The sequence below is a fragment of the Rutidosis leptorrhynchoides genome, chromosome 4 (genome assembly GCF_046630445.1).
Source record: "Rutidosis leptorrhynchoides isolate AG116_Rl617_1_P2 chromosome 4, CSIRO_AGI_Rlap_v1, whole genome shotgun sequence".
NCBI lineage: Eukaryota > Viridiplantae > Streptophyta > Magnoliopsida > Asterales > Asteraceae > Rutidosis > Rutidosis leptorrhynchoides.
Genome location: NC_092336.1, coordinates 200,561,085 through 200,633,173, shown reverse-complemented (window position 1 = coordinate 200,633,173; position 72,089 = coordinate 200,561,085). Strand labels below are relative to the sequence as shown.

At 34.9% G+C, this 72,089-nt stretch overlaps 1 protein-coding gene and 1 pseudogene across 1 annotated transcript; both read left to right on the top strand.

Annotated features, from left to right (window-relative positions):
- Positions 1–50,914: 50,914 nt before the first annotated feature.
- Positions 50,915–52,190, top strand: LOC139843233 (probable serine/threonine-protein kinase PBL26). The gene is made up of 3 exons (XM_071833301.1): positions 50,915–51,098; positions 51,184–51,575; positions 51,799–52,190. Exons 1-3 carry the CDS (start codon positions 50,978–50,980, stop codon positions 52,153–52,155), a joined length of 870 nt encoding a protein of 289 aa, XP_071689402.1. The 5' UTR covers positions 50,915–50,977; the 3' UTR covers positions 52,156–52,190.
- A 15,402-nt stretch (positions 52,191–67,592) lies between these two features.
- Positions 67,593–72,089, top strand: part of LOC139841340 (uncharacterized) — a 13,864-nt pseudogene continuing 9,367 nt past the window's right edge.

The window sequence follows — 72,089 nt, the reverse complement described above, 5'->3', positions numbered from 1 at the left end:
TTTAAATATATCCAAGAATTTGGATTGCTCGGCTTCAAGTTTCTCTTTCTTCATTTTACTCGGGTAAGGAAGTGGTGGTTGGTATGGTTTAACATAAGGTTTAGCCTTAACTGTGTTATCTTCATTAACCTTTTCAACTACCGGTTCTTTTTCCTTATCTTGATCAGGTTGTGGTTCTTGTGGAGTAGGAATAGCTTCATCAGAAGTTACAGGTATTTCCGGTGGTTTAAGTGTTGTACCACTTCTTGTGGTAATGGCTTTAGCTGTTTCATTCCGGGGGTTAGCATTTGTATCACTAGGTAGACTTCCCGGTTTTCTTTCACCTATTAACCTTGCTAGGTTACTTACTTCTTGTTCTAGATTTTGAATAGAAGCTTGTTGATTTCTAAATGCTTGAGCATTTTGTTCATTGGTTTGTTTCTGAGATGTGAAAAACTGCGTTTGAGTTTCAACTAGCTTCGTCATCATATCTTCTAAATTCGGCTTTTTATCATCGGTTTGTTGTGGTGGTTTGTTTTGAAAATTAGGTCTTTGCTGATTATAAGTATTATTGGATACTTGTTGATTGCTAAGACCTTGTTGGTTGTTGTATGGAATATTTCTGTTATAACTCTGGTTTTGATTGTAAATTGGTCTTGGCGGTTGATAATTATTCTGATAATTATTTCCAGGCCTTTGGTTTATGTATGAAATATTCTCTCTTTGTTCCATTGTTAATTCAATACTGAGATAATCTTTTGTCAAATGTGGTCCTCCACACTGCTCACAACTAATTCGTATTGAGTGAATATCTTTAGTCATCTTTTCCATTCGTCTCTCCACAACATCTATCTTTGCGGAAATGGAATCTAAGTCATGGCTAGAATCGGCTCTAGCTGCTTTAGATGATCTAATGATATCTTTTTCTTGGTGCCACTCATGTGAGTGGGAAGCAGTGTTATCAATAATTTTGTAAGCATCAGTTTCGGTTTTCTTCATAATAGAACCACCAGCTGCTATATCTATGTCTTTCCTTGTAGTGATGTCGCATCCTTGGTAGAATATTTGTACTATTTGACAGGTGTCTAAACCATGTTGCGGACATCCTCTTAATAACTTTCCATATCTTGTCCACGCCTCATATAGAGTTTCATTTGGTTTCAGTGTGAACGTAACAATTTCTGCTTGAAGTCTTACGGCTTTAGATGCCGGAAAGAATTGTTTAAGAAATTTGTCAACTAAAACATCCCATGTATCAATCGCCCCTTCAGGTAACGATTCCAACCAATCTTTGGCTTCTCCCTTTAAAGTCCAGGGAAATAACATGAGATATATCTGTTCATCCTCCACTTCTCGGATTTTAAATAGTGTGCAGATCCTATTAAAGGTACGTAAATGTTCATTTGGATCTTCCTTCGGCGCACCACTAAATTGGCATTGATTAGTCACCATGTGTAGAATTTTTCCTTTGATTTCATAATCTGGCGCATTAATGTCTGGATGAGTAATTGCGTGACCTTGGCCAGTGCGTTTAGCTCTCATTCGGTCTTCCATACTTAAAGGTTCCAGATTCTCCATAATTGAATTTGTTGAATCGGAATCACTAGAGGATTCTGATTTAATGGTTCGTTCCTCAACAATCTCTGTTTGAATGATTGGTGGTTCCGGAGGAAAGTTTAATGGTTCAGGATCTACGAACCGTTCCTGAATATTTTCCGGATTCTCAATTGTGAGGTCGGGTTCAAAAAATGGATTATCGGAAATTTGAACTGAAGTACTTGGTCGACTGGATGACGATTCTAAAGAAAAATCAACGTCAGTAATATTTGCTAAATGTCTTGATCTAGTTACAGGTGGTGAACGTACAAAAGGTGGTGAACGTCTTGCTCGGTGCATTCACTGAATATCCTATTAGTTTTTAAAAGAAAAGAAAAATTATAATAAGTTATCCAATCAATAGACTTTTCTGATTTTGCCCACGTTTCGAATAGCCAAAAGATGCAGCAGAGGGGCAGGATTCGTTTGGTCTCAATATAATTGAGGACTGTTTGGCTCCAATAACCCGGTCCACGTACAAATCCAACTATTACTACGAACCAGAAAATTTTGATGTCTATCAATTTAACCACTTAAAATAAATTTTCGTAATTTTAAGAAAATTTAGATAAGAAGTAGAATAAAAATCTATGTCCTAAAACTAGAATAGCGAGAAATAAGAAAGAAAAAGAGTTCGTCGAAAAAGGTCGAAAAAGAAAAATGGTTGAAAAATAAAAGGTGACGGAAAAATTAAAGAAACTTATAAAACTTAAAAATACTTGACTAACCTAACCTTATTACTACAACTAACTTAAAATTATAATCGCAAATTGAAATTACTAATTGGAATGATAATTGATACATAGTAAAAGGTGTCTAAAAATATTAAAGCTTACAAGAAAAACTATATCCCAAATGGAAATAACTTAAAAAGAAACTAAAACTTAAAAAGGCGTCGCAAAATTCTAAAGCACCTAAATCTTAGTCTAAATAAAAAGCACTTAAGGGATTTTACGGCAAAGCCTAAAAATCTAGAAGTAAAAATAACTATGGCAAAAACTAAGTTTAAAACTAAATATGAGCTAAAAATACAAATATTACGCTAAAACGATTGAAAAGGGACAAAATATAAAAATATACAAAAAGTTGTAAAAGGTACAATTTTTATAAAAATATTATTTTTTTATATTATTTATTTATTAAAACTACTAATTTTATAATTTAATTAAACTAATTAATACTAAATAATACAAATTAATTAAAACTTAAATTAAAACTAATTATAATAATAATAATAATAATAATTAGGGTTAAATAATAATAATAATAATTAATTACCCGTAATTAATGCAGAATTAGGGTTCTATCAGCGTGTCAGGTCCTCTCCGCGAGTTGCGGTATTTAATGCATCAAACCCCGCGAGTCGCGGGGTTCAAAAATTCAACTCTGGTACAGTTTGAATTTGACGCGTTTTTTCTTTATTTATTTCTTTTTTCTTTTCTGTTTTTAATTTTCTGTTTAAATATATAAAAAATATGTGTAGAATAAAAACTTATATTTAAAACTTAAATAAAAATAGAATTACTTTATAATTTTATAAATAAAAATGCTTAAAACTAGATTTATATATATTTTTTTTATATGTTTTTAAATAAAAACAAAATACTTAAATAAAACTTATATAAAAATAAAGAAACTTTATAAAACTTAAATATTTAACAAAATCTTAAAAATACATAATTTTTTTTTATATTAGCGTTGCGCTTTCGGCTTTTAAGAGACTCCCCGGCAGCGGCGCCAAAAATACTTGATGTCAAAGCTAAGGGGTATAAAATACTATTAAATTTTAGCAGAAAATACTATTAAATACGATACAATTTTACACAAGATATTTATTTATTTATAGAATGGATATACTTAAACCTTGCTACAACACTTATAGGTAGTGTACCTAATCGTACAGTAGTGTAGTTTTTAGTAAGTCCGGTTCGTTCCACAGGGAATCTTTTTAAACAAAGCTTAACGCTATATTAGTTTACTTTTATAAAAAAATACAAATATATATATATATATATATATATATATATATATATATATATATATATATAAGTAATATTATTATTATAAAGGGGGGTTTTTACCGTTTAAGGACCGGTTTGTCGATTTTAAAACTTTAGTCGCAGTTAAAACCAAATAAATACAAGACTTTAAATTAAAGCATAAAGTAAATAATGATAATGAAATTGCGAATAATAAAAGTGCGATAAAATAAACTTGCGATAATTAAAAAGTACGATAATTAAAAGTGCAATTAAATACAATAACAATAAAAATGCGATTATTAGAAGTGCAATTAAATATAAAATAAAGGAAATTAAATATGAAATAAAAGAATTATGCTTATTTAAACTTCCGTAATCATGATGTTTGACGTGTTGATTTTAGTTTTATGCCCATGGGTTAATTGTCCTTTGTCCTAGATTATTTAATATGTCCATACGGATTTGTCCATAATAGTCCATCAGTCATAAATATAAAGAGCGAAAGCCTTCGTCAAATTATTATTATTCCCGAAGTCAAATATTCCAACTAATTGGGGATTCGAATTGTAACAAGGTTTTAATACTTTGTTTAATGAATACACCAGGTTATCGACTGCGTGTAAACCAAGGTTTTACTACTTTGTTAACAATTACACCAATTACCCTTGAATGTAATTCACCCCTGTTTCAACAAGTTTATTAACTATTAATCCAGTTCCGTATCCGGTAAAATGAATAATTATTGGTATTTATAGATATCCCGCCCACCGTACCCAGTCAAGCGTATGTGGTTATATATAAATACGTCAAATTATAAGTTTGTATACTAAATTAACAAGGTATTGTTTAGTTAATATAAAACCCATTAATAGCCCATAGTCTAATTTCCACAAGTGTCGTTCTTTTGTCCAAACCCCAATTATGGTACAAAGCCCAATTACCCAATTTTAGTAATTATCCCAACATCATGATTACTTCGGATTAAATAAGCATAATAATAACTTAGCTACGAGACATTAATATAAAAAGGTTGAACATAACTTACAATGATTAAAAATAGCGTAGCGTTACACGGACAGAATTTCGACTTACACCCTTACAATATTCGCTAACATACCCTTATTATTAGAATTATAATTAAAATTAAAATATAAATTATAAATATATATATATATATATGTTACGTATGAATGAGGAGAAGAAAAAGATTATTTTTACGATCAGAATGCGCGAGCTTTATAGGGAGTTTCTGAAATTGGGGTTCCGCGACTCGCGGCCTTTTTGGCCTTCAAACTCCGCGAGTCGCGGAGTTTGGCTCTTTGTTTACCGACGGTTTTTAAATAAATATAATATATTAAATAATTATAAGAATTATTTAAATATTATATTATATTTATGTGCATAGTTGACTTGTAATTTTTAGTCCGTTGCATCGAGCGTTGAGAGTTGACTCTGGTCCCGGTTCCGGATTTTCGAACGTCCTTGCGTACAATTTAATATCTTGTACTTTGCGTTTTGAATCTTGTACTCTTGTAATTTCGAGACGTTTCTTATCAATAATTGGAACCTTTTTGATTGTCTTTTGTACTTTTGAGCTTTTTGGTCGTTTGCGTCTTCAATTCGTCGAATCTGTCTTTTGTCTTCACCTTTTATTATTTAAACGAATATCACTTGTAAATAGAACAATTGCAACTAAAAGCTTGTCTTTCTTGAGGAATAATGCTATGAAATATATGTTCGTTTTTAGCATTATCAGTGATGTAAGACTTTGATGATGAAACAATGATGATTTTAAAACCGAACCCAGGTCATACTCCTGTTGAAAACGAATTATTGGATGATGATGATGGTTGATAGATGATAATGATTATGATTATGAAGAGGATTAGATGAATATGGTGACATTAGTTTGAGATGATGATGATTAGGGTTTAATGTTAAAGAAGATGATAACAGAAAATCAGTTTAATTAGAATTATTGTAGTAATAATCTAAGAAAAACTGAATTGGTGGAGTGGTTTGGTGTTATTACGGGTGAGCGAAGGGTCGCGGGTTCGAGCTCGGATAGTGGCATTTCTTTTTAAAGCTTGTTCCTTTTAAGGTAGTTTTATATTATTATTATTATTATTATTATTATTATTATTATTATTATTATTATTATTATTATTATTATTATTATTATTTTAAACATTAATATTATTATTATCATTTTTAATATTATTAGTATCATTATTATTTTATAAAAACCATATTATTATTATTATCATTACTACAATAAAAATTAGTCATATAGAAATATACTTAACTAAACTATAGTAACATTTTTATTTAATTAAAGTATATAAAATAAATACATTTAATTAAGTTATTAATGAAAACACATAAATTATTAAGATAACAAGTATATCACTAATAAAATATAAATTTGTTCGATTACCATTATACTTGTTAATATATATATATATATATATATATATATATATATATATATATATATATATATATATATATATACATACATGATATAGGTTCGTGAATCCGAGACCAAACCCTGCATTGTTCAATATCGTCATATGTATTTTTACTACAAAATACAGTACGGTGAGTTCATTTGATTCCCTTTTACTCTTTACATTTTTGGGACTGAGAATACATGCTCTACTTTTACAACTGCTTTATTAAATGCTTTTGAAATACATTTTGAACTGCGAATATATGAAATGCTTTTATAAATGTTTGACGAGATAGACACAAGCAAAACATTCCTCGAATGAATTATGTGGATGTGATAATTGCCACCATTGAATTATGTGGACGTGATAATTGCCACAATTGATATGAATATTTTTCCCCTGATTATTATTGCTTGGTAACCTAAGAATTAGGGAACATCACTAATTTTGAGAATTAGTGCACGCCTAATTGACGCGAATCCTAAAGGTAGCTACCGGGTTTAACACCCCCACCCAGAATGTTCACTAGACGGAAGAACTAGTGGGCTTGGTGTTTAGTACTTCGAAGTTTATATGATTATTATACAGATGAGATGTTCTGTTTTAGGGATATTATTATGCGCATTATATGTTAAGGTCAGTTACCAAGCCAAGCTATGAAAACAATGAAAAGTGAATGTTATGGTGGTTGGTGGTGGGTGGTTGGTGGTGGGTGGTGGTGGGTGGTGGTGGTGGTGGTGTAACATCCCGCCTTTTTCCGTTTGCTTTCCGTTTAACTATTTTAAAGTCTGTTATATAATTATAACACCTTCTGTTAATACGCGATTCTAAATTATCTCGTTTAGGTAATTCACGCACCCGCAACCGAACTCGAGGGACTAGTTTTGCCAATTGATCAAAGGTGTGACTAGATGGACTAGTCAATACCCACCACCTCTTTTCATTTTCCATTTCATTTTCCTTTTTCTTTAATACTTTCACTAAATTCTCTCAAACACCAATCCAAAGATTCATCATCTAAATCAAATCGAGCAAGCACCAATCCAAACAAATTACATATTCGGAATCCTTGCAACTTCCTCTTCGATTCCATACCGATTACATCAAGTTTGGGTAACTTTCTAAAATCACTAGATTCTTTGTTCTTGATGTTTTTAACTTATAAAAGTGTTAATTAGTGTCTATGGCTCAAGTCTAACATGAATATATGATTTATATGCTTGTTCTTGTCATTTGGATGTAACTAGCATAAACTTGAAATGGGTGTGTTTGATCTTGAGTTTTGGTTGCTTAAATGTTGTTAGATGTTAAAAATGCATGTATTAAATGTATTACTAGCATCACTAGCTTCAATTTGGTAGGTAGGTTGGCATGGATTAGCTTCATAAACAAAATTATTAAATTTGTGATTGTTAGTTAGGGTTTGGTGGCCTTAAATGTGATCTTTGATGCATTAAATGCTTTGCAATGTTAATTGTAAGTGTTTAGTTGCATGGTATGCGTAATTATCTACGAAACGGCGTATCACATGTGTGCATTTAATTCCCGAATCATAATTGTGCATTTATGAAATTGAAGCATTAATGATGAGCATTAATTGATCATTTAATTTGGAAACTCGATATTTGCAAATGATGTTTTTGATTGTTGAAACGTATTTAGTTGTGTTCCTTGTCAAATTACCTTTCCAACGATATAAGATACGTGTTGTAAGAGTTTATGGTTTGCGTTTTGTGTTTAAATGAAAATTGGTTTGGGACTTGGAAAATTGAAACAGACCAGGCATCAGATCACGTTGATTGCCGCGGCGCGACACTCTTTGGTCGCGGCGCGGCATTTGTCGTGTTTGGGTTCTGACCAAGCCTACACTTTTACGAAAAATGTTTGCTATGCTACACACCTCCGATTCATATGTAACGTGTTCTAACATGCTTATATATGAATAAAAACCTCAGAAAAATAGTTCGGGACCCGACCCGAACGTGTTGACTTTTTCGTTGACTTTAACCCGACCAAAGTTGACTTTTAATCAAACTTAACCAAATACTTATGCAATCATTCTAACATGCTTATATACTTGTACCTTGCATGAAACATGACAATTTGATTCACATGCTATTATAATGGAGTTGTAGCGAGCCATAGGACTAATTGAACACTTTGACCAATCGTGTTTACCGTTATTGATACGACCTACTTGTTTAGGTCAAGACTAGAATTTGTCCATGCACACGTTTACTTATGAAGTACTTTTATACGCTTGCACTCAAGGTGAGATCATAGTCCCACCTTTTCAACAACTTTTATGCTTTAAACTATGGGATGAGAAACATATACGTATCATACTTTTATACTTTGAACACAAGTACGAAAACAAACATTCCACGTGCGAGTTTGAACAAAAAGCCTCAATTCAATTATCATTAGTTACACTTGCAGGGTGTAAACGAGAACTTATATTATGTGATCACATGGGCTTGACGAGCCTCATTCGGACGGGTCGCTACCGTTAGCGGATGAAATATATTTTCGAGTATAGTGTATGTTCTAACACTACGTAACAGGGTACAAAACAGTTAAGTCTTGATAATTGGGTGCTCGCGAACATACTTTTGGAATACAAACGATTTGGATAATCAACTATATTAAATCTTGTGGTTCAAAAATAACGTTACTAATACACATATGATTTCACCAACATTTTTCGTTGACAGTTTTCTATATGTTTTCTCAGGTCCTTAAACGCTATGTGATACATGCTTCCGCACTCTTTTTGATACTTGCTTGGATGTCGAGTATATATGCATACATGGATCATCTTTTGGATTACTTTCAAAATTGTGTCGCATAGGTTTCAGTTGTATGTTAAACATTGTATTGTAACTAGTCGTGGAACTACCTTTGTAAACCTGAAACACTTTTACATTTGAAATGAATGCGACATATTTTGATTAAACGTCATTTTAAAGACTTATGACCACATAACGGGACCTAAATAGACGGCGCCGTCAATGACGATTTTGTCGGGTCGCTACAAGTGGTGGGTGGTGGTGGGTGGTGGTGGGTGGTGGTGATGGTTGGTGGGAGTTGGTGATGGGGGTGGTGGTGGTAGTTGGTGGTGGTGGTGGTTGGTGGTGGGTGGTGATGGTGGGTGGTGGTGGTGATGGTTAGTGATGATGGTGGTTGATGGTGGTGGTGGTTGGTAGGTGGTGGTGGTGGTTGGTGGGTGGTGGTGGTGGTGGGTGGTGGTTAGTGGTGGTGGTGGTTGGTGGTTGGTGGTGGGTGATGGTGGGTCGGTGGTGGTTGGTGGTGGTGGTGGTGGTGGTTGGTGGTGGTGGGTGATGGTGCTGGGTGGTGGTGGTGGTTGGTGATGGTGGTGGTTGATTCTGGTAGTTGGTGGTGGTCGTGGTGGTGATTGGTGGTGGGTGGCGGTGGTTGGTGGTGGTGGTCGGTGGTGGTTGGTGGTGGTGATTGGTGGTAGGTAGTGGTGGTGGGTAGTGGTGGTGGTGGGTGGTTGGTGGTGGGTGGTTGGTGGTGGTTGTGGTGGTGGTGGGTGGTAATGGTTGGTGAGGGTTGGTGGTGGTGGTTGGTGGTGGTTGGTGGGGGTTGGTGGTGGTGGTTGGTGGTGGGTGGTGACGGTGGTGGTGGGTGGTGGTAGGTGGTGGTGGGTGGTGGTGGTGGTGGTGGGTGGTGGTGGTTGGTGGTGGTGATTGGTGTTGGTGGTGGTGGGTGGTGGATGGTGGTGGGTGGTGGTGGGTGTAGGTTATTGGTGGTGGTGGTGGGTGGGTGGTGGTGGTGGTTGGTGGTGGTGGTGGGTGGTGGTGATGGGTGGTGGGTGGTGGTTGGTGGTGATGGTTGGTGGTAGTGGTTGGTGGTGGGTGGTAGTGGTGCTGAGAGGTGGGTGGTGGTGCTGGTGGTTGGTGGTGGGTGGTGGTGGTGGGTGGTAGTGGTGGTGGGAGGTGGGTGGTGGTGCTGGTGGTTGGTGATGGTGGTGGTTGATAGTGGTAGGTGGTGGTTGGTGGTGGGTGGTGGTCGGTGGTGGTGGTGGTTGGTGATGATGGTGGTGGGTGGTGGTGGTGGTGGTTGGTGGGTGGTGGTGGTGGGTGGTGGTTAGTGGTGGTGGTTGGTAGTTGGTGATGGGTGGTGGTGGGTGGGTGGTGGTTGGTGGTGGTGGGTGGTGGTGGTTGGTGGTGGTAGGTGATGGTGCTGGGTGGTGGTGGGTGGTGGGTGGTGGTGGTGGTTGGTGATGGTGGTGGTTGATGGTGGTAGTTGGTGGTGGTGGTGGTGATTGGTGGTGGGTCGCGGTGGTTGGTGGTGGTGGTTGGTGGTGGTTGGTGGTAATTGGTGTTGGTGGTGGTGGTGGGTAGTGGTGGTGGTGGGTGGTTGGTGGTGGGTGGTGGTGGTTGGTGGTGGGTGGTTGTGGTGGTGGTGGTTGGTGGTAATGTTTGGTGGGGGTTGGTGGTGGTGGTTGGTGGTGGTTGGTGGGGGTTGGTGGTGGTGGTGGTTGGTGGTGGTGGGTGGTTGGTGGTAGTGGGTGGTGGTGATTGGTGGTGGTGGGTGGTGGTGGGTGGTGGTGGTGGTGGGTGGTGGTAGTGGTGGGTGGTGGTCGTGGTGGTGGTTATTATTGGTGGTGGTTGGTGGTGGTGGTTGGTGGTGGTGGTGGTGGTGGTGGGTGGTGGTTGTGGGTGGTGGGGGATGGTGGTTATGGGTGGGTGGTGGTGGGTGGTGGTGGGTGGTGGTTGGTGGTGGAGGTGGTGGGTGGTGGTGGGTGGTGGTGGTGGATGGTGGTGGGTGGTGATTAAGGTGGTTGATAATATGTTAACTTTTGTATAATTGAATATTATTAATTATAATTATTAAAATGATCTTTTTACCCTTCTATGCATTTTAAGCTAAATTGAAATTTTATGATATTTTGTGGTCCATATTTGCTTATCCAGTTTGTACTCCATATATATATAACATTATAAGTTTATTAATATTTAAAGTTTGGATTTATATTATTAAATGTTTTAGGGTTAGGGTTTTATATCATTAAATGTGTTAGGGTTTATGATATTAATTAATGTTTAGGGTTAGGGTTTCTAGGTTATTAAATACGTGCATTAATTATTGAGCATTTAATATCTGAATAACAACTCTAGTGACAGTATACAGAATCAGACAATAACACCCTAAGGGTAATTTGGTAAATTCAGAATGGAAAAGTGAGGGTTGTTATAATGTGGCTTGAGTATCCCATCAATTGTTGATCGTAAATCGCGATTCTTGACATCAAGTAGTCACCCAAAGCATCATACTCTGCCATATAGCTTAATCACACCACAAACAAACAAGCGTTTTCCGAATACAAGCAAATATAAACAAAAAGTAACTTTTGCAAGAATGAAATTCTTACAAAAGGATCGAACAACTACTAGCAAATATTTCAAAATCCAATTAAAAACCGCTCCCTGGCAGCTGCGCCAAGAAATTGATTTGAGACGTTCGTGTGTTCTCAACTTTTAGTTATATAAAAACAATGATAAAATAACCTAACTAATTAACACAAACGCCCCGGGCAATAATAACCCGATCATTATAGCAACTAGCAAGTATTCAGTCAAGGTTCGTTCCACATGAAGCAATTTACATGAATCTCAAAACACTAGTAATTATCCTTAGTTGATTGAGGGGTTTTGATAAAGTGTTGATTAAGCTAATATTAACCTAAGAGAGATTAACAAATAAGATGAAAATGTGTCCACTTGACTATTCCACCTTTTGCCATGGTTCGCCCAACTCATTCATTACACAACAATGTTTAAACATATAGTTTTATTTTCATTCATCAACTTTCATAAAACCTCAACCAAATGAAATTCGTTAACTCACGTAGACTCATTTCAAAAGATCAAACTATGTTTTGAGTGAGATCATTTAGACTCGATTTTGGATTAAAATTACTTAAAATCCTTTAATTATCAAAATCACTTAAGATAATCAAACACCACTATGTTGACTAAAGACCAATTGAAAACCAACCTAACCAAGAACACAATCACTTGAAATCCCTAATTTGGTTGTCTAGATCACACAAGGTGTTGAAGCACAAATTATTTCACTAATCAAATCACTTAGAAAAGCTACACAATCTATTTAATCAAAGTAAAGTCTAAAACAAATGCATAGCAATAGATCATCAATCAAGCACACTAATCATCAACTCATTCAAACATCAATTTCATAGATTAGAGCAAAACCCAAGCATTGAGTTTCATAATCAAGTGAACACAAACAAATTTAAGCTAACATCATAAGATAAATAAGAACAAAATCAAAGAAATAACAAGCATTCATCATTACAATCAAAATGGAGAAGAACTAGTACCAAAATAGAAAGGAAATTACAAGAAATGGAATGGATGATGGAGATCTAGCTTATACTTTCATGGGTCTTCAACTTGGATCTTCAATTGAGCCTTGATCTTCGTGTAATCATGAAATGGACCCTTTTAGGGTTCCATTTCAGACCCTAATTGCAGCTCTCACTCTCAAAAATCCCAAATATGCTTTTATAGGTCGGCTGAATTTTTTGGCTGAATCTGTAACGACCCTGGATTTTCCGACTTATATTTATTAATTTTTATTATTAACACTTGCGTGTTAATAAATGTATTTTTATACATTTACTTGTTACCGTATTTGACTTTACATGTCCCGACTTGACTTTGTGACACACGTACTTTTCACGAATAATATTTCGAATATTATTTACATTCATAATTAATTAATATTTATTATTTTTAATTAACTAATGCAAGTTGTTAATTACTTGGGCCTTTATCAATGGACATGGACTTGGAAGCCCACCCTACTTTCTTAATGGACTAGTTAGCCCATCATTAAGCTAGTGAATTATTAAGACTTAAACTAGATTAATTAGTGAATGAGGAGACTTGTCACAAGCATGCTTACACCTCTTTCCCATGCAATTTAACTTTAATCCATTTTGAGCTTACACCATCTCCCAACACTTGAAAGTTAACTTTTGACTTCCCCCTTTGGGAGCTCTTGGCCGACGGTTTGTGTAGGCTAGGAGGGAGTTCCATTTTCAATTTTTCTTTGCTACTTATTTGCTAGTTTCATTTCATTTTACACACTTCATTACTTACATTTCTTTTACTCTCACTTTTCTCTCAAACTTGTAAGTAACAAGACTTTATTTTCTTTCTTTTTTCTTCCTTAAAACCGAATATCATCATCATCATTCTTACTTGTTTTGTTACTTGTTGTTTGTTATTGTTAAAGATCAAGTTTTCTAACTTGTATCTTCATGTAATCTTGGTTACTTCCATCTTTTGTTTGATGAAGAACCAAGAACAAGAATCTAAACTTGTTAGTTTATGGTTCTACACTTAAATATTTTAAAGATCTAAAAGTTCATAAGCTTTATAATCATACTTGTGTTCATGTTTTGCAGACTTGAAGTTTATTTTCTTAAGATCCAAACTTTGATTTGAATCTTCTCAAGTATGAAACAAATATGAACATAATACTTGTAACTTTAGTTTATTTCTTTCTTTTGTAAGTACTTTAAAGTTGTAATATTATTAATTTGGTCAAGTATTACTAGTTAAACTTGATCTCATATTTCTTGAAACTAAAGTTAACTTTATAAGTTCAAGAACATGGAAGTATAACTTTCTAGTTATAACTTCACACACTTATGTTGGATCTAAGTTTTTATAGCTTATGGTCTTCTAATTTTGTTGTAAATAAGAGCTTATAAGCTTACATACATTCTATAAGATTAAAACCTAAGTTTCATGACTTATGGTTTCATTAAAGTTAAGATCCAAGTTCTATAACTTAGGGTTTAAATTAAGAACACTAGACCTAGACTTTTTGGTCTAGGATCTTCAAGATCTAACTAAGAACTAAGTTCTACAACTTAAGATCTTGTTTACTTAGTTTACTTTCAAGTTTGTAACTTAATATTACTATTAGAACTCATGTATGTGTCGGATCTAAGATCTTGATGTAATTTTGGTTCATCAAACTACTTACAACCCTTAAATGAGTTGTGCTACATATCTTAGACATACATTAGTGTTATGATGGTCAAAAATTGGTAAAAATGATGTAAACACAACAACTAGTTGTACACTTGAAGCTATAAGCATCAAGGATGAGAACCGTGATGAGCATCAAGCACCAAGAACCCACCGGAGCACATTACCTACTGTTTTCTGGGTCTGATCAGTAACCTGAGCTACTGTAAAAGTAGATTTCCAGCTAGTTTGGTTCGAGTAGATGATTTTCCGTTTAGGCCTCGTCTTAATCCGAGTTACGGTTTAGGATTTATGGCCTTCCGAAAGTCACTACACCCTTTTAACGTTGTGCTGAAATTTCTGACCTACTCGCACTTAAACCATCGCCACAGTCAAACGAAGACGAGTTTGGTTCTGGAAATTGGTCAGCCTCTAGGGGACTCATATACGGAGCCATGGAAACCTCATTTCAGTTTGTATAGAGGTCGTGGCAACTGAACGAAGTAAGCCTTTATTTCAAACTCTATTCTTTATTGAAACTTACTTTACACTTTTTGATTAATGGTGAATGATGATGATACTTAAGACCTAATTTACATACTTATAAATCTTTGGGAGCGATTTACTGACTTAGTAACTTTTGACTTAGGTTGAGGACTGATGTTATGCGAGGTGTATATAAAATAGTTATTAATTTTAGCAGAAAACACTATTAAATACGATACAATTTTACACAAGATATTTATTTATTTATAGAATGGATATACTTAAACCTTGCTACAACACTTATAGGCAGTGTACCTAATCGTACAGTAGTGTAGTTTTTAGTAAGTCCGGTTCGTTCCACAGGGAAATTTTTAAACAAAGCTCAACGCTATATTAGTTTACTTTTATAAAAATACAAATATATATATATAAGTAATATTATTATTATAAAGGGGGGTTTTTACCGTTTAATGACCGGTTTGTCGATTTTAAGATTTTAGTCGCAGTTAAAACCTAATGTAAAATATAAAATAAATACAAGACTTAAATTAAAGCGTAAAGTAAATAACGATAATGAAATTGCGAATAATAAAAATGCGATAAAATAAAATTTCGATAATTAAAAAGTACGATAATTAAAAGTGCGATTAAATAACAATAAATAAAAGTGCGATAATTAGAAGTGCAATTAAATATAAAATAAAGGAAATTAAATATGAAATAAAAGAATTATGCTTATTTAAACTTCCGTAATCATGATGTTTGACGTGTTGATTTTAGTTTTATGCTCATGGGTTAATTGTCCTTTGTCCTGGATTATTTAATATGTCCGTCTGGTTTTTGTCCATAACAGTCCATCAGTCATAAATATAAAGTGCGAGTGTCCTCGTCAAATTATTATTATACCCGAAGTTAAATATTCCAACTAATTGGGGATTCGAATTGTAACAAGGTTTTAATACTTTGTTTAATGAATACACCAGGTTATCGACTGCGTGTAAACCAAGGTTTTACTACTTTGTTAACAATTACACCAATTACCCTTGAATGTAATTTCACCCCTGTTTTAATTATTCTAGTGGCTATTAATCCATTCTCGTGTCCGGTTAAATGAACGATTATTCGTACATATAAATACCCCGCCCATCGTGTCCGATCGAGTGTATATGGTAATTTATAGGGACGCCCAATTGTAAATCTTTATATTAACATTAACAAACTTTCATTTAGTTAAACAAATATAAAGCCCATTAATAACCCATAGTCTAATTTCCACAAGTGTCGTTCTTTTGTCCAAACCCCAATTATGGTACAAAGCCCAATTACTCAATTTTAGTAATTAGCCCAACATCATGATTACTTCGTTTTAAATAAGCATAATAATAACTTAGCTACGAGACATTAATATAAAAAGGTTGAACATAACTTACAATGATTAAAAATAGCGTAGCGTTACACGGACAGAATTTCGACTTACACCCTTACAACATTCGCTAACATACCCTTATTATTAGAATTATAATTAAAATTAAAATTAAAATATAAATTATATATATATATTTTACGTATATATGAGAGAAGAGAGAAATAGAATATGAAAAATGATCAGAATTCGGTTTGCTTTATAGCCAGAGTCGATTTTTGGGGCTCCGCGACTCGCGGCAAAAGCCTCTTCAAACTCCGCGAGTCGCGGAGATTAAAATTACAGCTCACATCTTTTGGAGTCTTTCTTGCCGACGGATTTTATATATAAATATAAAATATAAATAATTAATATAATTATTTATATATTATATTATATTCTTGTGCATAGTAGACTTGTAATTTTTAGTCCGTTGCGTCGAGCGTTAAGAGTTGACTCTGGTCCCGGTTCCGGATTTTCGAACGTCCTTGCGTACAATTTTATATTTTGTACTTTGCGTTTTGAATCTTGTACTCTTGTAATTTCGAGACGTTTCTTATCAATAATTGGAACCTCTTTGATTGTCTTTTGTTCTTTTGAGCTTTTTGGTCGTTTGCGTCTTCAATTCGTCGAATCTGTCTTTTGTCTTCACCTTTTATTATTTAAACGAATATCACTTGTAAATAGAACAATTGCAACTAAAAGCTTGTCTTTCTTGAGGAATAATGCTATGAAATATATGTTCGTTTTTAGCATTATCAAATATTACCACACTTGAGCGTTGCTTGTCCTCAAGCAATATTGTCTTGAAATACTAGAATCACTTCTTTATTCTTCACACTTTGTACATCAGTGATTTCTATATGGCGGTATAAACAATGGTAGTAACGATATGGTTTACAGTCCCACATGACTATAAAAATTTAGATCCATTAAGGAAATTGGATCTTTATGAAAACATTTGATCTTTTGAAAATTAAATCTAGTTTTTACCCTAGATAAGTTTTCCGGGATAACCCTTTACCGGTGTTTGCAAAATATTTTTGTGGGTTTGGTGGGTTTCAGATTTGAAAATTTTAGCTCAAAACTTGCGGTTTTGTGTCACCCACTTGCTAACCTTGTATTTGGAAAGCAACACGTCCAGTTTACTTGTTCCGTATATTACCTTTCGGCAAACTACCGTCCGGTTATAAAGGAAAGCGTTGAACAAGCAACTGTTAAGGCAATGTCCCGTGACATGCTTTTGATTATGGTCTATAACGTGTCGGACGCAATTACTATCCTTGGTAGGAGCAATAGTAAAGCTCACCCTTATAATTTTTCGGTATGGCACAAGGTCCTGTCTTTGACCACTATGCAACCACCGTTCTTACGGTTGACACTCGATTTAGTTCAGGTGACCTAATGAATTCCAGGTGAATTCCTAGGATTTTACGTTCAATGGTAATGAACGCATTGCAAATAGGGTTTTCAGAAAACAAATCGGTTTATAATTTTGATCAAAATATTTTCTCGTTCAAGCTCGAGTTTAGATATCATTGAATTCCATGAGTTTATAATTCTCAATCTTTAAGGTCAATCTCAAGGATTGAGTAATATCAGTCTTAAAAGCTGATTTTTAATCTTTAAGGAGATTATCCTTTCTGGGGATCTGATTCATTAGTCTTATCAAGCTAATTTGCACGGTGCCCCCCATTGTACGAGATAAATCCTTCTCATGGTTAGGATAAATCTGACCACATGGCGACCCTGTTTAATGCTGAGGTCCGTGGATTTCCTGCTGATTTTAGTGATGACTTTTCTAGATTTTTCGTCAACCTACAGCTGGTCTGAACGACAACTTCATTACCTAAATCAAGAAGCGCGTTTCTTTTTCGGAAGACTTTACTTCCTTTTAATGATGGAATTGATTCATCGTGTAGATCCATCTTTTCTTTTCATTCATTGGGTAAAACAGTTTAGTTTAGTCCAAAGCAAAAGTATTTTCAGTTATTTGTTACAGATATATGTGACATATGTTTAAGATAACTTGGTAAATTTTCCCACACTTGGCTTTTATTTTCCTTTTTATCGTCCTCTATTCCATTTTAAATGAATTTTAACATTTTAGTTTGTTTCTTAATTTATGTCCTTTCCGAGGTAACAATAATTTCAGTGTTAAAACCTAGTTTTATCGTTCATAAATATGTGTAAACATGATTTGAATTCATTTAATTGAAAATTTTGAAAATTTTTACTAGAATTGGGTAGTCAGTATATAAGACTAGGGCTGTTCTTTTTTATCAGAGAGCACTATATTCTAATACAACTACTGCTTTACTAGTATTTTTAATGGTAACCAAGTGTATAAAGTAAAAAATGTTAAAATCTGAAAGAATTTAACCCCTTCCCACACTTAAGATCTTGCAATGCCCTCATTTGCAAGAAATCAGTAACAATTTAAATTATTGAGGGTGATTTGTGTGAAAATGATTAAATTTTTACCAAAGTTTCCAAATATATTGGCGTTTGTTTGCTGAATGATAAATGGTGCACATCATTTGTTCATTCCGTCTTGTTGTTATTTCACATATATTTTGCATCTTGTCGTTAAAATTAGTTGCTTTTGCTGAACTTAATGCCAGTCTTTGAAAATGCGTTGTTTTACCCTGTTGTGTACATAAGATAAACTGCAAACATATATACATATTTTTGAAGTTTGGTATATTACCCCACATTCAAAAATTATTAAAATCTAAGAATAAAAGTTAGATAATTATAAAAAATGATTACAATATTAACAACAGTATTAAACGTATCAATAATTACAAATTACAAAATAAAAAAAAATAAGTATACTAAGGATGATATTGGTACCAATAGGGGTTCCAGGCATAACCATAAGTGCTATAGAATGCTTCGGCAGGGTCATACGTAGGATACGGTGGCTGCATCTCTATAGACCAAGGAGGGAAGATGGGTTTCGGTGTAGGAATATAGTTTCTACCTATATGTTGGCAATGCGCTATGATTTGGTTCTGATGAACTTGCCAATCTTTAAATGCTCTCTGTCTAGCATTTTCGTATTCCTGAGAAGCTATAAACCTATGCATTTCTTGCATCTCATTCCCCTCTCCTACATTACCTTGCTGCTGGTTTCTCTCCACCTGTGGATGTCTACCATGGTATCGTACTGCGGCGTTATTCCGCCTCTTCAAAACTTTCGCACCAATGGTATACATTTAAACCTATAGTATCGCGGGGTTCCGGCTCTTCTAGTAATAATCCCCCCCGACTTATATCCACACCGAGATATTCACCAATCAAAGTAATAAAAATACCACCTCCTATTATGCTATGTGGTCGCATCCCCCGAACCATAGCTGATAAATAATAACCCACACAATATGGTATACTTACAGCGCTTTGTGGGTCTCGAATACACATATGGTAAAACAAATCCTGTTCATTTACTTTTTCCTTGTTTTTACCCCTTTGTGTAATCGAATTAGCTAAAAACCTATGTATCACTCTTAATTCTGTTCTATCTATATCCAAATAAGAGTAATTTCCCCCTTTGAAACGGTGATGGCTTGTCATTTGACTCCACACACCGTGTGTATCAAAATTTTCATCTATCTTTCTACCGTTTAGTATCAATCCTCTACAATCGGCAGACGCTAACTCCTCAGGCGTATATATACGTAAAGCCTGAGCCATGTCCAGTAAAGACATGTGGCGCATCGAACCGCCTAACAAAAATCTAATAAAAGAACGATCGGTTAAACTAGCTACCCGATCATTCAACTCTATACTACATAACAATTCTTCACACCATACTTTATATACAGGTCTACGTATGGTGAATAAACATATCCAGTCATTAAAAGAAGAATTACCATACCTCTGTACAAGTAATTCCCTAATTGGCCCGGCCAATTCTACAGCTTCTAAGGGTCCCCATTCTATGACCCTCGGTACCTCAACAACCTTGGAATGAAGAGTATGCAAACCCCGTTGATATTTTGGATAATCTATCCAAAGTCTGTCAAATATCAGGTTCGGGTGCAACTCTTCCAAGTGCATATCAGAAAAGGTCATGACTGGATGAGGTATATCCTGCTTGTAGTAGTTATCCACCTTCTGTTGTTCCAAATTCTCAGCAGGAGCATTGCGGGCTTGGGATGAAGATTCACCCCTTTCATTCTGCAAAACACATCAAACACAATTTTTGTGCATCCAAATATGCATTAGTGTCAGCAAAATCATCAATCAAAATAATTACAATGACATTATCAATTTATATCAAACTTAAGCTCATTTTCACATTTTTATCAAATCTACACTTTTTCAAATAAGCATATACGAAAATGTTCGCCAAGTTCATAAGCATTCAACTCAAATAACATGTCAAAATAATCATTACTAGCAATTAAACAAGTCTCAAATGGCATTATCTTTCAAAAATCAAGTTCATGAATTTTAGACTTGAAAAAGTCCACTTTAATTCTCAAAATCATGTTTAGGCTCAAAGTTTGGATCATTTAACTACCTAGACATGTTACACTACTCAATTTAGCAACAATTCATGACAAAAATCGGCCATAACCTGTTTATATCAAAAAGCCCCAAATTGCTCAAGAACACAAACCCTAGATTATTCAAAATTTAAAGTTTAAGGCTTCTAATCATGTTAAACAACATCAATCTAGGTTATACAAGCATAATACATAAACAATTTAAGTCTAATTACACTAAAAAGCATCAAAATCAAATTGGGGAAAAAATAGCTCAAGAACATCAAATTTCGAATTAAATGGTGTTTAGGTGTAGAAATTTACCGTTTTTCTTGAGTAATTCTTATATAGCATCCTTCTCAACATGATTTTAGCAAAAAATTTGGTGATTAACGGTTAAAAATTGGGATTTTTGGGGTGTTTTTGGGTGGTTTTTCGGGGTTATGCTCGCAGTATTTGTGGGTGTGGAGTGTGAAACTGAGCTGTTGCAGCTCTTATTTTTTTTTCTGTAATCCGGTCCTCCCGCGAGTCGCGGCAAAATACACTTCAAACTCCGCGACTCGCGGAGTTTGTTTTTTTTTTTTTTTTAATCATTAACTTTTGAAAACAATTAAGAAATTAATTTTAAAATTTTGTTTCCCTTGTTATTTAGGACGAGGTCGTTTCGGATCGATGTCCTAGTCCGTCCTTCGACAAAATTTTAAAATTTGTCTTTTTGTAGCGATTGTTTTAAAAGCTAAGATTTTTGAGTTTTTTCAATGTTTTTGGCATTCTCTAATTCAATAAGTTTAAAAATAATGATAATAAAAGTTCTCGTCCCTCCCTCGGGTAAAGCAATTTCGGTTCAAAGACCTAGTCTTCAACTTACGACGAATTTTAAAAATCATATTCTTAACTTAATGAGATAAAGTAAATTTTTGTTTTTAAATTCACACAACTTAAATATAAAATTCAAAATTATTATTAAAAATTCACACCAAACTTAGAATTTAAAATGCATAAAATTAAGAATTTATATTTTAAAAATTCACACCAAACTTAATTTAAAAATTCATAAATTCATATCAAACTTATATTAATTTTTCAAATATTTACAATTTTAAATATATTGTTTTTACAAAGTTTACAATATTAATTTAAGATTTAAATATTAATTTTAAAAATATGGTAAAAATAAAATTAAAAATCTTTTTGTCTTTTTATCCCACTTTAATCAATCAAATATTATCAAAAATATGCGCCCCTCTTTTCGGTAAAGTAATTTCGGTTCCAAGACCTAATTTAACTCATGACGAATTTTTGAAATATTTTGGGTTGATTGATTAAAGATATTTATACCTTAAGAATAAACGTTAAATTTCGCAGTGATGTAATAAATTTTTGAATGATATCAATAATTTCGGTCGCCAAACCTAATTTTATTTAATACCAATTTAATACTTTTTAGCGAACAAATTAGCGTTTATTATCAAAAGGTTAAAAAAAAAAAAAAAAAAAAAAAAAAACTGTACAGACATACCTGTGGAATAGATTTCTTAGTTATATGATCTATCCCATTCATAAGATAGTCAGTTTAATTGATTTTCCATGGCTACATAGGCGTAACCTCGAGCATTCAGTGTTTTTTCTTCTAAACATATGAACGGTCCGTCTCTGCATAAAGTAACAAATTCGGTATTTGAATAGGTTTGATTATTTGAACATTTACCTCCATGTGACCATTTTCCGCATTTGTGACATCGTTCTAGGTGTCGTGCTCTTCTTTTCGCTGCGGATTTTGATTTTCCTTTACCAAATTGTAACTTATTATCTTCGCATCTGGATTCTTTTCTAACTCCGTCCATTCTTTCTCTGATTACTGATACTATTTCACTCGGGAGTATGTCATTATTACGTTTAGTGATCAAAGCGTGTAGCATTAGACCATGGTTTAGTTCACAGGCAGTCTTCATTTTGTAAAAACCTAAAAAAAAAAAAAAAATTCAGAATGGGGGGAGAAGACTAGTTCTTTAGGGTCTGCTAGGGAAAGACCATTCGGGTTCCATTTTCGAGAACTACACGAAAACAGACAATCTAACTCTAACAGAAATACATATTATCCTTTAAAGACTTGATTCTCCCCACACTTAGTTAGCTGTGGTGTCGAAATTGTGATTAACTTCGTTGTCGACTTCCATCGGACCATGTATGTAATGTTTAACTCTGTGACCATTAACCTTAAATTCAATCCCATTTGAATTTATTAATTCTATCGTTCCGTATGGAAAAACTCTTTTGACTATGAATGGTCCAGACCATCTTGATTTCAATTTTCCAGAAAATAGCTTGAATCGTGAATTGAAAAGAAGAACTCTGTCTCCTTCTTTAAATTCTTTTGAACTTCTGATTCTTTTATCATGCCATTTCTTCGTTCTTTCTTTATAGATTAACGAATTTTCGTATGCTTCATGTCTTAATTCTTCTAATTCATTTAGTTGACTTAATCGTAGACGTCCGGCTTCATGTAAATCAAGATTACATGTTTTCAAAGCCCAAAATGCTTTGTGTTCAATTTCTACTGGAAGATGACATGCTTTTCCATAAACAAGTCTAAAAGGTGTGGTTCCAATTGGAGTTTTGTAGGCTGTTCTAAAAGCCCAGAGTGCATCCTCCAATTTAATGGACCATTCCTTCGGATTTGATCCTACGGTTTTCTCTAAAATACGTTTTAAAGCTCGGTTGGTATTTTCAACTTGTCCACTTGTTTGTGGATGATATGCGGTGGAGATTTTATGAGTTACTCCATATCTTTTAAGAACTTTCTCAAGTTGATTATTACAGAAATGAGTACCCCGATCACTTATTAAAGCTTTCGGTGTTCCAAACCTTGCAAAAAGACGTTTTAAAAAGTTGACTACAACTCGTGCATCGTTAGTTGGGAGAGCTTGTGCTTCCGCCCATTTAGATACATAATCAATGGCTACGAGTATATATAGATTATTATGAGATTTTGGAAATGGACCCATAAAGTCAATACCCCAAATGTCAAATACTTCACATACTTGGATGACATTTTGTGGCATTTCATCACGTTGACTTATTTTTCCGGCCCTTTGACAAGCATCACGGGATTTGCAAAGAAGGTGTGCGTCTTTGTAAATTGTAGGCCAATAGAATCCAGCTTCATAAACTTTTCTTGCTGTTAGTTGAGGCCCATAATGCCCTCCTGTTGGTCCTGTGTGACAATGGTTTAATATTTTACTAGATTCATCTCCAAATACACATCGGCGTATTATTCCATCGGGACAACTTTTAAACAGATGTGGATCTTCCCAAAAATAGTGTTTTATATCACTGAAGAATTTCTTTAGTCTTTGGTACGACAATCCTTTTTCAAGGAATCCACAAACGAAGTAGTTTGCATAGTCTGCAAACCATGGGATTTCTTTATAATCTATCTTCAATAGATATTCATCAGGAAAGTTGTCTTGTATGGCTGATTCATTTAGAACTTCTAATTCGGGATTTTCAAGACGAGAAAGATGATCAGCGGCGAGATTTTCTGCTCCTCTTTTATCTCGGATTTCAATATCAAACTCTTGTAAGAGTAAGATCCAACGGATTAATCTTGGTTTAGCATCTTGTTTTGAAAATAGGTATCTAAGAGCAGAATGGTCGGTATAGACCACCGTTTTTGCTAGAACGAGATATGATCGAAATTTGTCAAAAGCAAAGACAATAGCAAGGAGTTCTTTTTCAGTAGTTGTATAGTTTGTTTGTGCTCCTTGTAATGTCTTACTAGCATAATATATAGGTTGAAATCGTTTTTCAATCCTTTGTCCTAAAACGGCTCCCATTGCAAAATTACTTGCATCGCACATTAGTTCAAATGGTAGATTCCAATTTGGTGTTATCATGATCGGTGCATTAGTGAGTTTTTCTTTAAGAATATTAAAAGATTTGATACATTCATCTGAAAAGATGAATGGCGCATCCTTTTCTAGGAGTTTATTCATAGGAGTGGCAATTTTAGAAAAATCTTTTATGAAACGTCGGTAAAAACCGGCATGCCCTAGAAAACTCCTAACTCCTCTAACATTTGTGGGATGTGGAAGTTTAGCAATTACATCTACTTTAGCTCTATCCACTTCAATTCCTTCTTTTGAAATTTTATGTCCAAGAACGATGCCTTCTTTAACCATGAAATGGCATTTCTCCCAATTAAGTACTAGATTTGATTTTTCGCATCTAATTAGCATTCGTTCCAGATTAACTAGACATGATTTAAATGTATCACTGAAGACTGAAAAGTCATCCATGAATACTTCCATGCATTCTTCTATCATGTCGTGAAAAATCGCCATCATACACCTTTGAAAGGTTGCAGGGGCGTTGCAAAGTCCAAATGGCATGCGTTTGTAAGCAAAAGTACCATAAGGGCACGTGAATGTGGTTTTCTCTTGATCTTCGGGTGCTATTGGAATTTGAAAATATCCGGAAAATCCATCTAGAAAACAATAGTAACTATTTCCGGCTAATCTTTCCAACATTTGATCTATGAAAGGTAAGGGAAAGTGATCTTTTCTGGTGGCGTCATTTAATTTTCTATAATCAATACATACACGCCATCCTGTTACAGTCCTAGTAGGAATAAGCTCATTTTTCTCATTTGTAATGACAGTCATGCCACCCTTCTTAGGTACGCATTGAACTGGGCTTACCCATGGACTATCAGAAATTGGATATATCAAACCTGCATCTAGCAGTTTAATAATCTCTTTCTTAACTACATCTTGCATATTAGGATTTAGTCTTCGTTGGCGTTGCACATACGTTTTATGACCTTCTTCCATAAGGATTTTATGTGTGCAATACGAAGGACTTATTCCTTTAATATCATGAATCTTCCATGCAATGGCTGGTTTATGAGCTTTCAACACAGAAATGAGTTGTGATTTCTCGTTTTCAGTAAGAGAAGACGATATTATTACAGGTAATTCAGATTCACCATGTAAATAAGCGTATTCCAAATGGTTTGGAAGTGGCTTTAACTCTAATTTCGGAGGTTCTTCTATCGATGATTTATATCGATATCTGTCTTCTTCTTTTAGCATTTGAATTTCTTCTGTTGTTGGTTCATATCCATTAGCTATAAGTGTAGCTAACATTTCAGCTTCATCAATTGGTTCATTACCTTCTCCTAAAGAACATTCTCCTGTTCCTTGTAATTCTGGAAATTCTTCTAATAATTCTGCATGTGCATCTATAGTTTGAATATAATAACATGTATCATCTGCAGATTGTGGTTGTTGCATTGCTCTATCAACTGAAAAGGTAACACTCTCATCCTCTATACTTAGGGTCAGTTTCTTACCGAACACGTCTATCATTGCTTTAGCCATGTTTAAGAATGGTCTTCCTAATATGAGAGGAACTTGAGAATCTTCTTCCATGTCCAAAACAACAAAATCTACTGGAAATACTAAAGTACCAACTTTAACTAGCATGTTCTCCATTATCCCTCTAGGATATTTTATTGATCTATCGGCTAGTTGTATGCTTATTCTGGTTGGTTTCAATTCTCCAAGGTCTAGTTTAGTGTATAGTGAATACGGCATTAGATTTATACTAGCACCTAAGTCTGCCAATGCTTCTATTGAACTAAGACTACCCAGAAAACATGGAATTGTGAAACTTCCTGGATCAGATAGTTTTTCTGGTATCTTATTCAACAGCACTGCTGAACAATTAGCATTCATAGTAACAGCCGAGAGTTCTTCCATTTTCTTTCTATTTGAGATTAGATCTTTCAAGAATTTAGCATATCTTGGCATTCCTGAAATCACATCAATGAAAGGAAGATTTACATTTATCTGTTTAAACATATCCAAGAATTTGGATTGCTCGGCTTCAAGTTTCTCTTTCTTCATTTTACTCGGGTAAGGAAGTGGTGGTTGATATGGTTTAACATAAGGTTTATCCTTAACTGTGTTATCTTCATTAACCTTCTCAACTACCGGTTCTTTTTCCTTATCTTGATCAGGTTGTGGTTCTTGTGGAGTAGGAATAGTTTCATTAGAAGTTACAGGTATTTCAGGTGGTTTAAGTGTTGTACCACTTCTTGTGGTAATAGCTTTAGCTGTTTCATTCCGGGGGTTAGCGTTTGTATCACTAGGTAGACTTCCCGGTTTTCTTTCACCTATTAACCTTGCTAGGTTACTCACTTCTTGTTCCAGATTTTGAATAGAAGCTTGTTGATTTCTAAATGCTTGAGCATTTTGTTCATTAGTTTGTTTTTGAGATGTGAAAAACTACGTTTGAGTTTCAACTAGCTTCGTCATCATATCTTCTAAATTTGGTTTTTTATCATCGGTTTGTTGTGGTGGTTTGTTTTGAAAATTCGGTCTTTGCTGATTGTAAGTATTATTGGATATTTGTTGATTGCTAGGACCTTGTTGGTTGTTGTATGGAATATTTCTGTTATAATTCTGGTTCTGATTGTAAATTGGTCTTGGCGGTTGATAATTATTCTGATAATTATTTCCAGGCCTTTGGTTTATGTATGAAATATTCTCTCTTTGTTCCATTGTTAATTCAATACTGAGACAATCTTTTGTCAAATGTGGTCCTCCACACTGCTCACAACTAATTCGTATTGAGTGAATATCCTTAGTCATCTTTTCCATTCGTCTCTCTACAGCATCTATCTTTGCGGAAATGGAATCTAAGTCATGCCTAGAATCGGCTCTAGCTGCTTTAGATGATCTAATGATATCTTTTTCTTGGTGCCACTCATGTGAGTGGGAAGCAGTATTATCAATAATTTTGTAAGCATCAGTTTTGGTTTTCTTCATAATAGAACCACCAGCTGCTATATCTATGTCTTTCCTTGTAGTGATGTCGCATCCTTGGTAGAATATTTGTACTATTTGACAGGTGTCTAAACCATGTTGCGGACATCCTCTTAACAACTTTCCATATCTAGTCCACGCCTCATATAGAGTTTCATTTGGTTTCTGTGTGAACGTAACAATTTCTGCTTGAAGTCTTACGGCTTTAGATGCAGGAAAGAATTGTTTAAGAAATTTGTCAACTAAAACGTCCCATGTATCAATCGCCCCTTCAGGTAACGATTCCAACCAATCTTTGGCTTCTCCCTTTAAAGTCCAGGGAAATAACATGAGATATATCTGTTCATCCTCCACTTCTCGGATTTTAAATAGTGTGCAGATCCTATTAAAGGTACGTAGATGTTCATTTGGATCTTCCTTCGGCGCACCACTAAATTGGCATTGATTAGTCACCATGTGTAGAATTTGTCCTTTGATTTCATAATCTGGCGCATTAATGTCTGGATGAGTAATTGCGTGACCTTGGCCAGTGCGTTTAGCTCTCATTCGGTCTTCCATACTTAAAGGTTCCAGATTCTCCATAATTGAATTTGTTGAATCGGTATCACTAGATGATTCTGATTTAATGGTTCGTTCCTCAACAATCTCTGTTTGAATGATTGGTGGCTCCGGAGGAAAGTTTAGTGGTTCAGGATCTACGAACCGTTCCTGAATATTCTCCGGATTCTCAATTGTGATGTCGGGTTCAAAAAATGGATTATCGGAAATTTGAACTGAAGTACTTGGTCGACTGGATGACGATTCTAAAGAAAAATCAACGGCTGTTATATTTGCTAAATGTCTTGATCTAGTTACAGGTGGTGAACGTACAAAAGGTGGTGAACGTCTTGCTCGGTGCATTCACTGAATATCCTATTAGTTTTTAAAAGGAAAGAAAAATTATAATAAGTTATCCAATTAATAGACTTTTCTGATTTTGCCCACGTTTCGAATAGCCAAAAGATGCAGCAGAGGGGCAGGATTCGTTTGGTCTCAATATAATTGAGGACTGTTTGGCTCCAATAACCCGGTCCACGTACAAATCCAACTATTACTACGAACCAGAAAATTTTGATGTCTATCAATTTAACCACTCAAAATAAATTTTCGTAATTTTAAGAAATTTAGATAAGAAGTAGAAAAAATTCTAAGTCCTAAAAACTAGAATGGCGAGAAATAAGAGAGAAAAAGAGTTCGTCGAAAAAGAAAAAAAAAATGGTTGAAAAATAAAAGGTGACGAAAAAAAATAAAATAAAAGAAACTTATCAAAACTTAAAAATACTTAACTAACCTAACCTTATTACTACAACTAACTTAAAATTATAATCGCAAATTGAAATTACTAATTGGAATGATAATTGATACATAGTAAAAGTCGTCTAAAAATATTAAAGCTTACAGGAAAAACTAAATCCCAAATGGAAATAACTTAAAAAGAAACTAAAACTTAAAAAGGCGTCGCAAAATTCTAAAGCACCTAAATCTTAGTCTAAAGAAAAAGCACTTAAGGAATTCTACGGCAAAGCCTAAAAATCTAGGAGTAAAAATGACTATAGCAAAAACTAAGTTTAAAATTAAATATGAGCTAAAAATACAAATATTACGCTAAAACGATTAAAAAGGGACAAAATATAAAAATATACAAAAAGTTGTAAAAAGTACAATTTTTATAAAAATATTATTTTTATATTATTTATTTAATAAAACTACTAATTTCACAATTTAATAAAACTAATTTAAACAAAATAAAACAAATTAAATAAAAAGTAAATCTTAAAAATAAAACTAATAATAATAATAATAATAATAATTATTAGGGTTAAATAATAATAATAATTAATTAAAATCCGTAATTAATGCTGAATTAGGGCTTCTGTCCGCGTGTCAGAGAAGCTCCGCGAGTCGCGGCAATTAATGCTTAAAACCCCGCGAGTCGCGGGGTTCAGAATTTCAGATCTGGAGCAGTTTGAAATTTTTACGCGTTTTTTTTTTATTTATTTTCTGTTTTTAATTTTTTTCTATAAATAAAAGATAGTTAATAAAACTTATATTTTTATAAACTAAAATAAAAATAAAGAAACTTATAAAACTTAAATATTTAACAAAATCTTAAAAATGCTTATATTTTTGTTTTTCTTTTTATATTTTTGAATAATTAAAACGTATTTTTACAAAAACGAATTTTAATAAAATACTATTAAAAATCTTCTTTTTTTTTTATATTAGCGTTGCGCTTCCGGCTTTTAAGATGATCCCCGGCAGCGGCGCCAAAAATACTTGATGTTATGCGAGGTGTATATAAAATAGTTATTAATTTTAGCAGAAAACACTATTAAATACGATACAATTTTACACAAGATATTTATTTATTTATAGAATGGATATACTTAAACCTTGCTACAACACTTATAGGCAGTGTACCTAATCGTACAGTAGTGTAGTTTTTAGTAAGTCCGGTTCGTTCCACAGGGAAATTTTTAAACAAAGCTCAACGCTATATTAGTTTACTTTTATAAAAATACAAATATATATATATAAGTAATATTATTATTATAAAGGGGGGTTTTTACCGTTTAATGACCGGTTTGTCGATTTTAAGATTTTAGTCGCAGTTAAAACCTAATGTAAAATATAAAATAAATACAAGACTTAAATTAAAGCGTAAAGTAAATAACGATAATGAAATTGCGAATAATAAAAATGCGATAAAATAAAATTTCGATAATTAAAAAGTACGATAATTAAAAGTGCGATTAAATAACAATAAATAAAAGTGCGATAATTAGAAGTGCAATTAAATATAAAATAAAGGAAATTAAATATGAAATAAAAGAATTATGCTTATTTAAACTTCCGTAATCATGATGTTTGACGTGTTGATTTTAGTTTTATGCTCATGGGTTAATTGTCCTTTGTCCTGGATTATTTAATATGTCCGTCTGGTTTTTGTCCATAACAGTCCATCAGTCATAAATATAAAGTGCGAGTGTCCTCGTCAAATTATTATTATACCCGAAGTTAAATATTCCAACTAATTGGGGATTCGAATTGTAACAAGGTTTTAATACTTTGTTTAATGAATACACCAGGTTATCGACTGCGTGTAAACCAAGGTTTTACTACTTTGTTAACAATTACACCAATTACCCTTGAATGTAATTTCACCCCTGTTTTAATTATTCTAGTGGCTATTAATCCATTCCCGTGTCCGGTTAAATGAACGATTATTCGTACATATAAATACCCCGCCCATCGTGTCCGATCGAGTGTATATGGTAATTTATAGGGACGCCCAATTGTAAATCTTTATATTAACATTAACAAACTTTCATTTAGTTAAACAAATATAAAGCCCATTAATAGCCCATAGTCTAATTTCCACAAGTGTCGTTCTTTTGTCCAAACCCCAATTATGGTACAAAGCCCAATTACCCAATTTTAGTAATTAGCCCAACATCATGATTACTTCGTTTTAAATAAGCATAATAATAACTTAGCTACGAGACATTAATATAAAAAGGTTGAACATAACTTACAATGATTAAAAATAGCGTAGCGTTACACGGACAGAATTTCGACTTACACCCTTACAACATTCGCTAACATACCCTTATTATTAGAATTATAATTAAAATTAAAATTAAAATATAAATTATATATATATATTTTACGTATATATGAGAGAAGAGAGAAATAGAATATGAAAAATGATCAGAATTCGGTTTGCTTTATAGCCAGAGTCGATTTTTGGGGCTCCGCGACTCGCGGCAAAAGCCTCTTCAAACTCCGCGAGTCGCGGAGATTAAAATTACAGCTCACATCTTTTGGAGTCTTTCTTGCCGACGGATTTTATATATAAATATAAAATATAAATAATTAATATAATTATTTATATATTATATTATATTCTTGTGCATAGTAGACTTGTAATTTTTAGTCCGTTGCGTCGAGCGTTAAGAGTTGACTCTGGTCCCGGTTCCGGATTTTCAAACGTCCTTGCGTACAATTTTATATTTTGTACTTTGCGTTTTGAATCTTGTACTCTTGTAATTTCGAGACGTTTCTTATCAATAATTGGAACTTCTTTGATTGTCTTTTGTTCTTTTGAGCTTTTTGGTAGTTTGCGTCTTCAATTCGTCGAATCTGTCTTTTGTCTTCACCTTTTATTATTTAAACGAATATCACTTGTAAATAGAACAATTGCAACTAAAAGCTTGTCTTTCTTGAGGAATAATGCTATGAAATATATGTTCGTTTTTAGCATTATCAAGGACCTTCCGGACCAACTACTTGCTTACTTTCTCGAATCAACTTTACTACTTTTCACTGTGAGTTATAGCATCCCTTTTTACTTTAACTATTTTGGGAACTGAGAATACATTCGCGTTTTATGTTTTACATACTAGGCACGAGTACTTAAACTTTATATATGTGTAGGTTTTACAACGGCATAAACTTTCCCCTTAGCTCGGTACCGTTTAGTCATTGGTCTTTGAACCGGTGAACGCGAATCTTAGATATGGATCCATAAGGTTTGACATCCCCACTCGGGCTAGTAGCGCTAGCATTTAACGAGTGTTTAATACTACGTAAACTTACGCACTCGCCAAGTATAATTTTAAGGGGTGTTATTTACATTAAGTTAGTTACCAAGTGCCCACGGTTATACATATACTTTTCATACTGTTTTGAAACACTGAAATCTCGTGGCATACCTTACATTACTGTTACGTTAAACTATAGCTCACCAACCTTTGTGTTGAAGTTTTTAAGCATGTTTTTCTCAGGTGCTTAAGGTTTGATTGCTTCCGTTGTAGTTGCCATGCTTTGTAGACTCCCGCTGCGCTTATTAGAGATGTTTTCGCATGAAACGTTTATTTTGCATTCAAACTTTATTACTGTTGAACAATGAATTTGTAACGACCTATGGGTCACGTACTATTATTATTGCCTTCTATTCGTAGAAGCACACTATCGGTTGTAAAACTTTTAATGTTGGTTAAGACGTCACTCCGTTTTATGAATGCAAACTTATTTTAAAACATCATATAGTGTTTGACCTTGTAATGATCCTGTTGTTGATGATCCATACACGTTAATTTTGTATGGGGCGTAACATTTGGTATCAGAGCATTGGTTATAGGGAATTAGGTTGCATTAGTGAGTCTAGACCGGACCGAGTAGGATTCACTAATAGGACTAATCTACAACTTGCTAGTTTACTTGTTTCTGTGGAACTTGCTGCATGCTGCTGCTTACTTTTACTGCTATATGCCGTATTCTACTACATGATTTCACTACTGCATGCTACCATCTGCTTTTGATTGCATGATACTTCTGTAGGATTCGTTATTATTGCCATGCTATTTACTGTTATAGATGATCTAGACTGTCGTAGTTACTTTGCCTAATACGTGCTTGCTATATGACTTACTGACATGGAAAAGGTTATTTTTCCTTGTTCAGATGTCGGATGTCCCGCCCATTATAATTTTAGAGAGCGACTCAGACTCATCTGCCACCTCACCTGCTACTGCTGCCGACACACAGATCCCGTCCTCTTTACCCTCCAGCGACTCTGGCGATTCGTCCTCTGGGGATAGTAGCCATGCACCCGACCTAGTGATCATCTCAGACGGACACGAAGATCCACTGGAGATTCCAGCTCCACTTATCCCAGGGCCTTCAGAGCCACAACACCATTCTGGTGGAGCTGTGATTCCTGGGAAAAATGGGGAGGGTCCTTTCCGTAATGAGCGTAACCATTGGGTCAGACGCCTTCCTGATGGACGTGTCGTGCCAATCCTGCCTTGCAGATACTGACTGATGACCGCCGGTCGAGTAGATCCACCCTCAGATATTTCAGACGAATCATCATCCGATGACTTCAGCGAGGAGGATTCCGACGAGGATTTCGACGAGGACCCTGAGGAGACGCCCGTGCAGCCTCCCTCTACCCCGACAAAGATGCGGTATCATTTCGATGGTACTGTTATTCCAGGGGTTAACGGAAGTAGATTGTTCGTTAACGCACATGGACTGAAGGTTAGGGTCACCGCCCGCAAGCGGGTTGTGCCTTACCCTGCCGATCCATTCGTGCGTAAGGCTTCCCGTTATGCAGCATCTACTTCGGGTGCCAGACCGTCTGCACCACCAGCTCCACCAGCATCATCTGCACCACCAGCTCCACATGTACCATCTGCACCGCCTACCCCACCAGCATCCCCCGTCGTCGAGGAACTGACGAGGGAACTGCATATCCTCCGTGCTCGGGTAACTGAGCTCGAGGACCAGATGTCCCACATAATGGACTTCCTTTACCCACCGTCACCATAGGGTTTTTGTATTAGATCTCATTATGTAATCTCGTTTGTAGTTTCATGTTTCACTCATGTATTGTACGAATCTTATGCGAATGTATGCAAATTTTTATTAATGAATGGAACTTAGTGTTATTTAATTTTTGTACGGTGTTCTATTTACGATACTGTAGGATGATTTTGTGGTATCTGTATCTAGTTGCATTACTTAATTAACATGTGTTGTGTTGATTCCATGTTGGTTACCATATACTGTATTATTATTATTTGAATGCTGGATTTTGACTTGAGTCAAAATTTTTGTTTAGAAGATCAATGGCCAACGGAAGATCAATGCCCACAACAGCACAGATTGAGGAAATGATAGCCGAATGGGTAGCCGCAGCTATAGCGGAAATGAACCCCCAAGCTCCACCGGTTATCCAGCACAATCATAACGGGTGCACATACAAGGAATTCCAAAGCTGCAAGCCCCATAATTTTAGTGGTACTGAGGGGCCAATTGGACTTACAAGGTGGCTTGAGATATTGGAAGCTGTTTTCCGTGTAAGTAACTGCTCAGAGATGAACAAAACTATGTATGCCTCCTGTACACTATCGGACGGTGCCCTAACCTGGTGGAACACACTTGCTCAGGCTAAGGGTATCGACGAGGCATATGCTACCCCGTGGGAGGAATTCAAAGGGGCCATGATTGAGGAGTATTGCCCTAGAACTGAAATACATAAAATGGAGGCTGAGTTTTGGGATTTGAAGGTTGTGGGAACCGATCTTGATGGTTATAATCGAAGGTACTTGGAACTAACTTTGATGTGTCCCACAATGGTTACCCTGGAATTTAAGCGCATGGAACGGTATTTGTGGGGACTTCCCAAGTCCATCCAAGGAAATGTCACCTCTTCAAAACCAGCTGACGTCTCGGAAGCTATGCGCATGGCGCACACCCTGATGAACCAAATTACCAGCAAATAACCAGAAAAGGTGAAATCCGAATCAGGGGCCAGCAGTGAAAAGCGTAAGTGGGAAAACAACAAGGGGAGAGTCTTTGATCAAAACCCAGCTAAGCGACATGAAGGTTTCAAGGGAAACAACGATGGGAGGAACCCGAATCCGAACACTAGATCGAACTCTAACTACAAGGGTAGTCTGCCGCAGTGCAAGAGATGCTACAAGCATCACACCGGGTACTGCAACGTGGTCTGCGAAAAATGTAAAAGGACTGGACATATTGGCAAAGACTGCAAGATCACTACCCTGAATGTGAAGACAAACCCTACTGGACTGAGAAAGTGCTATGAATGCGGACATACGAGCCACTTCAGAAATGAATGTCCCAACAAGAGAAAGGACGGCGGGCTACCGCGTGGAAGAGATTTCAACATAAACGCAAGGGATGCCCGTGAGAACCCCGACTTGGTTACAGGTATATTCACTATCAACAATCTATTAGCTTCTGTCCTATTTGGTACTGGTGCCGATAGGAGTTACGTATGTAGACACTTTTGCTCTAAGATAAATTGGTCGTTAGTTCCTTTAAAAGAGAGTATGCTTGTTGAGGTAGCCAATGGAAAACTTGAGAAAGTTGACCAAATTAGCCGAGGAGCTATTATCAACATAGCTGGTGTGGATTTCGAGATTGACTTAATACCCATTAAATTGGGAAGCTTTGATGTTATTGTCAGTATGGACTGGTTGACCAAGATAAGGGCTGACATTAACTGTGGAGATAAAGCCCTTCGTATACCACACGGAGATGGTGAGCCACTGATTATTTACGGAGAGAGATGTAGCTCGAAACTGAATCTCATTAGTTGCATGAAAGCCCAAAAGATCATGAAGAAAGGACGTCTTGCTGTTTTAGCACATGTGAAAACGTTAGAAAATGAGGTAAAGAGTGTGAATGAGGTACGAATTGTGAACAAATTTCCCGATGACTTTTCGGAAGAATTGCCTGGATTACCGCCCTCGAGAGCAGTGGAGTTTCAGATCGATTTAGTGCCAGGAGCTGCACCTGTAGCTCGCGCACCTTATCGACTCGCACCTTCCAAAATGCAAGAGTTGCAGAGTCAACTACAAGAACTGCTAGACCGTGGATTTATCCAACCAAGTTTTTCGCCTTGGGGCGCACCTGTTTTATTTGTGAAAAATAAGGACAGATCCTTCCGCATGTGTATCGACCACCGTGAACTCAACAAATTGACGATCAAGAATCGGTATCCTCTTCCCCGAATTGACGATCTTTTTGATCAACTACAAGGATCGAGCGTTTACTCTAAGATCGATTTGCAATCCGGTTATCACCAGTTGAGGGTGAAAGAGAGCGATGTGATGAAGACTGCATTCAGAACTCGTTATGGTCATTATGAGTTTCTCGTGATGCCATTCGGTTTAACCAACACACCTGCCGTGTTTATGGATCTCATGAATCGTGTATGCAAGCCATACCTGGATAAGTTCGTTATCGTTTTCATAGATGATATCCTCATCTACTCTAAAAGCGAAGAAGAACATGAACAACATCTTCGTCCAGTGTTGGAACTCTTGAGACAAGAGCAACTTTATGCAAAATTCTCCAAGTATGAGTTTTGGTTGAAGGAAGTCCAATTTCTGGGTCACGTTGTGAGTGATCAAGGTATCAAAGTTGATCTCGCAAAGATCAAAGCTATCATCAAGTGAGAAACCCCCACTACTCCGACTCATATCCGCCAATTTTTAGGCCTTGCCGGTTACTACCAAAGATTTATTGAAGGTTTCTCTCTGATTGCGCATCCTTTGACCGCGCTGATTCACAAAGGGAAGAAGTTCATTTGGGAACCCAAACAGGAATCAGCATTTCAAACCTTGAAAAAGAAGTTAACCACCGCACCTATCTTATCACTTCCTGAAGGCAGTGACGATTTAGTCGTTTATTGCGATGCTTCGAAAAGTGGTTTTGGTTGTGTACTGATGCAATGAACAAAGGTTATCGCTTACGCCTCTCGTCAACTGAAGATTCACGAGCGAAATTACACAACGCATGATCTCGAGCTTGGAGCCGTTATCTTTGCATTAAAGCTGTGGAGGCACTACCTTTATGGAACAAAGAGCACTATTTTCACCGATCATAAAAGCCTCCAACACATCTTTGATCAGAAGCAACTAAATATGAGACAGCGTTGATGGATCAAGATGCTGAACTACTATGATTGTGAACTTCGTTATCACCTTGGCAAGGCCAATGTTGTAGCTGACGCTTTGAGCCGAAAGGAGAGGATGGAACCTCTTCGTGTTCGGGCACTGAATATCACCATTCATTCGAACCTCAATAGCCAGATCCGAGTAGCCCAAGATGAGGCTCTCAAAGAAGAGAATATTTCTCATGAACATTTGAACATTCTGGTCTCTCGATTCGAAGTTAAGGAGACTAGACTCCGATGTTATGCCGGAAGAATTTGGGTACCCCGTTATGGAGATCTACGGAGCCTTATACTGGATGAAGCCCACAAGTCGAGATATTCGATTCACCCAGGAGCCGGTAAAATGTACCACGATCTTAAGGAACAGTACTGGTGGCCTAATCTTAAGAAGGACGTTGCAACTTATGTTGGGAAGTGTTTGACTTGCTCAAAAGTTAAGGCCGAACATCAGAGGCCTTCTGGGTTACTTCAACAACCAGAAATCCTGCAATGGAAGTGGGAAAGGATAATAATGGATTTCATTATGAAGTTACCAAAGACGGTGGGCGGATAAGATACCATCTGGGTTATCGTTGACCGTCTTACCAAATCTGCACACTTTTTAGCCATGAAGGAAACTGATACGATGGAGAGACTCGCTCAACTATACATAAAGGAAATTGTATCTCGTCATGGTGTACCCTTATCGATACATTGGTCCTTTTGAAATCTTGGAGCGTGTTGGACCCGTTGCTTACCATTTGGATCTTCCAACTCAATTGAGCTCAGTTCATCCTACCTTTCATGTATCGAATTTGAAGAAGTGTCTTGTTGAACCGGAACATGTCATGCCATTGGAGGAACTTATAATTGATGACAAACTCCACTTCGTGGAAGAGCCTGTCAAAATTATGGACCGTGAGGTCAAAACTTTGAAACACAACAGGATTTCGATCGTCCGAGTCCGATGGAATGCCAAACGAGGACATGAGTTTACCTGGGAGCGAGAGGATCAAATGATGCAGAAGTATCCTCACCTTTTCCTAACTCCTCCATCTCCCTCAGCTTAAAATTTTGGGACGAAATTTTCTTTAACAGGTGGGTAATGTAACGACCCTGGATTTTCCGACTTATATTTATTAATTTTTATTATTAATACTTGCGTGTTAATAAATGTATTTTATACATTTACTCGTTACCGTATTTGACTTTACGTGTCACGACTTGTCTTTGTGACACACGTACTTTTCACGAATAATATTTCGAATATTATTTACATTCATAATTAATTATTATTAATTATTTTTAATTAACTAATGCAAGTAGTTAATTACTTGGGCCTTTATCAATGGACATGGACTTGGAAGCCCACCCTACTTTCTTAATGGACTAGTTAGCTCATCATTAAGCTAGTGAATTATTAAGACTTAAACTAGATTAATTAGTGAATGAGGAGACTTGTCACAAGCATGCTTACACCTCTTTTCCATGCAATTTAACTTTAATCCATTTTGGGCTTACACCATCTCCCAACACTTGAAAGTTAACTTTTGACTTCCCCTTTTGGGAGCTCTTGGCCGACGGTTTGTTTAGGCTAGGAGGGAGTTCCATATTCAATTTTTCTTTGCTACTTATTTGCTAGTTTCATTTCATTTTACACACTTCATTACTTACACTTCTTTTACTCTCAGTTTTCTCTCAAACTTGTAAGTAACAAGACTTTATTTTCTTTCTTTTTTCTTCCTTAAAACCGAATATCATCATCATCATTCTTACTTGTTTTGTTACTTGTTGTTTGTTGTTGTTAAAGATCAAGTTTTCTAACTTGTATCTTCATGTAATCTTAGTTACTTCCATATTTTGTTTGATGAAGAACCAAGAACAAGAATCTAAACTTGTTAGTTTATGGTTCTACACTTAAATATTTTCAAGATCTAAAAGTTCATAAGCTTTATAATCATACTTCTGTTCATGTTTTGTAGACTTGAAGTTTATTTCCTTAAGATCCAAACTTTGATTTGAATCTTCTCAAGTATGAAACAAACATGAACATAATACTTGTAACTTTAGTTTATTTCTTTCTTTTGTAAGTACTTTAAAGTTGTAATATTGTTAATTTGGTCAAGTATTACTAGTTAAACTTGATCTCATATTTCTTGAAACTAAAGTTAACTTTATAAGTTCAAGAACATAGAAGTATAACTTTCTAGTTATAACTTCACACACTTATGTTGGATCTAAGTTTTTATAGCTTATGGTCTTCTAATTTTGTTGTAAATAAGAGCTTATAAGCTTACATACATTCTACAAGATTAAAACCTAAGTTTCATGACTTATGGTTTCATTAAAGTTAAGATCCAAGTTCTATAACTTAGGGTTTAACTTAAGAACACTAGATCTAGACTTTTGGTCTAGGATCTTTAAGATCTAACTAAGAACTAAGTTTTACAACTTAAGATCTTGTTTACTTAGTTTACTTTCAAGCTTGTAACTTAATATTACTATTAGAACTCATGTATGTGTCGGATCTAAGATCTTGATGTAATTTTGGTTCATCAAACTACTTACAACCCTTAAATGAGTTGTGCTACATATCTTAGATATAAATTAGTGTTATGATGGTCAAAACTTGGTAAAAATGATGCAAACACATCAACGAGTTGTACACTTGAAGCTATAAGCATCAAGGATGAGAACCGTGATGAGCATCAAGCACCAAGAACCCACCGGAGCACCTTACCTACTGTTTTACAGTTTTTATCAGTAACCTGGGCTACTGGAAAAGCTGATTTCCAGCTAGTTCAATTCGAGTAGATGATTTTCCATTTAGGCCTCGTCTTAATCCGAGTTACGGTTTAGGATTTATGGCCTTCCGAAAGTCACTACACCCTTTTAACGTTGTGCTAAAATTTCTGACCTACTCGCACTTAAACCATCGTCAAGGTCAAACAGAGACGAGTTTGGTTCTATAAATTGGTCAGCCTCTAGGGGACTTATTTACGGAGCCATGGCCACTGGTCTCACCTCATTTCAGTTTGTATAGAGGTCGTGGCGACTGAACGAAGTCAGCCTTTATTTCAAACTCTATTCTTTATTGAAACTTACTTTACACTTTTTGATTAATGGTGAATGATGATGATACTTAAGACCTAATTTACATACTTTTAAACCTTTAGGAACGATTTACTGACTTAGTAACTTTTGACTTAGGTTGAGGACCTTCCGGACCAACTACTTGCTTACTTTCTCGAATCAACTTTACTACTTTTCACTGTGAGTTATAGCATCCCTTTTTACTTTAACTATTTTGAGAACTGAGAATACATGCACGTTTTACGTTTTACATACTAGGCACGAGTACTTAAACTTTATATATGTGTGAGTTATACAACGGCATAAACTTTCCCCTTAGCTCGGTAACGTTTAGTCATTGGTCTTTGAACCCGTGAACGCGAATCTTAGATATGGATCCATAGTGTTTGACATCCCCACTCGGGCTAGTAGCACTAGCATTTAATGGGTGTTTAATACTTCGTAAACTTACGCACTCGCCAAGTGTACTTTTAGGGGTGTTATTTACGTTAAGTTAGTTACCAAGTGCCCACGGTTATACATATACTTTTCATACTGTTTTGAAACACTGAAATCTCGTGGCCTACCTTACATTACTGTTACGTTAAACTATAGCTCACCAACCTTTATGTTGACGTTTTTAAGCATGTTTTTCTCAGGTGCTTAAGGTTTGATTGCTTCCACTGTAGTTGTCATGCTTTGTAGACTCCCGCTGCGCTTATTAGAGATGTCTTCGCATGAAACGTTTATTTTGCATTCAAACTTTATTACTTTTGAACAATGAATTTGTAACGACCTATGAGTCACGTACTATTATTATTGCCTTCTATTCATAGAATAACACTATCGGTTGTAAAACTTTTAATGTTGGTTAAGACGTCACTCCGTTTTATGAATGCAAACTTATTTTAAAACAGCATATAGTGTTTGACCTTGTAATGATCCTGTTGTTGATGATCCGTACACGTTAATTTTGTACGGGGCATCACAGAATCAGCGTCAGGAGCGACGCTTTTGGAAAGGAGCGGCGCTTTTGGATAGGAGCGGCGCTTTTGGACAGGAGCGGCGCTTTTGGACCTCAGGAGCGGCGCTTTTGGATAGGAGCGATGCTTTTGGCTACTGATCTTTTTAACTCTCGTTTTAGCACATAGGAACGCCGCTTTTGACCTTAGGAGCGCTGATTTTGACCCTGGAACTTCATTTTCACTCTAAAACTTCACTTGGTTCATTCCTTTGGCCCAAGGGTTTATTCCTAAGCATAAATATGAACTTTTAGACCACGTTTGTCCCGAAACGACTAAATACCATAAACCGCTCACTAATCATCACAACCCGTATCGAAATGCCATGAAAGTAGGAAGATATTGCAAAGATAAATATGTATATTTTGAGCAACATCAGTTGTAAATCTAAAAGAAAAACATTACCGCATTCGAAGATTACTAATGTCGATATGACTACAAGCAACGTCACAACTATACAATCAAAACCTACTAAATTCGAAAAATGATCACAAAATCGTGCACATATGACGCACCAACAAGAGATTCGCAGCAGATAAACGAACATTTAGATGAATAGAAGCAACGATATGAAGCAATTGCTCTGAATCGTAGACAATTGACCATCATCAATTTAAGGTTTCAAAATAAGAACGTGGGTGTTACAACTTCTTGTTGGTTGAAAATTATGAAAACTTCAAAAAATTATGGTATTACAAAAACAAAGGGGTAAAGTGAAAAACACTTCTACACCACGTGTCATACAAACAAAATAGTGAGAGAAAAAAAAAGAAACATGACTCGACCCTAGTGAGGCCGAAACGATAGACATCTTCAAAACCATCCAAGCCACCACTATATTCATTATAGAGACACTAAACATATTATTAAACATGTACACAACAACAATAGCTATAACAAAAAAACGACACAAATATGCGAACCCTTTAGTATATAAGGGAAATAATAATAATAATAATAATAATAATAATAATAATAATAATAATAATAATAATAATAATAATAATAATAATAATAATAATAATAATAATAATAATAATAATAATAATAATAATAATAATAATAATAATAACAATAAGTATATAATATAACTTAGTTTTATATGATACGCTTAAATGCAAGATTACTTTCTAATTTCTAATTAAGATCAATATAATATCAATATTGTTATAAAAGTTAAATTGGATGTTAATTTTATTATTATTATAGATATTGTATAGTAGATTTTTTGAGTATAAATATGTGTGTTATGAGTTTATAAAACACACACTAAATATATTCTCTCATATTCTCTCTATATACTTATTAGTCTACAGTCAAGAACTAGGCCACTAAAGGTAGTTATAAGCCTACTGAATTATAACACGTTATCAGCACGAAGTGCTCCGTATAATCAAGGTTTATCTAAGCAAGCACACGTCACTAATCAAGGTAAGAAATTATCTAACTTTTATTAACTTCACTAACATTTAGATTTATGTTATTTAAGTTATATATGGTCGGTTATACCGCCTGAATTATATTTCTGTAATCTAACTTTTATTAACTTCACTAACATTTATATTTATGTTATTTAAGTTATATATGGTCGGTTATATCGCCTGAATTATATTTTCTGTAATCTAACTCTTATTAACTTCACTAACATTTATATTTATGTTATTTAAGTTATATATGGTCGGTTATACCGCCTGAATTATATTTTCTGTAATCTAACTCTTATTAACTTCACTAACATTTATATTTATGTTAATAAGACCTCATGATTGTACGCAACACGTCATTTGACAACACGGTACTTTATGTACGCAACACGTCATTTGACAACACGGTACCATGGGTCGAGATTAATTCCGATCAATACGAATACGATGGGGTCTTTATATGTTATCTAACATTTATGATTACTTATGCAGTTAATCATTATTTATTTCATGCATACTAATGTTTATTCTTAAATTTATAATCTTAAAAGTTAAAATAAGAAAAAGTAGTTTGTATTTTTATTAAAAGTAAATCTTAAAAGTTAAAATAAGAAAAAGTAGTTTATATTTTTATTAAAAGTAAATCTTAAAAGTTAAAATAAGAAAAAGTAGTTTGTATTTTTATTAAAAGTAAATCTTAAAAGTTAAAATAAGAAAAAGTAGTTGTATTTTTATTAAAAGTAAATCTTAAAAATTAAAATAAGAAAAAGTAGTTTGTATTTTTATTAAAAGTAAATCTTAAAAGTTAAAATAAGAAAAATATATTATAATAATATATATTATAACTTAATATATATTATAATAATATTATTAATAATATAATATGAACCTATATTCTATCCTTCCCTTATGGTTTTATTATTTGTAATCATATCATTATTCCTTTGTTTGCTACTTATGAATCTAAACTAATTCTAATTTCATATTGTTATTTGTCTATAAAAAAAAATTGATTATGATTATGATTATGATTTATGTTGTTCATCTTTCTGAAAATAGAAAATGTCAAACTTATCAAAGCTTGAGTTTGATGCCTTAGACGTATCGGGAACAAACTACACATCATGGGTTATGGACGTAGAAATAAATCTTGGATCATTGGGTATTCTAGAAACTTTAAAAGAAAATAATACTTGTTCCGATCAAGATAAATTAAAATCAATTGCTTTTATTCGCAAACATATTGATACCACTTTAAAACATATGTTTCTCACTATCAAAGATCCACATGTTTTATGGGAAAGTATCAAGAGTAGATTCGATAATTAAAAGGAAATATTACTCCCAGCTGCGAGGGAAGAATGGAGAAATCTAAGGTTCCAAGATTTCAAAAAGGTAAGTGAATACAGCTCGGCCATGTTCAAGATCCGTTCAAAGCTTCAATTCTGTGGTCAAGAAATAAGTGATGCTGATATGATGGAGAAAACTTTCTCCACAATGCATTCTGCAAACATAACTGTGCAAGAAAATTTAAGATTGCAGAATTATAAAACTTTTTCCAAACTTCAAACTTATCTCTTAGTTGCAGAAGTTAATAAAGAATTACTGATGAAAAATCAAGAATCTCGTCCTACCGGTGCGCTAGCATTTCCTGAAGCTAATGCGATTAACAATAATAATAATAAAAGAAGAAATGCACATGGACGAGGGCGTGGACAAGGTCGTGGCCAGATTGGCCAAAACCATCATCATGGAAATTATCATAACAATAATAAAAATCATAACTATGTTCGAAATCACCCTTATGGTAATGGTCGTGGTGGTGGTCGTGGTCGTGGTGGTAGTGGTCGTGGACAAAGAAATAATAATCCACAAAATTATAAAATTCAAACACCATACAATCCCACAAATCACAATGTTGAAGAAGGCTCTTCAAAGAATGTTGAAGATTCTTGTTACCGATGTGGTAAAATTGGCCACTGGTCTAAAAACTGCCGAACAAATCAGAATTCTGTTAATCGGTATCAAGAATCCCTAAAGGGAAAATGAAAAGAAGCAAATCTTGTGGATGACCTTGATACAAAAATCACTGAGCCAACTTGTGACTACTTTAATGAATAAATTTCTAATATATATATATATATATATATATATATATATATATATATATATATATATATATATATATATATATATATATATATATATTGATATCCTATTATATGTTCCCGTTAAATAAATGGTTGTAGATTTTCAATCTACACCATATCTAGTTTACTACATATTTCCTTATTATATGCTATCGTTTGTAACATGTTTTGAATGTAATATATTGATGAATTATGTACTCATTATTTGTTTCTCATATTTTTTTTGAAGTTCATGATGTATACTGCTGGAGTAAAAAAAAATCAGTTAAATGGTGGAGATATTTGTATTGCAGACAGTGGTGCCACTCACACCATACTCAAATCTAAAAAATATTTCACAGACTTGAAAGCAACGGAAGGAACTATACATACTATATCAGGTCCTGTGGACTTAATAAAAGGAATGGAAAAGGCAAAATTCATGTTACCAAATGGTACGAATTTTCTGATAAATAATGCCTTATTTTCTCCAAGTCAAAGAGAAATTTGTTAAGTTTCTCTGACATATACCAAAATGGATATGATTATCAGTCAGTGACAACAGAAAATGAAAAATATTTAAGTATCACTGATAAGAATCGTGTAATTGAAAAACTACCAAGACTTCATTCTGGTTTACATTATACACATATAAATGTACCTGAAGTAAATGTGGTAGTTAAAGAAAAATCATGTGATCCTGTAATGATCAGTTTGTGGCATGAGAGATTAGGCCACCCAGGATCAACAATGATGAAAAGAATAATACAAAATACACATGGACATCCATTGGCGGATCAAAGGATCCCTCATGATGCACTTATCCCATGTACATCATGCTCACTTGAAAAGTTGATAATAAGACCATCACCTCTTAAGGTTGAAAAAGAATCACCAATGTTTCTTGAAAGAATTCAAGGTGATATATGTGGACCAATTCATCCACCATGTGGACCATTTAGATATTTTATGGTTCTAATAGACGCATCTAGTAGATGGTCTCATGTTTGTCTATTATCAAGTCGAAATATGGCATTTGCAAAATTTCTTGCTCAAATTATTAAATTGAGAGCACATTTCCCTGATTATACTATTAAAAGGGTGAGACTAGATAATGCAGGTGAGTTTACGTCTCAAACATTTAATAACTTTTGCATGTCTATTGGGATTATTGTTGAACATCCTGTTGCCCATGTGCATACACAAAATGGTTTAGCTGAATCATTAATTAAACGATTGCAGCTAATAGCTAGACCATTGATAATGAGAACAAAACTCCCAGTATCTATATGGGGTCATGCAATTTTGCATGCTGCAACATTGATTCGCATTAGACCAAGCGCAAGTCATACATATTCTCCCTTGCAACTTGCTTTTGGCCATTAGCCAAATATTTCTCACCTTAGAACATTTGGTTGTGCGGTTTATGTCCCTATCGCACCACCACAACGCACTAAAATGGGTCCTCAAAGAAGGATGGGAATATATGTTGGATATGAAACATCTTCAATAATAAGATATATTGAACCCATGACGGGTGATGTTTTTACAGCACGTTTTGCTGATTGTCACTTTAATGAAACATTATTCCCTAGATTAGGGGGAGAAATAAAAAATAAAGAAAATGATGTTTCATGGTGTGAACCTCAATTAATGTATCTTGATCCTCGCACAAAAGAATGCGAGACCGAAGTTCAAAAAATAATGCATATGCAAGAACTTGCAAATAAATTGCCTGATGCATTTACAGATACAAAAAGAGTGACTAAATCATATATACCAGCAGCAAATGCTCCAGCTCGAATTGAAATTCCAAAAACTGGCAATAATATCATTCTTGAGTCTTTGCCACGCCAGAAATGTGGGAGACCAATTGGTTTCAAAGATAAAAATCCCCGAAAAAGAAAATCAGCTGATAATGAGGTAAAAGAAAGTGTTCAAGAAGAACTACAAATCAATACTCCTTCTGCAGAGGAGATTGATGATGTCAATACGGAATTTTCAATCAATTATGCACATTCAAAAATATTATGGAACCGAAATGAAATGAAAAATCTTGATGAGATATTTTCATATAATGTTGCATATGACATCATGAATGATGATGATGATCCATAACCAAAATCTGTCATAGAATGTCAAAATAGACATGATTGGGATCATTGGAAAGGAGCAATACGAGCTGAATTTGAATCGCTCAATAAAAGAAAAGTTTTCGGATCTATCATTCTCACACCTAAAGATGTGAAACATGTGGGATATAGATGGGTTTTTGTGCGAAAAAGAAATGAGAAAAATGAAGTTATAAAGTATAAAGCTAGACTTGTAGCTCAAGGTTTTTCTCAAAGACCAGGAATTGATTATGAGAAAACTTATTCTCCTGTTATGGATGCAATTATTTTTAGATACTTAATCAGCCTGGCAGTTTCTAAAAATTTAGAAATGCATCTTATGGATGTTGTGACTGCTTATCTTTATGGATCACTTGATAGTGATATATATATATGAAGATACCTGAAGGATTTAAGGTATCAGAAGCAACCAATGCAAAACCCAAAGAAATGTACTCAATCAAGTTACAAAGGTCTTTATATGGGTTGAAACAATCGGGTCGCATGTGGTATAAACGATTAAGTGATTACTTGATAAGCAAAGGGTATACCAATAATCTTATTTGCCCATGTGTTTTCATTAAGAAAACAACATCCGGATATGTGATCATAGCTGTTTATGTTGATGATCTTAATATCATAGGTACAAATAAAGAGATCCATGAAGCCATTCAACTTCTAAAGAAAGAATTTGAAATGAAAGATCTCGGAAAAACCAAGTATTGCCTTGGTTTACAAATTGAACATATGCCTAATGGTTTACTTGTACATCAAACAACATATACTGAAAAGATTTTAAAACATTTTAATATGGACAAGGCAAAATCATTAAGTACTCCTATGGTTGTTAGATCACTTAATGTTGACACTGATCCATTTCGTCCCTGTGAAGATCATGAAGATATCCTAGGACCAGAAGTACCATATCTTAGTGCAATTGGAGCTCTTATGTATCTTACAAATTGTACAAGACCTGACATTTCTTTTGCAGTTAATTTATTGGCAAGGTTCAGCTCAGCTCCTACCAAAAGACACTGGAATGGGATCAAACACATATTTCGATACCTTCGAGGAACTACTGATTTAGGATTATTTTATTCTAACGAATCGAAACAAGATTTGGTTGGTTATGCAGATGCAGGTTATTTATCTGATCCACATAAAGCTAAATCTCAAAATGGATATGTATTCCTAAATGGAGGTACCGCAATATCATGGCGTTCTAAAAAACAAACACTTGTTGCAACATCATCAAATCATGCCGAAGTGATTGCGTTACATGAAGCTACTCGGGAATGTTTTTGATTGAGATCAATGACACAACTCATTACTGATTCTTGTGGACTAGAACGCGATAAAAGTCCAACAACTATCTATGAAGATAATGTTGCTTGCATAACATAGATGAAAGAAGGGTATATCAAAAGTGACCGAACAAAACACATACCTCCTAGATTCTTCTCATACACTCAAAATCTCATTAAGGACAACCAGATTGAAATGAGATATGTTCAGTCCAGCAAAAACTCTGCTGACCTTTTCACCAAAGCACTTCCAACTGCTATTTTCAGAACACACATTCATAATATTGGCATGAGGCATGTTCAGAAGATGTAACAATTCAGGCGTTGCCTACTTGAGGGGGAGTCAACTCTATGCTGCACTCTTTTTCCCTTAGCTAAAGTTTTATCCCAATGGGTTTTCTTTAGCAAGGTTTTTAACGAGGCAGTACTAGTTATTCTCTAATAAAATTGTCATCCAAGGGGGAGTGTTATAAAAGTTAAATTGGATGTTAATTTTATTATTATTATAGATATTGTATAGTAGATTTTTTGAGTATAAATATGTGTGTTATGAGTTTATAAAACACACACTAAATATATTCTCTCATATTATCTCATATTCTCTCTATATACTTATTAGTCTACAGTCAAGAACTAGGTCACTAAAGATAGTTATAAGTCTACTGAATTATAACAAATATTAATATAATGTTTGATATGAAATGAATATGTGAACTTTGTCTCTTATAAAGATGAAAAGTTTGTTAAAATGAATTTAAAATTCAAATCCGTTTCAAGGAAATTATCGGATGTGTGAGTTCTAATATTGCGTTCGTTCGTCCGTGACTCCCAACCTAGTTTAAAAAGTCAAAAAAAATCGAATCCTTTATTCATATTCCAAGTTCCAACCAAATGCCACCAAGAAATGTGAAATATTCAGACTTGTTTAATTCGTTTAACCAAAATTGTGTCCAAAAACAAAGTAAAAATACGTGGCAAATGGTTCCCACGTTTTTTTTTCTCCTTCAAATTCTCCATTTCTTTTTCTCAACATCCTTAGGGATCTTTTTTATCCATATCATTCTTCTTCTCAATTTTCTATCTAATCAAAAGATTTGATGATTCTTCATTGAGATTGTTAAATATATTTACAAAAATATATTGGTTATTCTCTAAAATATGATGTTAAATTTGCATTTTGATAAAAAGATTGAGAAATTCGAAGGATTGGTTATTCTTTAAAAACATGATATATTTTTTATTTTAATTTGATAAAAAGATTGAGAAATCTTGAGAGGGTAATCCATTTTTCTGATTAAGTTTGGGTTTTAATTTGGACGAAACAAAATTGGCCGAAAACATGAGATGTTTTTCATGTTTTTCGTCGAAAGAAAAAAGAAGATCAAGGAGACATGCAAGTCGAAGAGGGAGAAGCCCGATTGTACATATATCACCTCATCGTGAACCTCCTCAACCGCCTCGTAAGTATTTTATCTTCCATCGATAATTAATTCTTATTGGCATTATGATATTCTTCTTTTTTTGAATGGGATCATTTTAAAGATCATCATGATCATCACTTTATCTATGGTAAATAAAATAAAGGGTTAATGCTAAAAATAGGCTACAAACTTACACAAATGTACCGATGTCGTCCACAAACTCATTTCCGTCCTACTGTCGCCTACAAACTTTGAAAAAATGTGCTAATATCAATATTTTGGCGTTTTGACCTGTTACGTACTATTTTTGACCTTTTTTTTTTTAGAATTAAGGTCCAATCCACGAACGACACGTGTCAATTTTGACCGGTTTAGGCGGTAGCAAGTCATTTTTGTTTACATTGGTACACTTTTTGAAAGTTTTTGTTTACATTGGAACACTTTTTGAAAGTTTGTAGGCGACATTAGGACGGAAATGAGTTTGTGGCGACATCGGTACATTTGTGTAAGTTTGTAGCCTATTTTTGGCTTTAACCCTAAAATAAAACTGATGTTTATAAGATCACTTTTTATTTTGTGGAACAATATCAGAGTATTTATGTATGATTCATTTGTAGAGTATTTTTTAAGTAAAAAAAAAAACCTTGGAAATTTTGTAAAAACTCTAATACATTTTCAAATACTTGTTGCTTTTGCAGTAGTAAGTACTATAAACTTGTTTAACTAAGACATGTATAACAAGTAACCATTATAACCGCTGAACCACGCCAGCCTTGAATCATGTATTAGCCACTCGACCTGACCCGTTACTTTTTTAAGTAACTCTTATTTACTTTTACCTATTGACCCATATAGAATAAAGTATAACCAAACTTGACCCATTTTCACATAAGTTATCAAAACTTACCAATAGGATTGTCATGATTGAATTCTTTGCGTAGAGAATCAACGAAAGGATCCAGCAGAAGTCAGGAATCATAAACCTGCAGCTTCCCCAAAAAGAGCAACAAACGAAGCTGCCACAAAAGCAGAAACCAACAGCAATATTGAAGCTCAAACGTTCACTTTCAGGGAGCTAGCTGCTGTTACAAAGAACTTCAGACAAGATTCACTAATCGGTGAAGGTGGATTCGGACGAGTTTACAAGGGAAAATTCCCTAAAACTGGGCAGGTGAATACGCAAAGTTAAAGGTGTCAAAATAGGCAGTTTAGATAATGTGTTGAAACGGGTTTGGGTTTAAATGGGTTGAATTTCAAAACGGGTCAAAACATTTTGGGCTGATCTGTCTAACACTTTGTTTTTTTTTTGTTTTTTTTTTTTTTTTTTGTTTTTTTGTTTTTTTTTTTTTCATTTATGTGAATTGGGTCATTTTAGGTTATGATTATTTGATAAATGAATAAATGGTATAAAAACATAAAAGGATTTGGTTAAAGAATCCCATTTTGTAAATAAGTGTTATTTATCAATTTAATAGTCTCTGTTTAACTTGAAAAGTCAACAGAGACTATTAAATTGAGGGAGTACTTTTTAATGTAAACATATGACCCATTACCGGTAGTTGTTATGTCAATTTGTATTCATTATGTTCTCACTCATATTAAAGATATGTTTTAGTGACAAGTTATAACAAGCAACGATACATTTTATTTTCAGCTTGTTGCGGTAAAACAACTTGATCGTAACGGGCTGCAAGGAAACCGGGAATTTCTGATCGAAGTTTTGATGTTGAGCGTTCTTCATCATCCAAATTTGGTGTGTCTAATTGGATATTGTGCAGATGGTGATCAAAGACTTCTTGTGTACGAATATATGCCTGCAGGTTCCCTTGAAGATCATCTACTCGGTAATATTTGCTTCCCTCTCTAAACTTTTATATAAATATAACTACCAAATTAATTAAAATATCCTGATAAATTTCCAAATTTCAGATCTTCCTCGAGGTAAAACGCCGCTACCATGGTTTAAAAGGATGAAAATTGCGTTAGACGCTGCAAAAGGTCTAGAATATTTACATGACAAGGCTAATCCGCCTGTTATATATCGTGACTTGAAGTCTTCCAACATTTTACTTGATCATGATTTTAATGCTAAGCTCTCGGATTTTGGGCTAGCCAAACTTGGCCCGGTAGGGGATAATTCACACGTGTCAACAAGAGTGATGGGTACTTATGGATATTGTGCCCCCGAGTATCAAAAAACAGGCCAACTGACGGTCAAATCAGACGTTTATAGCTATGGAGTCGTCTTGCTTGAACTCATTACGGGACGGAGAGCTATCGATACATCGAAGAAAAATAAAGAGCAAAATCTTGTGTCTTGGGTGAGTACTAATTTATTTATCACTTTTATTCTAAAAAGCAAAATCTTTATACTATCATCTAAAAAATTTTAAGAAAATATTGACAAAAAGTGTTGGTGGCTTAACCCGATCCACTTGGCCAGTCCTCATAATGGTGTCATTTTGACCCATTAAGGACGTAGACCATCTGACAGATAGGCTGTCATTAGAAAATTCCTTAACTTTGTTGTTTAATTACTAACAGGCAGACCCGATTTTCAAGAACCCGCAAAGGTTCAACGAACTAGCTGACCCGTTACTAAAAGGCGACTACCCGGATAAAGGTTTGAACCAAGCAATAGCAGTTGCAGCCATGTGTCTAAACTTTGATGCATCGGCTCGACCATTGATAAGTGACGTAGTTACTGCCCTTAGTTTCCTTAAAGATGGAACAGATACTATAGAATTAATCGATTCGCCTTCTGAATCATCTATATCTGGATGTTCATCTTACTATAAGCACGATAAAATGTACGCTAGTGATCGAGAACGAGAAGTTGCAGAAGCAAAGGAATGGGGTATGAGTTCCAGGAACGGTTTGATGTCAAGGTCAATGAGGTAGATGTTTATGATCTTGTGAATTTTGAATGCATATTAGCAGGGACATAGATTAATTTGTATTTGCAGATTGATGTTACCCTTGTAAGGGTGTATATATGTACTGTTACGTTTTGATGTTTGAATTGAGTTGAGTATGAAGTGTGTCGTATTATAGTTTTCTAGATGAGGACTGTTACAATAACCATAATTACCAAATAAAATGATTGGATTATTTTAACCATAAACCTGAGGATTATCGTTAACGTACATGAAAGTATTGTACATGACGGTTACACCTTAATTTTATAGTAGCTGTAACTTAAATGGTATAATATAATATGCACATTAACGACCTAAGGGCTATCGTTAGACAGAGGCGTCTTTGAAAATGTGCATAGTGTGTAACCGAAATGAAACGACTCCAACCCGTTAACCGAAAAACGACTCAATTTTTTACATGGTCACATCGCGACGCGGTACCATCTAATCGCGACGCGGCCCAAAGCACATTTTCAATGCCGAACCTAAAACATTATCTGAACATCAGCTCCAGCATCGAGTCGGGACGCGGCTTCGCGGGTCGCGACGCGACTTGCCACCGAATCTGATGCCCAGAATCAGACTTTAAGCTCGGCATCCAAATTACACTATGTGTCGCGACGCGGCCAAGCATGTCGCAAGGCGACCTTACACAGAAACGAACGTTGCAGTTTTGTCAATTATATAACAACACTATCACGAATAATACAAGTCTAAATCCCATTTCAACATGTTCACAAGCACACATAACCCACAAAATGACAAGTTTACAAGTTCACAATTCCGAGTAGCCCAAGACCCATAAATCACCAAGTGTACATTATGAACCAAATTTCACACAAAACGTTGGGTTTTGACTGAATAACCCAACCCAATATCACGAGCATGATCTCGAGAATTTTACCAATCCCCCACCCAAGTCCCAAGGCTACAAGTCATATCGCCAACCTCAAGCAACTCTAATCCACCCCAGTCTAGCAACTAGGTAGATCCACACCAACAATACCTATAAAAAGGTAAACAACGAGAGAGGTAAGCAATGCTTAGTGAGAAGAACAACTACACACATATGCATATAACTTACCGACCCGCAATCACAACACAATTATAGCAAACAAGGCACCGCAACATAGCATCTCATCAAGCATGGCATAAACGTACAACATGATAAACAACATCAATACAAAGAATAGTATGTTATATAACAACGTTACACAAACCTCATGGTTAACCAAGAGCATAAGGGAGTGGTTCTCTCGAAGGACCACTGATTGTTCACAACAACCGTTATTGATACGAACACACGATATACACCAACCCCATGGTGATATGAACACACGATATACACCATACGACCCCTGGTAGTACGAACACACGATACACACCAACCCCATGGTGATACGAACACACGATATACACCATACGACCCATGGTGATACGAACACATGATTTTCACCACGTTACCGATGTGGTATCGAACACACGAACTTACGTGTATCCAACACACTTGGAATATCACTCTAGTGAAACCAACACACTTGGAATCACTAAACCACATCAACCACAAGCAAGTAGATTATATACATACACACATAATTATTCCACTCACCTTGAACGCATGCACGAGCATAAGCCATGTATGTACAACCTTCGTCATCATGACCGAGCAAGAAACCACCTATATCACACATATGCACAATATACCCATAAATATCAATTCTCTAAAAGATAATCTGACACACATCCCCTAGCCGAGGGATCACACCTTGCTCGACAAACCCGCCCATTTAACACCTAATGAGCACACAATCTAATTACCACTTTAGGAGGAATTTTAAACCCATACCACATAAGCATAATTTAACCCAAATTGCACTCGTCCCCAAAAGGCTATCATCCGCAATACCCCACTATTGAAAAGAAGATGGTGGTTATACACTAACCACTTTTACAACACTAACCATACAAATTTAAATTTGACCCGAAAGCACAAAACTCATTTTGACATAAGTCTAAAACACCCATAATCACTATTACTAGTGATTAGGTCATGAAAACACCAATTACACAAATATATCAAGTACTTATGTACTTAGCTTCCTCAAAATCAAGTCATCATCCATTAGACTCACAAACACGTTCTTATGAACATCTAAATCAACCACACACTTACATATTAGTGTTTTACACCCAAAATCATGACTAATTTCCCCCAATTTCGACATGAAACCCTAAACGCATAATAATTGGGTTTACACACCCAAATTACAACACAAAACCCCCAAATTCAAAGCAAAAAGGGTTTGTAAGTCACCATTAACACAAACCCTAACCCATAATCAAACAATGAAATTCGAATTAGGATATACCTCAAGCACCAAAGGGAAGCCTAGAGGCTAGACACACCAAGATGAGATCCAAATTGAGCATGCATCACCATCTTCTTCACCATTGTAAGCTTATTCTCTCTAGCTCTCCTTCTCTCTCTCTCTAAAGTGAGTTGGGTAAAAGAAGAATGAAAATAAGATTAGCTCTAATCTATTTTGGGTGTTTAAAACCCGTCACATTCAAAATTGCAATCGAGTCCTCAATTTCCAGCATTTTACATAACCGTCCCTGAGCTGCCCGCCCAAAATCACGACGCAATGGCATGAGTAGCGACGCAACTTATGCCCAAGTAAGAAGTCAGGGTGTTACATGAAAAAGGTCCATAATTTTAAGGGGTTCAAAATATTGAAATCCCTATAAAGTAATTTATTCATTTATATACTTACCAATAAATCAAATTGTAAAAATTTATTTATTTTTATTTTTTAACAAAAATAACGATAACATTAGAACGGATACGAAGATCAACCAGTACAATCGTTACAAAGAATCCAACAAACGAGCCCTAGTCCAACAAAACTAACTAAACTAAACAGCTCACCAACAGGGTGAACAAACCGGTTTATCTAGTAAATAAAGTAAACCAAGACTATAACTACGGAAACATAAATAACGGAGTACATTAATACAGAAACAATAAACATACAATGGGATACCCGACGGAAAATCTCTGGAACAGTAACGAGCAACAATCCGGCAAAAAAGTACCGACCGGAAAAAATCGACACTCAGACCACCTGCCGGAAATGAAGCAACCCATACAAAAAACCAACCCACCTTTTGATTTAACACATAACCCATAAAGGATCGCCGCCTGTGAAAAACCAGATGAGAAAACCGGCAAGAATCCTCGGAGCAAGACAAAACAACGACCAAACCCTGAAACACAAAAAATTTGAAGAAACCAAAGCGCGTACCCAAAATAACCTCCGAAAAACAAGGTTCGTGAAGAAATTCCACCAACTCGCCGCCTGCTACCGGATTCGAGAAGGAAACATCGCCGGAAAAATTAAAAGCTCCGCTCCAGGGTAAGAGAAAGCAGATCTGAGTGAAGGAAATAAGAAAAAACACGAAAGTAAACACGTCGGAAGTTGTAAAAATTTATTTATCAAACAATTTAGTCTTACATTAATTATTTAGCATTCTTATCAAAGTAATTGTGAAGGTGAATAAAATATTTTATTATAGTTGTTTTGAGAAAAAAAATTTTCGTTGATAACTTTTATAGTAAATTATTGAGACGCATATTAGAAGATATTTATAATGATTAAGAGATTTAGTGAATAAGATGTGACTTTTTCTGACTATTGATATCGGTCAAAAAGTTACGTTTTTATCCGCAATATTAAGCCCTAAATCAATAAAGTTTTATGCTTTGTCGGCAAAATTATCACTTTGTTGGTTGATTTTGTAGATTAAGTGATTACGAAGGCAATGCAAAAAGAATCAAGTAAAACGGAGTTAAAACGAAGATTCTAGGGTGAAAACGGTGAAAGACAAGAAATCAAGTTACGATTCAGCAAATTGATCGGTTCATAAATGTCGATCATGTTCGATATTAAGAGATGAATTTTATGGGTATATTTGAGGTATAAAATGATTTCTCATGAGGTTTTTATAACGGGTAACGATTTGGATCGAAAATGCGAAATACGAGGTTTGAACAAGAAAAGATGAAAAATCAGTCCCAGGTGCAAATTGCGGCTAATTTTGCGGCTGTTTTTGCGGTCCGGCTGCAAATTGCGGATGTTTTTGCGATTGATTTTGCGGTTGGGTGATTTCAAAGTGGAACCGGGCCAATATGGGCGCATTTTTGCGGATGTTTTTGCGGTCTGGCTGCAAATTGCGGCTTGGAAGCGTAATTTGCGGCTGGAGCTATTTTTGGATAAAATTTGAGGCCAAATTTGAGGGATTTCATGCTTGGGGAACACCCTACTTCATCCCTATATAAGGTAAACTCTAGGCTACGAATTAAGGACCTTTTCCATCAGTTTTGAGAGCATAAAACACACAAAATCACACCATCAATCATCATTAATCAAGGATTCAAGCTAGGATTCAAGGAGTGTTCATCATGCAACTTCAAGAAGCAACTATGACCATCATCACCAACATGCTTGGCTAGTTTCTTTTACTTTATTCCTTGCATGAACAATTATTGTATGTTTAGTTCTTCATTTACTTATGTGATTCTTGATTTTGTAATCCTTATGTCTTTGGTTTATAATTTCATTGAATCTTTTGAATTATCAATTAATGCAAGTTTGAAAGTTATTGATTGTTGCAAGACAAGTGATTGATATTTAACATCTTATGCTTAATCCAACCTAGTTATAATTTAGTATAGGGATAAAGACAACGTGTGTAAGTAGCATTGCTTGTGCCCAAGATAATCATAAATTGGAAAACTGAAGAAGTCTTGTCTATGAGATTTAGTTGATAATTTGATAGCATAAGGATTTGTTGAACTAGTGCATGCATAATTGGGATTGTAAAGGAATAAAGGCTTCCATCCAATTGATTACAACCTTTTCATTTAGCTCATTGTTTATGCTCCTAAATACTCAAAGTTTACATTTGCTTAGTAATTGTTAATCTAGTCTTTACATTAGTTAATTTTAGTTAATCACAAACAAACCAATCTTGAAATTGCTTGCTAGTTAACCATAACTTCCCGTGGAACGAATCCTGCTTACCCTATCTAAAGTAGAGTAATTAGGCTATTTTTGACCGGCCCTTCGACACCGATCAAATTTTGGCGCCGCGGCTAGGGAGGTGTGCGCTTGATTGCAAGCTCTTCTTTTAATTGCTTTCTTGTTAAATTAGAAAAACCATAAAAATCATAAAACATAAAAAACCCAAAAATATTGTTTTCTTTTATTTTGTTTTGTCAGTTTTACGCTCGGTATTCTTATTTCTGTTAAAGTGCAGGTTAGTTTATGCAAACTCGGAGTTCAGGAGATCAAAATCTTGAGCCTTTAAACCCGGAAATTGAGAAATCTGCAAAAGCTAATCGAAAAGCTACAAGGATTCTTAAAAGCTCGACGGTGGCTTCAGCATCAACACAACCACCACCAGAGTCACATCCTATTGTTCCACCAAACTCGCCTAAATCAGACTCCTACGTCGAGGAGAAAGTTTTTATTCAACAAACCGAAATGGCTGACCGTGAAAGAGGAGTAGACTCCTACTACCAACCGGGTGATTATGCGGATCATTCACCCATTGTTTTTCCCACACCGGCAGGGGGAAACACACGGAGATTTGAGGTCCGACCTTAACTCATTTCGATCTTGCCAACCTACCGAGGTATGGCTAATGAGGAACCATATGAACACATCACCGAGTTCAATGAGATATGTGCTACTAATCAGGTAAATGGTTTCACTGATGATGAGGTACGTCTTCGATTATTTCCTTATTCACTTAAAGATAAGGCAAAACAATGGTTTCTCTCTTTACCCGCCCGGAGTATTAATACTTGGGCGGAGATTAAAAAACGGTTTTTAGAGGAGTTTTATCCTATAAGTAAAACTTCAGACATGCGTACGCAAATAAAATCTTTTAGACAACTACCCAGTGAATTATTTCATGAAGTGTACGAGCGTCTGAAGGAGTTACTTAGGGCATGCCCGCACCATGAGATACCAAAGTGGGAATTGGTTAAAGTTTTCTATGATAGTTTGGATTCCCAAAATAGGCAATTTCTTTTGGCGGCTAGTGGTGGGGCGTTTTTAACTCGATCTAGTGAGGACGAATGGACCTTCTTTGAGCAGTTAAGCAAGGGTTCAAAAACCCAAGCTTCAGTTAATCGTAAACTGTCAAGACCCAACAGCTTTTATTGATACTTTATATAAAAAAAAATGGTAGTGGCCTGGGTTCGAACCGTGGATCTCTAGGAAATCACAAACACTCCTTACCACTCATCTGCAACTTCATTTCTGCTATTATAAGAATCTTCTTTTCTTTTAACTTATTTTCTGATTAAATCTTCTTCTTCTTCCTAAAACATCATCATATAGTATCACCATCATCTTAATCATATAAATCGCTCATTTACTCAACACCATATTATCACCAATATCATAATGGTCGTTTGTTTACCAGAATAGGATTAGAAACGAAAACAGTGAGTATGTGTCACAACTTTGACAGGCTAGTTTAACCGATCCACAAGCCCAAGTGAGAAAAGTAAACTCGGTCCAACACTATATTACGGTTCAAATGGAAATTAAAAGCATGGCAGCCCACTTATCAACTATCCTCAGTTGTATACCTTAGAAAGAACCCAAATGACAATTTAACAAGTCCAACAAATGCTTGTGACTTGTTTGGTTTTTCACTTGATCGAAAAAAAAAATATAATTAGATATCAACAATCATCATGTGTTGTTTATTCTAATTATCACCACATCATAATATGTGGCCATTGTGTCGGCCAACAAGATACAGATCATAATAGCAGCCATTATTTTTCTCTTCTTCGCATAACTTGTGACCCATTTTTTTTCTTTATATATTGCATTTTATAATGACTTCCATATAATTACATGATGAAGTGGGGTTGTCAGCCAAAGTAAAAGAAAAAGGATCGCTTGCATTAAACTATTATTGCTTAAACCCATGGCTCCCACATGTTCTTCCATTAACCCATATGATATATAAATATAAATTGGAATTCGGTTTATGTGATACCCAGCAAAAAAATATAACATTAAGATGGTGGTTTGAGTGGTCTTATGAGGTGAAGGTAGTGATGTATGGTTGGTCAGAAACAGAAACATAATCATGGTAGCAGCTGCAAACGGAGATCGATGGTGGTTGCTATAGTATCTTGGTTATCGGACTGAAATAAATAGAAGGAGAGAGACTATATAGATGATAATAGTGGTGGTGACTTAAAGTGGGTTTTAATAGTGGTGTTTGATGAAAGTGGTGTGGTTGATAATCGGATAGAAACAGTAGCTAGTTAAAGAGAGTGACCGGCGGTGGTTGATTGAACTGAAACAGTAACAAGTAGGTATAGCAGTTTGATGGTTGTTTGATTTGATGATTTTGGTGATGGAGTAAAGGGTGATGGATATGATGGTGGTCGGGGACTGTAGTGGTGCTCAATCAATCAAGAAGAAAGTAGAAAGAAGAAGGTGACGTTCTAGGGAAAATTTTGAGCAGAGGAACAAGAGTATGTGTATGTGTACAATTTGTAATGATAAGAGTTGATTGAAATTGTCTGTAGTGTTGATTTGAGATCGACATGATCTCTTGAGTGGAGAAGAATCAGTCAAAAATATAAATAAAGTGAAAACGATTGAAAACAAATTTCGTACAATTTATATTGATATATAATAAATTTTTGTTTCCATTTGATTCATTTTATTAAGTATTAATAATTATAAATATGTAAAAAAAATAAAATGTTGTTTATATTATTAATAACAAAATATTAATATTGAAATTAATATTAATATAAAGTAACAAAAATACTAATATGATAATACAAGTGATAAAAATAACTAAAATATCAATAATTAATACTAATAATAACAATAAAGATACAAATAAAAATAATGATAATAATTGTACAGTAAAAGAGGAACATTATTTAACAAGTTGATGTGTGGTTGCATTTGCATGAGTATGATAAAGAAATATATCATGGGTATATAAATCAAATAATATAAAAAGAAAAGCATAGCAGACTTTTATATTTGTTTCTTATTATCGACAGTTTTATCACGGAGTAATATCGTTCACCAAATAAATTCAAAATCATAAGTATATACATTCAATATACATTATAATATATTATATATCATTTTATTTACATAATTAATTAACTTATATAATATTTTAAATTTTATTTCCAATTTTATATATATATTCATATATTTAATTATATATGTATCTATTTATAAATAGTTGTTCGTGAATCGTCGGGAACAGTCGAAGGTCAATTGAATATATGAAACAGTTCAAAATTTTTGAGACATCGACATTACAGACTTTGCTTATCGTGTCAGAAATATATAAAGATTAAATTTTAAATTTGGTTGGAAATTCTCGGGTCATCACAGTACCTACCCATTAAAGAAATTTCGTCCCGAAATTTGAGTGAGGTGGTCATGGCTAACAATTAAAATGTTTTCATGACGAATATGAGCTGATTAATAGAGTTATATTACCGTTGAGTAATATAGATAAGATAATTCGATTACTCGAAGCGTATGAGTGAAGCTATATCAAAAGAATGAAATGAGTAATTGAGATTCGTCTTAACCGGTGACGTAGTCACGGTTGATTTTTGAATTTAAGGTGCGTCTTAACTTTTGACAGAGTCAGGGTTGAATTCCGGAATTCAAGGGATTTAAGAAAATCTTCGAAATCTATAAGATCTGATTCTTCGACGAATAAGGAAATTAAGATTTCTAAAACTAAATACGGTGATCTGCCTCGATTACTCTATCTGATATTTCCATTATATATTAAACTCTCCCGTTCCATTATTCTCACCATTCATATACTTTCTTTCGTAGTTCATACATCCAAAGATTGTGAAAATGCTTAATCCCGTTCTAATCCTTGATATTTTCCTAATTATCATTTCTGTCATCCTTCTTTTCAATCGTCCACCAGAAAAAATCTGTTTACTTCTACTATTCCCTTGGGGTAATACTATTCTTAATTCTACCGTGTCTTTATATTGCTATTTGTATTAATATCTACGGTTTGTAATTTCTGTGTTGTTGTCGACTTTTATATCTTCTCTTATGTTTCGGAGCTCATTGCCTTTTTATTCTCTTCTCGACCTCTAGTAAAACAAGTAACGGTCCAGAATTCGTAAGTATGGAGTGTTGAATGAACTTAATGTTCTAAACAAGAAAGAACGTAATAGCACGATTTGATTTGTCAAATTACCAGAATTACTGAGAATAGAACAATCAAGAATATATTTTCTTGATATGTTTAGAAGTTAAGCAGAATGAAAGAGTTATGTAACATGACACATGATGATGATACGATCTACTGTGAACCATCATCACGTTTCATTAGAAACTTAGCATGACTTACTGTAATATAATTAAGTTGGCCAGACGTCATTATATTATACTAACCCATGCTTCAATTCCCAACACTTCTCCACAATTCATTCATAATTTATACTTAGATTTTACGGAAGTTTCCAATATAATGGAATACAGAAAGCAAGAAGAGGTAGATAATTTTGGACAAGAATATTTATGAAAATATCCTCAGAAATATCGAAGATATTTATGATGATATTTTGGAATTTTCTAAGTTCATAAGATGATGAAGGAAGATTTTTCTCAAGATTTTAACATGACTTCGGAGTAAAATATTCGTTGAAGGTTTCATCGGATCCAGAATTACCTGGATTCTTTGAATATATGGTATGGTCCTTGTATTTGTCCTTGGTCTCCTTCGTGGTTAGCTCAATCCGTTTTCCAGTTCCAACTTTTCTGAGCTTTTCCAACATACTATTCTTTATAGTCAAACTTTCGATGATTATGGTCGTTTACGGTTGTCTATGGTTTCTGCTGCTTCATTCAGCTTTTTCAACATTCAGAGTATTGATTTGTGACTGAGTGCTTTTCAGAATTCCAGAAGGAGAGATCATAATTCTAAGAGATAAATGTCATACATAACTGTTGATGTAGATATGCTGTGAGTTTTCAAAGTACTGATTGCTGATTTCCGGTAATTGGTATGGCAGTTCTCGTTACAAGATGCGGATGAGTATATGATAGGGTTTCAATGAATAAATATAATGATTTGTCAGAGAGATTTAAGCCAAGAAGAAACGAGGTTGCTGGTACGTTTACTGCTAATGTAGTGAGATATAAACGGTTTTTCGGTATTGATGACGAAAGGCAACTTTTATATCAGGGTGATAATAAGCTAAACCGAGTGAAAAGTCGGAGTTGACTTGTTGGATCTGTGGCAAAATTTGCTACTTTGAAAGGAATTACCAAGTTATTTTTGGTAATAATAACACTAAAAGAGCTAGCACAGATACGTGTTAAACGTTTACTCAGGTTCCGAGTGGTTTCAAGTGTATAACTATATGTATCAATCTTTTCTTCCATAGATGAAGTGCGGTTGGTTCATCCTCTCAATTGAGGTGTTTTCAAGAATCATTGAAGAGTTTGAACGTAGATTGTAATCGTCAAGATACAATTGAGGTTTAAGATGAAGTCAAGTGGCAAACTTGAAGAAGTTTTTAGTTTCATATGTTATAATAAATATTTTAATTCATTTTAATTGTCCAACATTATTAGTTCACAGTCGATAGTCTACAGTTAACAGTCCAATAATTCATATATAGTTTAATATATAATATTCGAATTAATTAATACGTCTCGTGACCCGTATATGTCTCAGACTCGATCACAACTCAAACTATATATATTATTGTAGAATCAACCTCAACCCTGTATAGAGAACTCGATCATTACTGCATATAGAGTGTCTATGGTTATTCCAAATAATATATATAAATGCGTCAATATGATATGTCAAAACCTTGTATACGTGTCCCGATATTTAAAGTGCGTAAAATAAATATAGAATTTAAATGACAATAAATAAAATTGCGAGAATGTAAATTGCGATAATTAAATTGCGATAGATGAAATTGTAATAAATAAAATGTATTACGGAATTAATTAGTTAGCTAGGAACAATTAGCTAGGAACAGTTAGCGTGGATTCTTAACAAAATTTCCCATAGTTAATTTGTTTGTTTCTAACAAATTTTATTTTGTCAAATGTTTTCTTCATTATGCCACTTGTTGGATTCTGATAGATCAAAATCCAAATATGAAATTGAATGAAAATGGTTATTCTGCTATGAACGGATACGTATATCGGTGGTTGTAAATAGGATAGTAAATGACTGTTGAATCAGATTCGAAGAATGTACAATGTAACTTATTAATGTGAAATCTAAATATTTCTCGGGTATTACCTACCCGTTAAAATATTTTCACCATTAACAGTTTGTACGAAAGAATTTTTAATTACAATCTTTATGAAAATATATATACATATATATTTTCTTCAGATATAATCATAGATTTAATTTAATGAGTTAATGTGATATTAATCTCATTTGATTTACCGTTAGAACTAGAATATATAATCTCTAAAACATTAAAGGTTACATAACCATCATGTCGAACGAAGATAAATGATGTATAACGTCATGTAGAACGATGATTATTCTCGAGGTACGGAATGAGATGTTGAGGCATGTAGTGTTGAAACTTGGTTTGTTGGTGGTACTGGTGTTGATGTTGCTGGTACTGTTGGTGCTGATGATGTTGCTGAAGCTGGTACGTTTTGCACCATATTTTCCAAATTGATTACTCGAGTGCGAAGTTCGTTGACTTCTTGTATTATTCCAGGATGATTATCGGTCAGAACGAGCAGATGAATAAGGTTTAGAATTTTAGATAGAATATAATCGTGGTGATATACTCTGAAAATGATAGAGAAAATGATGTTACCAACAGGTTCGCCGGTAAGCGCTTCAGGTTCTTCACCAAGAGTGCAGGTTGGTGAGTGGAAAAGATCGCCTTCTTCTCGTCTCCATTGATTTAGTCGACTACGAAACCATCAGATGAATTAGGAATGGCTGATTGGTTGATTCATTCTGGTGATACTGCTTTCGGAGCTCGAGTGAAACTCTATGTCGAAATAGCTGTCGAAATAGCTGTCGGAATAGTTATCGGAATCTAAGGGACTCGAACTGGTTGAGGGACTCATCTCGTACGATCAGATGAAGGATTTTCGATAAGAAATAGATTATAGGATGTAGATTAGTACCCTGCAATACATAATTTACATATGCATATAAAATACTAAAATCCCATAAGTTACGGAGGAATCTACGGAAGCTGTCAGGCAAAGGTAACAATAACAGATACGCTAGGATATGAATTAGCAGATATGCTAAGATATGAATTTTGTCTATTCACTAATCATGCAATCGATGCAATAAGATGTGTCTAGACTAAGGATGATAAGCAAGTGATTCTCTAAGAATGATAAGCAGGTAATTTTCGACACGAAATGATAAGCAAAACTTTTAACATGCAGACACGGTCGAAGTCCAGACTCACTAATGCATCCTAACAACTTATCAGTTATACACACTAATGCAGACCTGGTTCGCTAAGACCACCGCTCTGATACCAACTGTGATGACCCAACAGATTTTATTGATACTTTATATATATATATATATATAAAATGGTAGTGGCCTGGGTTCGAACCGTGGATCTCTAGGAAATCACAAACACTCCTTACCACTCATCTGCAACTTCATTTCTGCTATTATAAGAATCTTCTTTTCTTTTAACTTATTTTCTGATTAAATCTTCTTCTTCTTCCTAAAACATCATCATATAGTATCACCATCATCTTAATCATATAAATCGCTCATTTACTCAACACCATATTATCAACAATATCATAATGGTCGTTTGTTTACCAGAATAGGATTAGAAACGAAAACAGTGAGTATGTGTCACAACTTTGACAGGCTAGTTAAACCGATCCACAAGCCCAAGTGAGAAAAGTAAACTCGGTCCAACACTATATTACGGTTCAAATGGAAATTAAAAGCATGGCAGCACACTTATCAACTATCCTCGGTTGTATACCTTAAAACGAACCCAAATGACAATTTAACAAGTCCAACAAATGCTTGTGACTTGTTTAGTTTTTCACTTGACCGGAAAAAAAAATATAATTAGATATCAACAATCATCATGTGTTGTTTATTCTAATTATCACCACATCATAATATGTGGCCATTGTGTCGGCCAACAAGATAAAGATCATAATAGCAGCCATTATTTTTCTCTTCTTCGCATAACTTGTGACCCATTTCTTTTTCTTTATATATTGCATTTTATAACGACTTCCATATAATTACATGATGAAGTGGGGTTGTCGGCCAAAGTAAAAGAAAAAGGATCGCTTGCATTAAACTATTATTGCTTAAACCCATGGCTCCCACATGTTCTTCCATTAACCCATATGATATATAAATATAAATTGGAATTCGGTTTATGTGATACCCAGCAAAAAAATATAACATTAAGATGGTGGTTTGAGTGGTCTTACGAGGTGAAGGTAGTGATGTATGGTTGGTCAGAAACAGAAACATAATCATGGTAGCAGCTGCAAACGGAGATCGATGGTGGTTGTTATAGTATCTTGGTTATCAGACTGAAATAAATAGAAGGAGAGAGACTATATAGATGATAATAGTGGTGGTGACTTAAAGTGGGTTTTAATAGTGGTGTTTGATGAAAGTGGTGTGGTTGATAATCGGATAGAAACAGTAGCTAGTTAAAGAGAGTGACCGGCGGTGGTTGATTGAACTGAAACAGTAACAAGTAGGTATAGCAGTTTGATGGTTGTTTGGTTTGATGATTTTGGTGATGGAGTAAAGGGTGATGAAGATGATGGTGGTCGGGGACTGTAGTGGTGCTCAATCAATCAAGAAGAAAGTAGAAAGAAGAAGGTGACGTTCTAGGGAAAATTTTGAGCAGAGGAACAAGAGTATGTGTATGTGTACAATATGTAATGATAAGAGTTGATTGAAATTGTCTATAGTGTTGATTTGAGATCGACATGATCTCTTGAGTGGAGAAGAATCAGTCAAAAATATAAATAAAGTGAAAACGATTGAAAACAAATTTCGTACAATTTATATTGATATATAATAAATTTTTGTTTCCATTTGATTCATTTTATTAAGTATTAATAATTATAAATATGTAAAAAAAATAAAATGTTGTTTATATTATTAATAACAAAATATTAATATTGAAATTAATATTAATATAAAGTAACAAAAATACTAATATGATAATACAAGTGATAAAAATAACTAAAATATCAATAATTAATACTAATAATAACAATAAAGATACAAATAAAAATAATGACAATAATTGTACAGTAAAAGAGGAACATTATTTAACAAGTTGATGTGTGGTTGCATTTGCATGAGTATGATAAATAAATATATCATGGGTATATAAATCAAATAATATAAAAAGAAAAGCATAGCAGACTTTTATATTTGTTTCTTATTATCGACAGTTTTATCACGGAGTAATATCGTTCACCAAATAAATTCAAAATCATAAGTATATACATTCAATATACATTATAATATATTATATATCATTTTATTTACATAATTAATTAACTTATATAATATTTTAAATTTTATTTCCAATTTTATATATATATTCATATATTTAATTATATATGTATCTATTTATAAATAGTTGTTCGTGAATCGTCGGGAACAGTCGAAGGTCAATTGAATATATGAAACAGTTCAAAATTTTTGAGACATCGACATTACAGACTTTGCTTATCGTGTCAGAAATATATAAAGATTAAAGTTTAAATTTGGTCGGAAATTCCTGGGTCATCACATAAACAACCTAGTACCTCCCGAGTGAATCATGTTTCCGACTTAGGTGCTTCATCTAGGAACTTAGAGAAAGAATTAGATGATTTGAAAATACTTATATTTAACAACCCAAACCAGGGTCTTGCTTGTAATATTTCGCAGGTTCAGGAAGTTTGTGAGATTTGTGGAGATCCTTCTCACTTTGTATATGGATGTAGAAATGGGATTCCCCCGGTGAATCAACAAATAGTGGAGGAACAAGTTAATGAAGTGCAGGGATGAAGATTTGATCCATACTCCAACACGTATAATTCGGGTTGGAGAAATCATCCTAATTTTAGTTGGAGCAATAACAATGCTCTAAATGCCACCCAAGGTACCCAACAAAGACCGCAAAACAACTTTCAAAACTAAGGGAACTTTCAGAATCAAGGTAACTATCAAAGAAACTATCAAAACCCTTATCCCAACAACCGAAACCAAAACCAAAACAATTACCAAAATCAAAGCCAAAACCAAAACCAAAATCAAAACAATGTCCCACCCAATCAACCATCTAGCTCGGATGCCAAGATGGACGCGTTTATCTCCGAAATGCGTAAAATAGTGGAAGTGCAAAACAAGTCAATTGGTGCATTGGCTAAGGAGATTGGTAATGTAGCGGAAAGTAAGGGAAATCGGGAGTCGGGTACAATTCCAAGCTACACGGTTCTAAATCTGAATCATAAGGATCAGGGAAAAGGGCATAGTGTTAATATGGTAGGCACCTTGCGAAGTGGAAAGAAGTATGACAATAAGGTTGGTGAAAAAGAGGTAGTGCAACAAGAGTCAAGTAAGTCTCCTATTGTTCTTGATGAGGATGAGGTAAGTGAAAATGATAACCATGGGAAGGGGGTGAAAAATAAGGAACCAATCGTTAATGAGACCCAGAAACCGGAGACAGAATAAAAAACCGTCCCATTTCCCAAGGCCTTAGAGTCCCCGAACCAATTCCCTTATGGGAAGAAGGGACCACAACTACAGGATATGTGGGAAACATTTAAACAGGTTAAGATAAATTTACCCCTTCTCGATGCTATTAGGCAAGTCCCGTCCTACGCTAAGTTTTTAAAGGATCTTTGCACTCAAAAGAGGAAGCAAAGGGCGACCTTACCCAAAAAGGTGGAGCTAACCGAGCACCTAAGTGTGGTTGTTTCGGGTACACTCCCACCTAAATTTAAGGACCTGGGGACCCCATTGATAGCTGTGACTGTAGGAAACGTAAATGTGAAAAAGGCGTTATTGGACCTAGGAGCTAGCATTAATATTTTATGTAACACCCCGTTTTTTCTAAACATGGCGCTTGTGGCGTCATAGGGAGTTCAAGAATGAGTATTTGATAGTTTGGATGTAATGAATTGACCACGTTTGACTTTGGGATGTTTTAAAAGTGAAATTTGAGTACATCAGGTAAACTGTCGAGTCCTAAGTGAGTTTTTCGCATCCTGGTGCGTCGCATTTCGTGACAAACAGGGTCAAAACATGACAACTTCTGATGATGGATTTCTGTTCTTTTATCGCGTATGAAAAATAAGTGTCGCGTAATGGTGTCGCGAAACGCGACCAGGTGTCGCGAAACGCGACAACTGTCGCTGTAATGACTTTTTAGTCCATTTTAATGGTATCTTTTGGGGCTGTATTGGTCTTTTCACTTGTGGCCGGTTTTGGGGACTTAAAAAATTGATACAACCTTATCCTAACTCATTTCACACTCCTTCACCTTCACCAATTAAATCAAATGACCCCTTCTCATAATGAGATTGTATATAACCCTATTCCGGTCTGGTCCGGTATGAAATGAACTTATAATCATAGAATCGACTCGATCATCAGATTATAGATTATAAGTTCATAACCCAGGCCCATTAACATTTTGGGAGGAACAGATCTACTAATTCTTTGATTGCAGTTAGCCAGTTAGTAAGAGGGATCTTGAACTAAGAAATAGATCCTACAAACTAAAAAAGGGTATCCTAAGCAATTGCAATAATCGGATTCATTACTTTGGGTAAGAAGAAGAAGGAATCTTGCCTAAGCTCGAGTTTTAAAGTTCTTCCCTACGTCTCTAGCTACGTTGTAGTAGTGTTGGTAAGTCTTAACTCCGTGTTTTGAGTTTTAATTGATTTATGGCTAGGGTTTGTTCATTTGAGATTTGTAAGACCCATTTGGGGGTTAAATGGGTGAACTTGGGTTAAATTGATTTTGAAAACCCTAAGGCTTGTAATCTAGGATTTGGTCATGAATTTGGTGTTTATAAGTGTTAATTTTGTTGTTAAAACACTAGTATACTTGTGAATTAGTGAAAGGTTGTAAATGGGTTCAAGTTTGACCAATTATAAGTCTAAGTGTTAAAATGGGTCAAATGGGTAATGGTTGAACTAATTGGGTGAGATGGGTACGATATACCCTAAATTTGTGTTAGTTGGTGTTAGTGGGCTTTAATCACTAGCTTTTAGTGATTTATGATGAGTCTTGGCCTTTAATGGGAGGTTTTGGTGTAAAGAGGTCATTTAATGCATTTGGGTCTTTAAATGCTCAAGAGTTAAGTATTGGTGGCTAGTCCACAAGTTTGTATGTTGATTGGGTACTTAATGTATTAGGTACTTCGCTTGAAGCTCACGGAAGTGTTTAATCACCACCGGCGTGATAAGGTGAGTGGAATAAGTATATATGTATGTATATAATGTATTTATTTATATGAACAGATATGTGTTGTCCGAGTTAGTGATATATGTCATTGTACACTAATGGATTTTATGAACGGATATGTGTTGTCCGAGTTAGTGATATATGTCGTTGTACACTAACGGATTTTATGAACGGATATGTGTTGTCCGAGTTAGTGATATATGTCATTGTACACTAACGGATTTTATGAATGGATATGTGTTGTCCGAGTTAGTGATATATGTCGTTGTACACTAACGGATTTTATGAACGGATATGTGTTGTCCAAGTTAGTGATATATGTCGTTGTATACTAATGGTTTTTATAAACGGATATGTGTTGTCCAAGTTAGTGATATATGTCGTTGTACACTAACGGTTTTTATGAACGGATATGTGTTGTCGTTCCGGCAAAGGGTTAGTGATATATGTTGTTGTACACTAACGGTTGTTATGAACACCGATGGGAAATTCGAGTACCATTCCTTTGTACGATTGGTTAACCATGGTTGTGTGTTGTAGTGTAGCATATTATATTGTTCGTGTTATATGCTATTGTTATGCTAGCTTTTGTTGTCGGAGGTTAGCAGCGTTATACTTGAGATTGGTATGCTAATTTAATTGCTAGTTTGTATGCGATATTGTGTAAGTGATTGCAAGTAAATAGATTATATATGTATATGTATAATTATTGCACTCACTAAGCGTTAGCTTACCCCTCTCGTTGTTTACTTTTTAGATGCAGGTGCGAAGAAAGGGAAGGGTGTTGTTGGGCACTAGATTTCCCTTGTTGGATGCTTGTAGAAGCTTTTGGATTCGACCTAGGATTGGGTAGTTTATCCCCAGACATCATGCTCGTAGTTGTTTAGAACTTAAACTCATATGGGTCGAAACTTGTATTTTGTAAACTTAATTCGTATTGAATGTTAAAAGATGTTTGAACTTAGTATTGTAATGACAATGTTGCAGAAACGTAAATGGACTAATGTTGCACATATTATTATGATAAAAAGGAAAAAAATTTATGGGCCGAAAATACGACGGGTTGGGTCGTTCTAAGTGGTATCAGAGCATGGTCTAAGGAATTTAGGCGACTTGAGATAGGTGCCTTGACTTAGACTTTATTGTGTGTTCGTTTTATGCGGGACTTGTAGGATTTCGGGTCGGACCAGTTTTGGTTGGTGCCTAGGTTTAGGTGAACTAACCTTGTAATTAATTGTTTTGTGTTGTGTTTAAAATCATCAAGGAAGATGGTGGTGGTACTAACGAGTGGATGCGTTGTGCTCGAGTAATAATGATTAGCTACCATTCTTACGGGTGCAAATCGTGTCTAACGAGTGATGTAAGGCGATTGTTGAGCAAGATGGGGCGTTGTGGCGCGAGTGAATTTATATGCATTCGTGGTTTAATCATTTTTGCATTCCTTAGAATGAAGACGGAAGATGGATATGGAACGGACAGGCCTACTCAAGAAAGGAAGGATGAAATAATGTTAAGGATTGAGGCCGAGTTCGAACGCTATATCTCGATTTTCGCCGACAAGGTTAAACAAGTTCCCCAAGAGTCGTTCGAGGGAATAGTAACCGAGATGGTCCGAGACCAAGTGTCTAAGGCCTTAAGGGAAGATTTTGAAAAGAGGTTTCTTAAACCTCAAGGTAACGGTGACGAAGGAGCTATTATGGGGTTTGAATCTTATGCTTCAAAATTGGTTGATCACCCTTTGGGTAAAAGAAAGTTCGAATCGATAGGTGGCCCTAGTATGAAGGCGATGAAGGTGCCCGAAAATGTCGGGCGCGCGAGGAAGATAGTGTCGGTCACTGGTACTTCAAATGTTACAATTGTGGGCAAGGGGACATAAGTCTCGTGAATGTCCGACGGGCAAGTTTGTATGTTTTCGTTGCCGGAAGGAAGGGCACCAAAGGTCTGAGTGTCCCGATTTGGCTAGTAATCAGACTAAGAGGTTGGGAGGTTTTTTGCCTACATGTTTCAGGTGTGGAGGACGACGTCATTTGGCACGGGATTGTACGGGTGTACCTTTAAGCACGATCAAGTGCTTTATTAGCCGGAAGGAGGGACACCGAATGTCAGAGTGTCCCGAATCGTTTGACGATCGGGTTAAGAGGTTAGAGCGCGACTACTCAATGGATAGTGAAGCACGGAAGTCCAACGATGCTACTTCAGGTACTTTCGTTTTCGATACAAAAATGCCTTATGATTATTTGTTGAGTGTGGATGGATTCGGGTATGTGTTAGAAGACTTAACTCTCATTCGAGATCTATCTAGTATCGAGTGAACGTCTAGGTAATTAGTACCCATAAGGGTCCGGAGTTAGATTTGTTAGTGAGTTCAATGACGGTGCACCG

Coding starts and splice junctions, on each gene's coding strand:
- LOC139843233 (XM_071833301.1), top strand. CDS start 50,978: ATGTTGAGCGTTCTTCATCATCCAAATTTGGTGTGTCTAATTGGATAT. Junction 51,099..51,183: donor CCTTGAAGATCATCTACTCG/GTAATATTTGCT, acceptor TCCAAATTTCAG/ATCTTCCTCGAGGTAAAACG. Junction 51,576..51,798: donor AGCAAAATCTTGTGTCTTGG/GTGAGTACTAAT, acceptor AATTACTAACAG/GCAGACCCGATTTTCAAGAA.